The sequence below is a fragment of the Hevea brasiliensis genome, unplaced genomic scaffold (assembly GCF_030052815.1).
Source record: "Hevea brasiliensis isolate MT/VB/25A 57/8 unplaced genomic scaffold, ASM3005281v1 Scaf113, whole genome shotgun sequence".
NCBI lineage: Eukaryota > Viridiplantae > Streptophyta > Magnoliopsida > Malpighiales > Euphorbiaceae > Hevea > Hevea brasiliensis.
Window position 1 is genome coordinate 10,120 of NW_026614601.1, and position 72,089 is coordinate 82,208.

The 72,089-nt window shown below is 30.4% G+C and overlaps 2 protein-coding genes and 1 pseudogene across 4 annotated transcripts in view; all 3 read right to left on the reverse strand.

Moving 5' to 3' along the window:
- Positions 1-363, reverse strand: part of LOC131176446 (BTB/POZ domain and ankyrin repeat-containing protein NPR1-like) — a 3,072-nt gene extending 2,709 nt beyond the window's left edge. The window contains exon 1 of the mRNA XM_058141504.1: positions 1-363. This exon is cut by the window's left edge and continues 1,649 nt beyond it. The gene's annotated coding sequence lies outside the window, so the exon portion shown is untranslated.
- A 28,670-nt stretch (positions 364-29,033) lies between these two features.
- Positions 29,034-41,114, reverse strand: LOC110648945 (probable nucleolar protein 5-1; annotated as a pseudogene).
- A 4,070-nt stretch (positions 41,115-45,184) lies between these two features.
- Positions 45,185-50,265, reverse strand: LOC131176442 (BTB/POZ domain and ankyrin repeat-containing protein NPR1-like). Of its 3 annotated transcripts, none has more exons than XM_058141499.1 (4): positions 49,157-50,258; positions 47,588-48,341; positions 46,575-46,727; positions 45,185-45,540 (listed from the first exon to the last, which is right to left on the reverse strand). In XM_058141499.1, exons 1-4 carry the CDS (start codon positions 49,847-49,849, stop codon positions 45,356-45,358), a joined length of 1,785 nt encoding a protein of 594 aa, XP_057997482.1. In that variant the 5' UTR covers positions 49,850-50,258; the 3' UTR covers positions 45,185-45,355. The 3 variants fall into 3 exon arrangements, with proteins under 3 accessions (XP_057997482.1, XP_057997481.1, XP_057997483.1); XM_058141498.1 differs by having other exon boundaries at positions 46,575-46,760; positions 49,157-50,256; XM_058141500.1 differs by lacking the exon at positions 45,185-45,540 and having other exon boundaries at positions 46,609-46,816; positions 49,157-50,265.
- Between the last annotated feature and the right edge of the window lie 21,824 nt (positions 50,266-72,089).

Sequence of the window (72,089 nt, forward strand, 5' to 3'; positions counted from 1 at the left end):
CTGCAACTCCAAATGGATTGGCCTATTATTGCAGCAAGATATATAGATAAGCAGAATATGGAAAAAGCTTTTCAATGCATTAAGGAAACACTAACTCTAGAGCGAGAAAATAAAGGGTAAAGGCCCAAACGTAAACTGATTTCTAGCATATTGAAACTATAACTTAAAATTTAAGGGACATTATAGAGAAGATGCATGCAGATAAAGGACATCAAAGCTTTTTGCCATAACTTGGAGAAATTCCCAGAGCCACCTATCTCTTGTTCTTGCCGTTTATAAACTTTCTCCCATACTACACTTTTTCTTTCTTTATTTCTTTTTCTACGAGTCTCAAAGGAAAGGAGACACACTATACACTTGCCGAAGGGCAGATGAAAAAGGTTGAATTCCTCTTCGTTCCAAACAGAATTCCCCAAGAGTATTACTAGAAAATTTAAAAAATAAAGGCCATTGATGCTTTGGGACAATTAGACCACCATTCTTTAGAAAACACTGCAAAGAATTTCTTTTTCCTTTGGAAATACCTTTTTAACACCCTATAATAATTAGCCACGTGTTCATCAATTTCCATCCAAATAAATTATAATATTTTATTACAATAAAAAGTACCATGTGCCCAAGTTTTGTCCTGTGATAGGGATGACAACGGCGCTAGTTTTCATGATATGTGATTTAACCGAATTTTAAATAGAATGAGTTTGACAGTATATAATTAGGCTTTGAGACGTTTTGAATTTAAAATTTAATATTTATAATAAATTTAGATTGAATTTAATTTTTTATATTGGGTATATATTAATTAAATTTATTTATATAAATATTTAATTAAATATAAAATATATGTTTGTTATAATAATATTTAAAAAATTTTATATTTTTTATTTTTTTTAAAATAAAATTAAAATATTTTATGAAATTATTAAATTTTTAAAATATAAATTATTAATAAAAATAATTTTTTATATAAATTATTAATTAAAATATAAAAATTAAATTAGTTTAATTATTTTTAGGGTAATAATAATGAAGTTTAAGAATAATTGAAAATAAATTTTAATCGGATTTAGAATGAGTTTAATTTTAAAAATATTAATCGAATTTGAATTGAGTATAGTGATTTTCGCTGATATCTTATACGTTGTCATCCCTATCATAAAATGAGTATTAGTGGCTAGTTTGAGCAAATTTTGATTTTAATTGAAAATATGAATCAAATTTATTGGTTTAGTTTATTTAAAAGTTTAATTTAATGTAAAGTTTTTAAATGTTTAATTTATACAGTTTGTTTTTTTTTAATTAAAATAATAAACTTGATAAAAATTTATATATTTATATTTTTTATTTAAATATTATATATATAAAATAAAAAAAATATTTTTAATAAAAAAATAAATTGAGTTAAAATAAAGTATTTCAATTTTTAGTTTTATTCATTTTAGTTTATAATAAGTTGAATTCTGATTCAATTTCTTAATATAGTTTGATTTATTATTTTTTTTAAGAAAAAGTTTGATTTAATTAAAAAAATTAATTTAATTACTCAGCTTGAAATCAAATCCACAGCTTCCATAATTCTAGACCGGCGTAGCAAACCGTGAGATGGAATAAAGTTCAAATTTCCCCTTATTACTTCTTTAAGAGGTTAAAATAAGTTCATTAGGCCAAACAAATCCCACACTTTCTACTTTGAAGAAATTAAAATAATTTTTTTTTTCATTTTTTATTAATAAAATATTAATTTTTATATTTTTATATATTATAATTAATTAATTATTTTAATCAAAATATAAATTAAAAAAAAATAAAAACATTAAGAACACACTAACTAAAAAAACAATTATTTAACTCTATTTATTTTGTATAAAATATTTTTAGAAAATTATTTTCTATATTTTTTGGCGTTTGGATATTTATAAAAATTAATCAACGAAAAATATTTTCTTATTCAAAAGAAAAATGGCTATTGATAAAAGAAGTCAAATTATTTGATAAATTTATCCAATCCTTTAAAATTTAGTAAAAGTGATTAAAAATTTAAATTTTATAAAAATTATAATCATTTTTCAGATGAATTAGAAGGTCAAGTGATGTAAAAGTGGTTAAAACTTTTACAAAATTTGAATTTTTAGTAATTTTTATTAAATTTTAAAGGATTAGATAAATTTAATAAACACACAAAAATTTGACTTTTTTTTACTAATAGCCTAAAGAAAAATGATTTTTACATCTTAAAACAGTCGGTCATTTTTTAAAATTTGATAAGTTTTTTAAATATATAGATATATATTAGTTCATTGTGGTTAAATAAATATAAAAATTTATAATTTTATTAGAAAAATAATTTTCATTAAAAAATTATATAAAATGACTAGTAAAACAAGAACAAGTATTAATAAAACGCCTGCATATCTGGATTTTATTAATAACCGTATATCATTCCATTAAAGCAAAACAAGTTTGGATTTGAGTTTTGATTTGGGATAATCAACCTCAAAAATACTAGCTCTGCATATATCACCGCAAGCCCATTTAACTAAATCAATTGATGTATCACTTCTAAAATAATTTTGTTCACGAAGCCAATGTAACTGAAAAGCCAATTTGACATAACCAAGAGCGCCACAAGAAACAGAATCTCCTCAGGCTTCCTATTGCGGAAATAACCCGACATTATAGAATTTCAAGAAATAGAGTCTCTGTCAGGAATTTTATCAAACAACTTGTTTGCATCTCCTATTTGACTCACGATATTTCAATCAGTACTGGAGTTGAACCTATTTGAGTCAATGCCCCAGTATTGGATGGGTTTGACAGCACAGAGCTAGACAGGAATCGAACTTCCTTGTTGACCCATTTCTTTGTCTCTCCCAACTCTAAACTATGGCGTCGACGGAGATTTAGTAAATGTTGTAGAGAAGAAGAAGGAGGGGGAAAAAGGCATTCTTGCGTTGATATAGCTGTTGGGTTTTTTATTCATGTTCTTAGTTTATGGATTTGTAATTCATGTTATTAACACCCGCTTGAATTCAAAAGGATAGAATTCATTTGCAAATAAATTTTCATGTAAGTATACTGAAACTTAAATCATATCGTTGCATTGAATTTCATAAAATTTTATTTTTGAATAAATGTAGAACTAAAAATTCATTTACATTTATTTTCTAAATTATCTTGACATGTTAATCTTATAAAATAAATAATAAATTCATAATTATATTTATGTTACTTACCTTAATAATCTTGTATATTTTTTTAACTTGCTGCCTTTATTTGATACTATAAGAATTTTGTTCATACATGTTATTTATAATTTTAGTTGTGGGATAAAGATTTTAAAAATTTGTGTCATATCATCAGTTGCCTACCAGTGTTATATTGTTCTTTCTGACCTCTTTTGAAAAAATGGGTAGTATGGGCAGTCAACAGTGATATGAAGATTGGGGTGAAAATATGGGTCTAAGTATGAGTAGTTTTGTCATAATAATTTTTGTACCAAATTTTGTAGAATTTATTTAGAAATTCACCTACTTTGATGGAATTTGGGATAATTATATTCAATTCTACATAATTCAAATGATAGAATTGATTTTTTTTTTCCAAACACAAACTTTTAGATTTGGAAATGAATTCTATAAAATTTTGTGGAATTCATCATTCTAAATATTATGTAAATTTCTTTTTTCTTTAATTATAATTTAATTAAAATAATAAATAATTTTTAATATTAAAAAATAGAAAAATAATATTTTATTATAATATATAAGGATTTTATTATGATAGAATTAATTTAAACTTACAGAAATAGGGATTAATTTGACCCAAAAATTAGAAAAGAGTTCATTTGAATTTCTCAAAAAAGTTGAGAGGCATATTCGAACTTATTTCCACTATGAGATGGAGGAAATTTAGCTTTGAGTCCATATGCTAGAAAGAGAGAGGGAAAAATGTTTGGCACGAAATTAATAAGAGGTAATTATTACTCTTGTAACTTTTAATCATTCATTAATATTATTTGGATACTTAAAAAAGACTATGTTAAAAATTTTTAACTTCATTAATATTTTTACCTTCTTAAGAATGGGTTAAATGTTAACCTTGGAGGCCTAAATTAATACTCGTTAATGTGTTTAGTAGAAGATTAAAAAATTAAGAATTAAATATTACCCTTATAAGTTTTAATTTTTAAAGAAGATAATTATTAACCTAGTTCCCCAAAGTTAATATTTAACTCCTTAAAAAGATATAGTTATTAATAAGGTTAAAAGTTAACATAGTCTCTTTTAAATATTTAAACAACATTAATGAGATTAAAAGTTATAAGGATAAAAATTACTATTGTTAACCCTATACCAAATGCAAATTTTTTAACTTTCTACCAAACACGTTTCTAGGATAAATTACTGTGTACCTCTTTAAATTTTATTGTATTAATATTTTGGTTTTTTTTATCTCAAAAATTAGATTATTTAGTTTTTGCAATTATTTCAATAAATAATCAAATAAAATATTTTATCAGTCAAAGCTCTTTGTAATAGTTTGATGAGAGAAAAGATATTATAGTTCCTAAATTACCCTCTCCCTCTTTCGATGTTTCTTTCTCTACCTTCTGGTTTCTCTCCTTCTCTCACCTATTTCTATCTCTCCCTCTCTCTCTCTTTCTTTCTCTCTCTCCCTCCACTCCAACCCATTTCTCTCCCTTTCTCTCATTGTTTCTTTGTCTACTTTTTTGTTTCTATACTTCTTGGATGTTATGTCTCTTTCTCCTTGTCTTTCTTTCTATCCCCCATTGGTTTCTCTCCTTCTACCTCCTTATCTCTCCCTGTACCTCTCTCATCCAAATTACACACACACACATATATATATGAAGTGGTATTTCCAAGGAAATGATATGTGACACTTTCTTTAAAAAGTTTGTCACGTGTCACCTTTCATAAAAACTTTCCTTGTTACTAATTATTATTTAATTTTTTTTTGTTTCTCTTTTAATTATCATTATTATTTACCATAATACCTTAACATTTATAATTTAAATTATTATTTTTTTTAAAATTTAATTTTTAAAAAATTAAAACATTTTATAATTAAATGTAATATTTAAAAATTATTTATATTATTTTATAAATACTAATTAACTCTTTTAATTATCATTGTTATTTACAATAGTACTTTAACATTTATGATTTAAATTATTATTTTCTTTAAAATTTAATTTTTAAAAAATTAAGACCTTTTATTAGTAAATTTAATATTAAAAAATTATTTATATTATTTTTTTATAAATTTATTTATGTAAAAATATTATTTACCACATGTTACCCTTAATAATAATAATAATAATAATAAATAATTTAAAAGATAATAATAATAATAATAATAATAATAATAATAATAATAATAATAATAAAAAGGTAATTGATGGCTAATAATTTAAAGAAAATTGACCATTAATTTATGATATTAGAATCAATCATAAATATTCTCTTTTGTACTAATTATTATTTAACTTTTTATTTCTCTTTTAATTATCATTATTATTTACAATACTAACTTAGCATTTATGATTTAAATTATTATTTTTTTTAAAATTTAATTTTTAAAAATTAAGAAATTTTGTAATTAAATATAATATTTAAAAATTATTTATATTATTTTACAAATACTAATTATTATTTAATTTTTTATTTCTCTTTTAATTGTCATTATTATTTATAATACAACTTTAACATTTATGATTTAAATTATTATTTTCTTTAAAATTTAATTTTTAAAAAATTAAGACTTTTTATGATTAAATGTAATATTGAAAAATTATTTATATTATTTTTTTTATAAATTCATTTATGAATGTCATTATTTGCTACATGTTACTCTCTATAATAATAATAATAAAAGGTCATTAATGGCTATTAATTTAAAGAAAATTGATCATTAATTTATGATCTCATAGTCAACTATCATATAATTTAATCAACCTTAAATTATTTCATATTTTTTGTCGCAATGTGTTTTGCAATTACTAGACAATCCATACCGAAGTGAAAAGGTGAGGAGTTGCCACTCTAATTTTGTGGGAAAAATAGAGAAAACCTTTTATTATATTTTCGAAACTTTTGTTTTAAAGAAAATGATCAACTTCTATTCCAGATATTCAAGGTTTGGGATCCTTATACGTGTGGGGAAGGTGTTAGGCACCTCACATTGTCTCCAAAGGGTAGATGGATTTAAGAATGTGCTCAAATAAGTTAATGTCAATGATTTGAAATGGAGATTAATTTACAATATATATTCCTTATTTTGATCGAAAAGGTTGGAACACTTTAATGTCTCACTGTAGACCCTTATTTTGTGATTTATTGTAAATATGTGCATTGAGGCTGTGAGGAACCCGATGATGAAAAAAATTATATGACTGTAAGATGTAATTAGAGGCATGGAACTGAATTATTAATTCTGTGGCATGATCTTGGAAAAAGAATAATAATATATATTTTTGAAAAATTAATTTAATTAAATTTAAATAAATTTTTTTTCGTTTAAATTTAATATGGATAGTTATTAAATGGACCTAATTAAGTTTAATTAGGCCCCATGAGCCTAAGAAAGCCTAGTTAGGAATTTTAAATAGAACTCATTTAATTTATTTTCTGAAAATTAAAATAAGAATATATCATTTTCTCTATCCCTCTCCCATACAAACTCTCTCCCCCCCTTGGCCCCACTCTCTTCCTCACTCCCTATTGGTGCTGCCCATTTTTTTTTCTCTCTTCTTATTGGTTGAAACACCTTACCCATATCGTAGTCTCACCCAAATTCCTCAATCCCAATTGTTTAAGTTATCTAAACCTTATCACCATAGGACTCCAAACCCTATCACACCTCTCTCTCAAAACCCTATAAATACCCATAAGAGACCCATAAGAGAAGGGGGGAGGGGGATTTAGAAAAAATATTCCAGACTATTTAGAGATACCTTAGAGCTATAGAAGATTTAGATATATTCAGAAACTCTTTCAGTTCTTTCTTATTTCTTTTCTTTTCTTCAAGACGATTTTCTTGCAAGATTTCTCAAATGTTGGTTTTTGTTTTTCTTTTTTTCAAGATCTATGCCACGTAATATTTAATTTTATGTTCTTTGTCTTTTAATTCATCTTGCATGTTCATATGAATCATGTAATCATGTTTAATTTAAGGGGATACACAATTGTGCACGTATTTAGTTTTCTATCTCTCATATTTTTATTATTTTTTGTTATTTTCTGAATCTGTAAAAATTTTAGTAAAATTATATTCGAATTTTTCATGAAATTTTATTAATTTTAGGCTCAAGAATAAGTGAAAAAGCTTTTGTATTTTGTAAGTTATGGCTGTTTAAATTTAAGGTTCCTGCAAAATCTGATTTGCAGCATACCCGACTTGTGAAGCCCATATCTCTCTTGTTTCTTAATGTTTTTATGCGAATCAGGTATCTAAAATTAAGTTCAAAGTCTAATGAATCTTTTCCAACTGGTTTTGTATTCATATCTATTGTGGTTGATGAGTTATGAATTTTACAAAAAAGTGGTACGATTTTGTTACTGGAAAAAGTTACAATTTGTGTAGACCATTTGGCAAGGGTTTTGTTTTGGTCTATAAATTTTATGATCTTGTATAATGTTTTGGCTGTTTTATGTAATTTTTTTCATGATTTTTAGGCATGTTTAACTATTTTTCAAAAATCGGATTTCTTACTATCACTAATCACAAAATCAAATTGTATGTTTATGCAAGTTCTTGTGTGTTCTTGGGTTTTAATTGATATGTGATCTATTTTTCTATGTTATTTTAATTCAAGAGGTGTTATGAAGTATTTGGATCATGTTAAAAGACTTAGACCATTAGATAGTTGTAATTGATTAGGAATTTTAATCCCTTTAGAAGGCTAGAGTTAGACTTCAATGTGAATTATTATTTGTATTTTCTTATTTTCTTTATTTTCTTTAGTTTATTTTTTTTTTTTTCTTACAAACAAAATTGGTAGGTTGCTAAGGTAAGTACCAAAGAGGGCATTTGCGTAGAGCTTATATGGAGCTAAACGGGAGTAAGCCAGGGATATCATTGCCATACTAGAAGAGAATGCCCTTTTTTAAGGGTAGCTTGTCCCAATGGCAACTGTAATTATCGATAAGTAAGTAGCCCTAAATTCCTAAAATAATTGTTGGCATGTAAATGTAGTAATAATAGGATTTTTATTTCGTAAATTAAAATTAACTTTGTTTTTAATTTAACTGACTTTTGCATGTAATTAATTTAAATAAATACTTGGTAAATTAAAATTAATCTTGTTTGTAAATTAAACTAACCTTGGCATGTAAAATAAATTTAATTTAATACTTGGTAGTTGTCAAAATAAATTTGCATGTTAGAAATCATTATTAGGTTGTGATTGTTTGGGCCTTATGTGATATTAGAATAAATTATATATGTACATAATTAATTTAGTTTAATTGTCCTTAGGGTAACTTGGTGAAAAATTAATTAATTAGGTTAAATAGAAACTTATAATTGTTTGAAATTGAATTTTTTTGTAAATTAAATTCTCAATAATAAATTAATTTTAGTCATCCGGTAAATATCATTTAAATAATTAGCAACCTCATAGTTAGGAATTACTTATGTGTGAAAATTGTTTATAAATAACAAACCTTTTGTGAATTACTTGCGTGCGTAGGATTAGAATTGCATTTTTAGGATAAAGTTTAATAGAGGAATAATAAATAAGACTTATAAAAACATTAGCAGAGGACTGGTACTCGAATTAATGAGGTTAGACTAGGCGTAAGGGGTGCCTAACACCTTCCCCTTACGTACCCACTATCCCGAACCTAGACATTGGGCTATGGTAATGACGGTTGTGGAAACTCTACAAGAAGTAAGTTGCCATCCATGACCCTCTGAAGAGATACTGAATATGTCCTGGTTATTACCCGAGTGACAACTCCTGTCTATCTATGCCTTCGTGGCATAAATCCTTAGTACCGTGGTAGTATTATGGGAAGACAGTACTTACCAATGGTTTGATTCTATTAGAATTGTATGAAGTGCATGTCTAGGAAATGTTGTCTAAGGAGGTGGTACTTAAGTGAGACCATTGTGACTCCACCATCTTTCCTGGATATTACTTGGTGCATTTTACATAATTCTAGTGGATGATATTTCGCCTCACGCCCACGCTTTACACTCACTTTTAGGGTAAGTCAAATACACAAGTAAGTGAAAATACCCTAAAGTGAATTATTACTCTATATTTTGTTATTTGAAAATTTTTATTTTAAAAGAGGCTTCTAAATTTGACAGATAATAAAATTTATTTGAAAATTAAATTTGGCTTAAAAACAAAATTCTGATTGAAAATTAAATTGTTCTTTGAAAATTAAATTTGTTAGAATAAAATCTTGTTTGGAATGAAATTAACTTGAAAAATTAAATTAAAAAAAATGATTGAAACGGATGATGAATCTTAAAATAGATTTTTATTTTACGAGTTTTTTATTTTTATTTTTATTTTCATATATTTTTTAAAACCACTCTATTGAAAATAGAAGCCAAATGAATTTTAATTTTAATTTTAAAAGGTATCAGTCATTTTATTAAATACTGTTAACCCCATGAGCTCAAAAGAGCATAAATTTTGATGATAATAAAACTCAACTAGAATCAAACTAATATTGTTTTAAGTGTTATGCTTTTCTAAGGATAAAGAAAGAGATTCATGAAATTAATGATGAACTTGTGTTTTAAAGAAAGGATGATATTCTAAGATAACATAAGACGAATCAAAGACAAAGAAGAAAGAAAATGTTACTTTCCAAAGATGCATTGAAGATCAAATTTGAAAGTACATATAGTATATAAGTTAGTTTGAACTTTTAGGATTGCTTGTGAAAAGAATTGAGAAGTAGAAGCCAATGATAATTTTTTTTAACCCCTCAAATTCTTATCCTAAGTTTTCAAAACTTGTTTTGAATTATCAATGGCCTAAAAGTATTTTATTATGATTTCGTGTAAAGTTTTAAATTTTTCAAAGTTATACAGAAAAGCCTTTCTGGTATGCTAACTGGTTTGCTACTGATTCTGGTATGCAAATTGGTTTGCTAACTGACTCAACTCTGCACAACATCGCAGAAAACAACAAAATAACGATTATTTTCTTGAAATTTGAAATTGTAATGTTTAAATGAGTTCTCAAATAGTCAGAAATGATCCAAAGCTATAAATACACCTATCCTTGGCCATTTTGCACTTAATGAAAGTTTTTCTACTGTTCCTAACCTTTTAAGACCATTAAAGCTTTCATTCAAAGTGCTCTAATTATTTTTATTGCTCATTATTGGCATACTTACTCATATCTTCTTTATAGATTCTGTTGTATTGAGTGAGATTGAGTTTTAAATACCTTTTTAGCATTTATAAGAGGTCATTTAAGCACCTATTGAAGCTTGATTGTGAAAAGTGTTTGGGATAACACTTGGTAGAAGTGTGAAGCTACTTGTAAAAGATTTGGTGTGAAGATTTGTAAAGGGCTTTTTGTTTCTTGCCTTTAAAAGAGAAGAATAGTGAAGTGAAGACTCAAAGTGGGATCTTTGAGAGAGTGAATGTAGGCTAGTTAGGCCAAACCACTATAACTATGATGAGCTAATTGGTTCTCTCATTGCACATGAGATGATCTACAAGAAAGATGAAAATGAAGGTGATCAAAAGAAAAAGAAAGGTATAGCCTTCATATTTGAAAAGGTTGATGAGAAAAAGAAAAGTGTTGCTTTCAAAGCTAATTCAAGTGATGACTCAAGTGCTTCAAGTGATGATGATGAAGATATGGCTATGATAGTCAAGAGGTTCAAAAGGGCATTTAGAAAAGGAGAAAACAAATACAAGAAGATCACAAAGAAATATGCTCCAAAAACTTCAAATCACTCAAGTGAAATTGTTTGTTATGAGTGTAACAAATCAGGCCACATCAAGCCAAAGTGCCCTACATTAAAGAAGAAAAACAAGCTTAGAAAGGATAAAAATAAAAAGGTAATGGCAACAACATGGAGTGATAGTGACTCTTCATCAAATGATGACACAAGTGATAAAGATGTTGCAAACACTTGTATGATAGCAATTGAAGAAAAAGGTAAAAGCTCACACATTGAAGATAGTGATAATGAGGTAAATCTTGAACCTTCTAGTGTTGATGAGTTAGAACTTGCATTTGTAAAGACATATGACAAATATAGATCTTTTAAAAAGAAATGCAAAATTTTGAGACATGAAAATTATGCTTTAAGATCAGAAAATATTTCTTTAAGTATGGTTTCAAAGGAAAATGAATTTTACAAATCTCAAATACAGTTGTTTAAAGAAGTTAATGATGAGCTTCAAAGATCAAAAGAAGTTTGTGAACAACTTCTTGAGAAAAACAGAATTCTTGAAGCAAAAGTTGAATCTTTGATAAGAGATTTAACTAAATTTACGAAAGGAAAAGAAACACTTGATATACTTCTTGGGAATCAAAGACTTCCAAATGAAAATTTTGGAATTGGTTATGATGGATTTATGAAATATGGAAAATACAAACATTATTTTGTTAAAGCTTCATCTTCTTCTCAACCAAATATTACATGCTTTTATTGCAATCATAAAGGTCATATGATTAATGCTTGTCCTATTAGGAAAGGAACCTTTACGGCAAAAAAAGTGTGGGTGCCTAAAGGAACCCTATCTAATATTACTAACACACAAGGACCCAAAGTTGCTTGGGTACCTAAAGACAGTTAACTGATTTTAGGTATGCCTAAGGAGTATGTCAAAATGTAACACCGTACATAGATAATGGCTGCTCTAGGCACATGACAGGGAATAAAGGAAAATTCTCCTCTCTTACTTTGAAAGAAGAAAGTTATGTCAAATTTGGTGATAAGAGTAAAGCTAAAATCATTGGCTTGTGGTATCCAAAATGTGAATCATTTGATCTTATTGGTTATAGTGATTCAGATTTTGCTAGTAGTAGATTGGACAGAAAAAGCACTTCCGAAACTTATCAATTTCTAGGCCATGCATTAGTTTCATGGCACAGTAAAAAGCAAACTTCTGTTGCACTATCTACAGCAGAAGCTGAATATATTACAGCTGTAAGTTGTGTTGTACAAATTTTGTAGATGAAACAACAGCTTAAAGATTTTGAAATCAAGTTTGATCACATTCCCATAAGATGTGACAACACTAGTGCTATAAACTTGTTAAAAAAATCCTGTTTAACACTCTAGAAGCAAGCATATTGAAATTAGACATCATTTTATTAGCGACCCTGTTCAAAATGGTGATATTCAAATTGAAGTTGTCCCTTCTGAAAAATAGCTTGCTGATATTTTTACAAAGTCACTTAATGAGAAAACTTTTTGCAAAATAAGAAGAGAACTTGGAATGACTGATGCTCTTGCTTGATATTTGATGCATATTTGTGTTCCTATATGAAAATGAAGTGATATATGTTGATTTGTGGAGCTAATAATGTGTTCTGAAATTTCTGGTGAAATTTGAAAATTTCTAGGTCTGATCTAACGTGAACATTATTCTGCAAAATTTAATCACAGTGGCATACTAACCTGTTTGCTAATTTCCCTGTTTGCTAAGTGCTTTACCACTGCTCTTAATTTTTTGTTGACAAACTGGTAGTCAGGTTTGATGGTACTGAAATTCAGAAATTATTTCTCTTTTCTTGAGCATTTGTTTTGTAGTTTTAATAGTCATATTACTTAAATGCCTCTTTTGTTTAAAACTATGTTTCATTATGTGTTTAGAGGGTAAAATAAACTTTGTATATATTAATGAACATAATTTCTAGCGCGGAACTCAAAAACTTGCAGAACCATCAATCTGTTCTGCTTCTCCACTGATACACAATATCAATCTCTCCGTAAAACTTTTATTTCTATCTTTTCAAGTTTAAATTTCAAATTTTCTTTCTTTTATGATGTATCTCTTCCCGAAACCTGATTAAAAATCAAACCATTTTCTTGTTAACCTGTTTCATTCATAACTCTCTCAACCATCATCTCCCTTCATTTTCTTTAAAACTTCAGAAACCCATTTGCTCTGCAACAAAACCATCAATCCGCCTTCTTCAAAACAGAAAAATCCCTAAATCCTTCTTGCTCATTCCCTGATATCTCTTTTTGCCGAAGGAAATCACTCAAGTTAATTTCTTTTTGTGTTAAGTTTTTTGACGCATTCTCTCTTATTTTCATCGACTTGTGTCTTCTTTATAAGTATCAGGTATTCTATTTTGTGAAATTATTGCAGCATTCATTTTTTTTTTACATGATATATCTTCAATTTTTCTTGAAATTAGTTGATGGGTTTTCTTATATTGAGTATTCTCATAACAACAATATGTGCCATATGTCAAAATTATGGATTTGTTGTTGATTTTCAAAACCCTAATTTCTTATTGTCCATCTCCGAAATTTGAATGTTACATAACAATGCTTCAAAAATTTGTTGTTGTTCTTTTAATGAGTATACGCTGATCGCCACATTGCTTATTTTGTGAACCTAGTAGTATCTTTCCCTACTGCCCAACACTTCCTGATTTGGTCATGGCATGGTCAAAAAGAAAAGGCAAAGAAAAAGTTACCACACCCTCATCATCTTCAGATTCTGCCAATGCCAGTGTTCCTTCATCACCTCCTCCTACACGTAAAGAAGCTCCTCCGGTCATTAGAAAAACAAAAGAAAAGTCTAAGAAGAGGACCAGTGAACCGGTCCAGAGAAAGGTTCTAAAAAGAAAAGACTTCACAAGCTCCAATTGTGCTTATGGAAAGGGCCATTCATGAACCAAGGTATATTCACCTGCCTTCTTTAATAAAGTCTCGCCTTTACTGCCTCTATTTGAATACCAAAAATGGGACAAATTATGCTCTAACACTGAGGGAATATATGTGGATTTAGTTCAAGAATTCTATAGAAATTTGAGAATTGATGATGCTGAAAGTGATGAATCTTTTAAAGTTAAAATGAAAGGAAAAGTTTATGAGGTGACAGTAAAAAGGTTAGCCAGAGCCTTAGGCATCCCAAACAGTGGGAATAGAATCTGTTCTTATAAAAAAGTCTTTTTTGTTGGGGGTTTCAATAAGGGAGATTTTGAAGCAGAAGTGTTTAAAGGGGAAGTGAAAGATAAAACCAACATTACCCATGCTCACCAACACATTAAAATTCTTCACAGCTTCATCATTTATGTACTGAACCCTAGAACTGGTAGTCCAACACTTGGTCTATTCATAATCCGCATATTGTGAATGAAATTGAGTTTAATCTTGACTACTTTATGCTGAAACAAATCATTAAATGGAAATCACCTTATAAACTACCCTATGCCCATCTTCTTAATGGCTTATTTAGAGATTTTGGGATATCCCTGGAAATTGAGAAACTTAAAATAAATATGATCCTAATTACAAGCCTGCAGAAAGATGATGATGGCAGGAACTGAGGTTTGAACAAAGTGTGAGTTCTAAGGGTAGTGCAAGTGATGTTTTTGATGTTGAAGGAATTCTGGAAGAAGTGAATAATTTAAGGCAGTTTATTGAGATTGAATTTGGAGAAATACAGAAATTTAGATCTTTTCAAGATGTTCTAATGAATGCACTTGATTCTAAGATTAACGGAACTTTGATGATGATGTATAAAATTGTGGATCAACTAATAAAAATAAAAGTCCATTTGGGTCTTTCAAGTACTGAAACTGGAGAAACTAGTAAGGTCATTCACATCGACTGCTCCACAAATAGAAAAAGAAGAAGAAGAAGAAGAAGAAGAAGAAGAAGAAGAGGAAGAAGAGAAGGAAATAGAAGAGGAAGAAGAGGAAACTGAAAGACAGGAAGAAGAATCAAATGATAAAGACTCTAGCATTGATAGTGATGGAAAAGGAGGTAGCAAAGAAGGAAATGGAGATGGTATGAGTGGATTTTCTTCTGAGAAGGAACTACAGACTCTTGCTCCTGCTGCACCTACTAAAGGAAAAGTAAATCAGCTAAAAAGGAACAAAGAAGTAAGCAAAAAAAGAAACTGGCAAACCATCTGGCAAAAAGGCTAAAACTGGCAAAAAGCTTACTGCAGAATCTAGTACTGCTGCTGCATCTGAGTTGGCTCCTGGCCCTATTATACCTTTAACACTTGGAACTGCAATGGTTGCTGAAATTTTACAAATCCTAATTGATAAACCTATCAAGCCAAAAAGGGTGAAGATGGCTGCTCTGAGACAAATTAGAAGAAGCTTTAGGCTGAAGGGATAGATCACCATACTGGATGATTACTGATTTTATTTTGTCTGATAGTCTATTTCTTATTTTGCTACTCTCTTTGCTATTTTTAGCTTTCTGAACATTAATTAGTTTACTATGTTATCTACTATGTTTTAGTTCACTGCACTTAAATAGATTTTTTGTCTATACATATGTGCATATTTTCTCCCATGTTCTTTTGATAATGACAAAAAGGGGAAGAAGTAAATGATTGACATTGTTGATATAGCTTGTGACTGATATGTTGTTTGTGAAAATATCTTGTTAGTATTCTAGTCATACTTGCCTAAAACTCCTTGTGACTAAAAATGTTTATGAATATTTCATTGGAATTATTAAGGGGGAGTTATTTGCTAATATGTGTCGATATAGGTATATACATAGGGGGAGTTATTCACACATATACATTCATACATATACATTCATACACATACTCACACTTTTCAATTCTTACATGGTGATTCAATTGAGTTTTGTCATCATCAAAAAGGGGGAGATTGTTAACCCCATGAGCTCAAAGGAGCATAAATTTTGATGATAACAAAACTCAACTAGAATTAAACTAACCTTGTTTTAAGTGTTCTGCTTTTCTAAGGATAAAGAAAGAGATTCATGGAATTGATGATGAACTTGTGTTTTAAAGAAATGATGACATTCTAAGATAACACAAGATGAATTAAAAACAAAGAAGAAAGAAAAGGTTACCTTTCAAGGCTGCATTGAAGATTAAATTTGAAGGTACATATAGTATAGAAGTTAGTTTGAACTTTTAGGATTGCTTGTGAAAAGAATTAGGAGTAGAAGCTAATGATACTTATTTTTAACCCCTCAAATTCTTATCCTAAGTTTTCAAAACTTGTTTTAAATTATCAATGGCCTAAAAGTATTTTATTATGATTTGGTGTAAAGTTTTAAAATTTTCGAAGTTATGCTGAAAAGCCTTTCTGGTATGCTAACTGGTTTGCTACTGATTCTGGTATGCTAACTAGTTTGCTAAGTGACTCAACTCTGCACAACATCACAGAAAACGATATAATAATGGCTATTTCTTGAAATTTTAAATTGTAACGTTCAAATGAGTTCTCAAACAGTCAGAAATGATGCAAAGCTATAAATACACCTATCCCTGGCCATTTTGTACTTAATGAAAGTTTCTCTACTGTTCCTAACCTTTTAAGATCATTAAAGCTTTCATTCAAAGTGCTCTAATTGTTTTTATTGCTCATTACTGACATACCTATTCATCTCTTCTTTATAGATTCTATTGTATCGAGTGAGATTGAGTTTTAAACACCTTCTTAGCATTTATGAGAGGTCATTCAAGCACCTATTGAAGCTTGATTGCGAAAAGTGTTTGGGATAACACTTGATAGAAGTGTGAAGCTACTTGTAAAAGCTTTGGTATAAAGATTTATAAAGAGCTTTTTGTCTCTTGCCTTTAAAAGAGAACAATAGTGAAGTGAAGACTCAAAGTGGGATCTTTAAAAGAGTAAATATAAGCTAATTAGGCCGAACCACTATAAAAATTCAATGTTCAATTCTCTTAACCCTTACACTTTAAATTTCTGCACTTTTATTTTCTGGTGGAATCATTTTTTGCTGAGTTGATAATTGATATAGTACACTGTTAACTCTGCCACAAACTGAGATAATTTGTTTACTATTGAATCTGCTAGAATTTGATGTAATTTGTTTACTGCTATATCTGCTGTCAACTGATATATTCTGTTTACTGCTCTATTTGCTGTGCTGTGATTTTATTCATATTACTAAAATTTTTATTGAGTGCTAATATATTCTGTCAGATCAGTATACTGAATGTTTTTAAGCCAACTTTGTATCAACTAATTATTTGAGCAGTATCACACACACATTTCATAGTAGAAAATTAAGTTGAACTGAGCTACAATTTTTCAAAGGTTTTGAGCAAGAACCGAAAAATTATTTTAGTCCAATTCACCCCCCTCTTAGACATATTTTGAGACATTAAATATAATCTTACTAAAAGGAATCAAGCATATATTTGATGCAAATGATATCCATTTAACATTTTATTAATTTTCTCCCTTTCCGTGATTAAAACTTTAATACCGAGAAAGGTATTATTCAGTTCCTAGAGATTTCAATAGATCGTGAAAACTTTCAACTCTCCTTTGTTGATCCCATCATTGGTGTCTGAATGATCGAGGGTGTTATGTGTGTGGTGTGCCTAATTATATACGAATGCAACTTATGAGTTGAACACGATATTACTTATAAGTTGACCGAGAGATTTAGTGAGATGCCCCAAAAGTCGGATTTTCCAAAATTCATAACTTTCGATCATTAATTAATTCCTATACAAGAATAATATTCTATTTGAATTTATTATTATCTTTAGAATAGTTTAAGAGAAATTAATCTAATTATTTTATTTTATGGGGTATAAGACGAAATTATAATTACGCCCAACAAACAATTAATTGTTATTTCTTTAGGTCCAAGAAGCAATTATCATCGAACCTATGATCTTTATTTTATCTTATTTTATGGGATTTAAGATGAAATTATCATTAAACCTCCAATTATTTTAGTTTTATTTTATTCATAGAGCTTGAGATGAAATTATCATTAAACTCTAAAATCTTGATTATTATATGACTTATAAGATTTAAGATAAAATTATCATTAAACCCTGAAAGATTTTATATACTTTATTTCAAGTTTGTAGGATTTAAGATGAAATTATCATTAAATACTAATAATACTCTAAATTTTAAATCCTAAGGTCTAAAATGCAATTATCATTAGACTCGAAATAATTAATTTCAAATTTTGTAATTAAAAAGGTCTAAGATGAGATTATTATTAGACCTCTAATTATTTTAATTTTATATTTTAGTGCATTTTATGGGGTTTAAGGTTATACTTATATTTAGGTGATAAAACTATCAACTAACCCAACAAATTTTAATTAACAATTGATTTTTTTTAAATATGTTTAAGGTGAAATTACCATCAAATACTAATTAGGGTCCATGATGAAATTATCAATAAACCCAAAGGTTTAATTAATTTATTTCCATTGGACTTTAATAGGGCTTAAGAAGAAATTTCCATTAAAACCCAAAATTTAGATTAATTATTTTATTTTAATAGGTTTAAGGTAATATTACCATTAAACCTAAAGAATTAATTATAAAATTTTATTTTAAATAGGATTTAAAGTGAAATTACGATTAACCCCAAAGCTTTAATTTAGATTTTTATTTTTAGAATTTATGATAAAATTATCAATAAGCCTAACAAATTAATATGATTTTGTGAGGTCTCAGATACGATTATCATTAGACCGAAGATCTTGTTCCTTTAATCCAATTCGCTCATTTCACTACAAGAAATTAAAAAAATAGCTATAAAAATTACCGACCAAATATACTGAAATTTCGTAGATAATCAATGATTACCAACGAATTACCTACGAAATTTTTTCGTCCACAAATACTAGCATAGGTAATTTTTACCGACGAAAAAAATGTTGTCGCTAAATTTACCGATGAATTATTTTGTAGGTAAATTTAAATTTTTTTGTAGATAATTTCGTAGGAGATTTTGCTCTTATAAATTACCGATTATTTACCGATAAAATTTTTCATTGGTAATTACTGACGAAAACAAATTTTTGTAGCTAATTTTTATTTAATATTTTTAAATTTAGTAATTATTTTTTAATTTAATTTAATTTTTAATTTTTTTAATTTAAATTAACTTTTTAATTTAATTTAATTTAAAATGAAATTTTAATTTTAATTTAATTTAAAATTTTCAAATTAATTTTTTAATTTTTTTTAATTTTTAATTTTTTTAATTTTTAAATTAATTATTAATTTTTAATTTTTTAATTTTTAAATTAAATATTAAATATTAATTATTTTAATTTATAATTTTTTAATATTTAATTGACTTAAAAAAAATTACTAGTGGAGCCCAACGTAGGCCCCATATATGTGACTATGCCACAATTACTCTATGTTAGAGAGTAATTCTCTTTTTATAGACAAACTCACTACCCTCAAATCTATTATCAAACGATGTGGGAATTTCACATTTTATGTGATTTATCGACGAATTACCTACTAAATATATTTCGTAGGTATTTTTTTTAAATTTTATTTTCAATTTCCTCTTAATATTACCTACGAAAATCATTTCGTTGGTAATTACCGACAAAAACAATTCGTAGCTAAAATTTTTTAAGTTTTTAAAGAATTTTTTTCCTATTTTCTTCTTAATATTACCTACGAAAGGTATTTCGTTGGTAATTATCGACGAAATACTTTTCGTAGGTAAAATTTTTTTAATTTTTTAGAATTTTTTTCTCTATTTTCTCCTAAATATTACCTATGAAAAGCTTTTCATTGGTAATTATCGATTAAAATTTTTTCGTAGGTAAAATTTTTTTAGTTTTTTAGAATTTTTTCCCTATTTTCTCCTTAATATTACCTACGAAAAGTATTTCGTTGGTAATTACCGACGAAATACTTTTTGTAGGTAAAATTTTTTTAGTTTTTTAGAATTTTTTTTCTTTATTTTCTTCTAAATATTACCTACGAAAAGCTTTTCGTTGGTAATTACCGACTAAAATTTTTTTGTAGGTAAAATTTTTTTAGTTTTTTAAATTTTTTTTCCCTATTTTCTCCTTAATATTACCTACGAAAAGCTTTTCGTTGGTAATTACCGACGAAAAATTTTTCGTAGGTATTTTTTTTAGTTTTTAAGAAATTTTCTTCTCTATTTTGTCTTAATATTACCTACGAAAAACTTTTCGTTGGTAATTACAGATGACAAATTTTTCGTAGGTATTTTTTAAAAAAAGTTTATTTTCTATTTTCTCCTTAATATTACCTACGAATAGCGTTTCGTTGGTAATTACCGACAAAAAAAATTTATAGCTAAAATTTTTTCAAGCTTTTTAGATTTTTTTCTTCTCTATTTTCTCCTTAATATTACCTACGAAAACATTTCGTTAGGTAATTTAAAAAATTCGTAGATAAAATTTTTTTTCTTTTTAGAAATTTTCTTCTCTATTTTTTTATTATTATTACCTACGAAAAATTTTTTTTTAGTAATTACCGAAAAATTTTTCAGAGGTATTTTTTTTAAAATTTTATTTTCTATTTTTTTCTTACTATTACCTACGAAAAGCGTTTTGTTGGTAATTACCGACGAAACATTTGGTCGTTATTTTTATTATTTGGTCGCTAATTTTGCCGCTAATTTTACCTACGAAATTACATCGTCGGTAAAGTTTTAGTAGGTAATTAGTAGGTAAAATTAGTTTAAATTTTATTTCTTTGTCGAAAGCGTCAGAATTCATCGGTAAATTACCCACGCAAATTGTAGTCGGTAATTTTCGTAGTTATTTTTAATATTTCTTGTAGTGTTTCCAATTTATTTTTTGTTTTTAGGATTTATGATCAAATTATCAATAAATCCCAACTAACCTTTTAATTAATATTTTTAATTACAAGGTCTAAGATGCAATTATCAATAGATCTAGAATAATTAATCTCAAATTCATGACAAACAGGACCTAAGATAAAATTATCATTAGATTTCCGATATTTAAATTTTACTTTAATTTAATTTGTTTATTTACTTTGTTTTTCAAGATTTATGATGAAAATATTAGTAAATTCAAAAATTTAATTAATTTTAATTTTGTTTATTTAATATTTATTTTCAGTATTTACAATGGAACTGTCACTATTTTTTAAAAAAATTATCTATCCAAATCACAACCCGATGTAAAAACCCATTCTTTAAAAAAAAATGTCTGACTACTCCCTACTAACATAATACCACTTGAAGGCCTTATATTTGGACTCAACAAAAAAAAAAAATAAAATAAAATAATAAAATAAATAAAATAAAATAAATGAATAAAAATTAATCAATGAGATCTAAAATGAATTAACAAGTTTTCTACAGTCTGTAAATTACAAATAATCCGAATACCTACATCTCATTTCAACATGATAGATAATCTTTAAACCCATATAAAACTGAACAATCAATTCATATATCAATAGATCATCTAGCAGAGTAAGTTTTCAATTTACCCTGCATTATAATTGATTACCAACAAATAACAATCAAGGTTTCCTTTTCTCAATTACTATCAAAGCAAAAAGAAATCAACTCAACAACTCAAAACAACCTGAATTTTAAAGCTACAAATTTCAAACATCATCTTATCAAAGCAATAAATTTATTTATTTTAACAAAACCTATTAAGATTGAATGAAAATTAATCTAACAGAGTTGTTTAGGATCAAGAAAGAGACCTTAATCCTTGGAGCAAAATTAAGAATTAGACAGAAGACAGCTGATGTGAGAATCAAATCTTGGAGGATACAACGTTTTTCCCTTTGAGATGAAAGAAGATGAGTTTCCTTCTAGGAAAGCTAATGACATTGCTCTCCATATTCCTCAGGAGAGGATTCGTTCTCCCCTTTTAAAGAAAGGCTTCTGTCTTTTCAAGATAATCAGAGGGAGAGGAAAGGTTCCTCTTTTCACGTGAAACTAGGTTGTTTTCAAGAGAGTAATCAAAGTGAAAAGGAAGAGTTTTCTTGTACAGGTAGATAAAAAGCTTAGACAATTTAGTCAAAGGAAGAGAAAATGTTCCTCTTTTCACGTGAAACTGAGTTATTTTTAAGAGAGCAATCAAAGGAAAAAGGAAGAGTTTCCTTGTACAAATAGATAAAAAGGCTTAGGAAATTTAATAAAATTAATTCCTCATTAATTGATTTTATTTTCTTTTATTTCTTCAAAAAAAATATATATCTAAAATTTAATGGCAAAAAATTAAAACCAAATAGAATATTTCTTTTTCCTAAAATAAATAAATAAAATTTAGAATAAATTGAAAATGTAAAATTAGTTTCAAGATCGAAATTAAAATCAAAATTGAATCCAAACAAACCTTTTAATTTGCACTTTTAATTAAATAATAAAAATAAAATTACTATTTGAGAACCAAAACCAGAAAAAAAAGAAAATAAAATAAAAAAGGAAAGATAGAAATAAAAAATGTCAATTAAAATTGAAACCGAAAATTTAAAATAAATTGATTGTTTTTTCTTTTTCTTCCTTACTTTTCTATTTTATTTTATTTTTATTTTTTTTAAATTATTTCTGGTCCGAACAAAATGTTATTTCTCCATCTTTAATAAATATTTTTATTATATTGTTATATTTTCTATTATTTTTATTATAAAATCTTTATTAAAAAATTTGAGTGAAAAAAATTATAGTTTACATAAAAAATTATAAAAATAAAATATAGAGATTTAACATATTTATAATTAATATGTATTATTTTTTATTTAATAATTTAATATTCTTTTTATTTTACTTTTCTAATATTAATTAATACCTATTATTTTTATTATCATTATGGCCAACTTATGATGATTTAATTGAAATAATCAAGTAAATAGGAAATATTTTACTATTATAAAAATTGTTTTTGAATTTTTTTATTGTTTTTCAATTAAATAATATTTAATTATTTAAATAGTTTTCATTTGTTAGTCCATATATAGTATGTTATATGAGATATTTAATATATATATAAAGCACTTTTTTTTTATCAAGCATTTTCATTTTACCTAAATATTCTTAAATTTTTTTCTATTTTCACTATTATTTTAATATTTCTTTTAAAATTTATTAGTTTTTTCTTATTTAATTTTTTTGAACTTTTGAATCTTTTATTTTATTTTAATTATATATCGAAAGCAATAATAACTAATATTTTGATTATTTATATTTTATTATTATTAATTTTCAATAAAATTATTTTTAAATTTTAATTATATATATATATATATATATATTATGCATAAATTATCTTCAACTATATTTTTATATAGAAGCAGAATTTAAAAGATAAATTGTAAATATAATTGCATCAACAATTTATATACAAATAAAGATGATTAAAAATAATTAAAGTTATAATATTAAAATTATAGAATTTGTTTTTTGAAAAATAACATATATTTTTAATATTTATTAAATTAATAGAAAATGATGATATTTTAAAATTTTAATTTTTATAAAATATATTTAGTTTATAATATAAATTTATATAAAGTGATAACTATTTTTGTCAAAAAATTATTTTATAAAAAATATATCAGATTCATAAAAAAGAATTTATGCTTATTTTAAAAAAAATAATATGATAGAACGTTATTTTTAATTAATAATAATGTTATATATTTTTATTATTATTAAAATTAAATTATTCAATTCATTATTAATAATTTAATTTTTTTGTTATATTAATAACCAAAAATATTATATTTATATATTTTTTAAATAATATTATTTTCTCATTAATTTAATGTATTTAATAAAAATTATATATTGATTACATAAACTATGAGATAAAATATAAAAATTTTATAAAATTTAAATTATTATTTGAATAAAATTTTTTTATTACATTTTAAACGAAATAATCATGGAAATTATTATTATTATTATATGTATAAAAAGAATTAAATAAATATTTTAATTAATTATATCATAAATTAATAAAAAATTATTATTATAACAAGTAAAAATTATTAAAATTAAATTAAATAAAAAATAAAATTTAAATTTAATTTAATAGTAATAATTTATCTTATATAAAATATAATTAAAAATTAAATTAAAAAATAAAAATTATACATTACCTATGCATAGCATAAATATTATGCTAGTCAAGAAATAAAAATAATATTTAGATGCACATTTGTCCAACTCATTCAAATCAGCATTATTAATCACACAAATCAAGGGATACAAATTTTAGTGCAAAATAATTACAAGCAGTTACGTAGGCTAATTTTAGCACGAAATAAATTCTTCAGTGAAATTTCAAAGGGAATGTAGCCAAAACTAGACAATTTAGTTCAACTCGATCTTTCATCTAATGAATTCAATGGATTGATCTCCAATGATACCATGTCTCTACCTAATACCTAAAATCTCTCTTTTAATCATTTATCTAGTAGAATTCCAAAATCTCTAGAAAATTTATCCATCACTGTGAAATTCTTCATGCCCCAGAAAGGAATTTAACCTAAAATGACATTTTATAAGCCTGACAATGGAAAATTCGAAAGCTATAGAACTTGCCATTTTGAAAAATTAAGAGTGGATTACTTGTTCGTGCCAATGACAAACTCAAGGATGAGTCCGACTGTAGAACGTGTTGACAAAAAAATAATAAGGAATATTGACACAATAAAAATGATTTATTCTTATGTTTGTAGTTGTCAGAGCTAGACTAAATTTTGATCAAATTTAAGACCCGGAAAAATATGTGCCACTTATTTAACCGATTAATTATTAAAAATTTAATTAAATATTATACATGTTTAATATAAATAAATAATTTTAATTTTTTAAAACAAAAATTTCTACATTCATTAAATTATATTTACATATATCTTAATTACTTCTTAAAAATTTCCATAAATAACAATAGATACAGTATACCTATCACTAATGAGAACCTAAGTTCAAGTTCATATATATATATATATATATATATATATATATATATATATATATATATATATATATATTTCTTGAAGATGACATGGCAGTTTTTTGGCAGTTCTTTTTTTTTTTTACAGGGCCAACCTGTCAAATTATGCAAGTCAACAAAATTTGACCGGATCAAATAGTTTTTATATCAATTCTTTATTTAGTTCAATATTTAGTTATCGATTCACTAAATCAACCAAACGAATTAATATGAATTTAATGACACTGCTTATTTCATGGAAAGAAAGCTCCATAAAATATTATTTTAAAAAAAAATTCTATTAATGGGAGAAAGATACTTTCTTAATAACGAGAGAGTAGGATTTTAATATTGAGAAGAAAATCTCATGTTCTTTTTTAATAAATATCATAGAAAATAAGAAAAGAAAATAATTTTGAGGTAATCATCGGTGAAAAAGACCAATGGCTGCCCAAAAAAAAAAAAGAGATCCAAAAGAGGAATAAGAGAGAAAAAAAATGATGAAGAAAGATGGAAAGGGAGGAGTTTACAGAGAGAAGGCAAAGCCTACATTTTTAAGTTAAAAAAAAGTAATTATTAAATGTGATTATTTAATTTATGAGTGTTTTCATAAAAATTATTAAATTTTAATATTTTTTTATAAAATTTATCAGACTTCAATTTGATTTTATAAAAATCACCGTGATCGAATATTAAAAGTTTTCAGGTTAACCTAGTGACTCGTCGACTATTTTATAAATAAAATTACTTAATTATGGCTACTGGTGGATAAGAAATGGAGAAAGGAGAGGGTTAAAGGGGAGGGTTTAACAGTAATGAGGTAGTTAGATGCGTTTTATGTATTATATTTTCTTTTTCTTTTAAAAAAATCTGACAAAATAAAATAATTTTATTTATAAAATAATTAACAAGTCAGTAGGTTAATTTGAAATTTTTAACTTTCGATTGCAATAATTTTTATGAAAAAAATAAATTTAATAATTTGTATAAAAAGTATTAAAATTTTATAATTTTTATGAAAATATTAAAAAAATTGAGGGATCATTAGTTATTTACCTTTAAAAAAAATGACATCACATAAAAGGTACATGTTTTGTATTACAATAGAATATTATAATTTTTTAATTCATATTTTTATATTGTAATCATATAATATGCATTACATATTTATTAAATATAATATATTTATATTATTTTGTATTATTTGTTAAAATTTTAAATTTTCAAATAATTAAGGCTCCACTTTGTTTTACGAAAATTTTTTTTTTAAAAAATATTTTCTATATTTTTTAGTATTTAGGATATTCAAAAAAATTAATCAACAAAAAATCTTTTCCTGATCAAAGAAAAAATTAAATCATTTTTAAGAAAAATAACATCTATTTTTCAAATGAAGAAGTTATTTTTCATATTTTAAATTTTGATATTTTTAATAAAATATAAAAACACTTATAAATATATAAAATAAATATGTATCATTAATTTAACATTATATTCAAATAATAAAAATATTTTTATAGAAAATAATTTTTTATGAAATATATTTTTCATAAGGAGGTTAATTTCCGTTCAGTAAAATAAACGGAATCTAAAATTTTCTTAAATCATATTTTACTTTTCCTAAGCCTTTTAAGTAATTTTCTTTGCATAAAATTATAATTTTTTCTATTGGAAATCGACGTTAGGAAAGGAATAGTATTCTCAACAGTGCGTCTCATATTTCCCTCTATGTCGCTCTTTGTTATTTGTACTGGACTTTACTTTTCATTCCTAACTTGTTTGGAATGGGGCAAGTAGACTTAGGAGGTATTTTGTTTATTTGTTGGAGGCAAGTAAGTGAATTAAAATATTTTTTATAAATTTAAAAAAATAAATTTAATGATTGTGAATAATTAATATAATATCCATCAGTAACCGTTTGTATTTTATCTAATAACTGATTTGATTTTTTTTATTTAAATTATATTTTTATTTTTTTATTTAACTCGAAAATTAATATTATTAATACTTTTATTTTTTATATTATTAATTTTAACATTTTAACTAGCACATTATAATTTTGTTAAAATATTTTTTATTAATAACATAAAATATAAAATATTTATTTATTATAAAAAATACATTTTTTTACATCTAAAAATTTAAAATTAATTATAAGTTTTTTCTTTATTAATAATAATAATTATTTTATTATTTTATAACTATATTTTTAAAGTTATAATAATATAATAAATAATATAATATATTAAATTAATAATTATATATTTAATTTAATAATAAAATAATATAATACTATATAATAAATTTATAATTTTATATTTATTTCAATAATAAAATAAATTATATAATATATATACTTATTAGTCATTTTACATATCAACAGTAACAATTTTACTAAATACTTAATATAAATCAGCTGTCATAAATTAATAGTGACAATTATCAGTTCGGCTCTATTCAACAGTTAATTCAAATATTTCCTTAGTAGCATGTATTACTTCTCAGTATTAAACGAAGTTGATCGGTTTGATTTCCAAGTGGGTAAGGATGAATTCATGTGCACGTTCCAACTGTATTGCCTCGAAACTTCAATTTTTTGCTTTCAAAGATGAACTGCAGAAATTTTCCGGAGGTTTCTTTTGCACCTTTTAATCGACCAAGAAATTGAAACACGCCCTAGTTTTTTATTAGATTGTGTCATCCTTTGATATCATTTTAATAACAAATTCGACCTTCAAAGGAAAAGCAAAAACAGCGCACTTTAATTTTCATATCTTTCAACTAAATCTCGTATTCACAAGTACAGAAATAATGAGCAACAGTCGCAAATTCAGTTGTGTACAACCCCACCTTACTGTGAAATCATTATCTGGTGGATTTTTCATAGGAAAAATACCAAGGCCTATGTAAAGCAGTATCTAGGTAAAACCAACATACATGAGATCGCAATTCAAGTTCTTGTTAGTACCAAAAAGGGCAGGAAGTTGCTTGCTTGAGTTTCCAAGACCACCAAATCAACAAACAGCAAGAAAAGAAAAGCAATATATATATATATTTCAATCTAACAAAAAAACATTAGCACCAAAACAAAAGTAAGAAAATAACAAAATTTAAGGAAAAGACCAAGAATGTGAAATGATCCCGAAAGAACCCACACAGAAGAACACCAGAAAACCTCACATGATGGAACAAGATCTGTCAAAAGCTTAACCCAGGAGTAAAATTAAAAGAACAAGGTATCACCGAAAGCACAAAAAAGGATGGCAGGGAGGGAGCCTTTTGAAAAGTGGCCCAAAATCCATCTTTTAATTATATATGAACAAGTAAAGCTTCTTGCAGGCTTGCAACTTTTTGGTAAGTTCTGAAATTATTTTTGGCTTAAAGTTGTATTTAAGTTGGAACATGTATGATCAGAATCTTGATTATTTTGCTTAAAAAAAAATCTTAATTATAATTGCCAGCTAAAATAATCAAATAAATAATTAAGTACAACTAAAATAATATATCAAAAACAGTAATAAAATACAAAACAAAACAATCAGATATGATGGGAATTGTTTAAACCAGGTCCAAACCAGTATAATTTTAGAGTTCATTTAATTGCATTTAATACAAAAGTGGATTTGTGTTTATATTTCAACTTGACTCCTCAAATCTCTCTGAGCCATATTTTTTTTTCTTAGACATTTTTTTCTTCTGTAAATTTCTACCAAATTAAAATTTAAGTCGGCAACTTAGCTAAAATTGACACCAATTGAATCTCCATCCAGTGCTGAAATTGATGGAAGCTTCCAAGGTTGTTGGAAATCTAAGTTCCACCTCAAGTTGTAGAGCAAACAAGAATAAATGAATAAAATATAAGTAGTTGAATTACAAGAATAAATTAATAAAATGCTTAACCTCATGAACTCTAACTAAATTGAGATTGATTTAATTGTATTGATGAGTTGCTCATAGTATTCAACTGTTTGAATCTAAAACTGAAAATATGGTTTTGCGGTAAACTTTGATGATTTAGTGGGTGTTATGGCCAATTGATGCCCAACTAATTAAATTCATCAATAATCCAACCATTTCGTTTCGTTAGGTGAAAGAAAGTGGAACCTGAGAAACTTTGATCGTAAAAGATTTAATGATGGATCTTCCTCTGCTACAAAGTACTAACAACTATAAATTGCCAAGATAAAAAACAAGTAAGAAAGCATACCAATTAGTAAATAAAGAAAAAATATACATATATTGCATGGAGATTTACTGAATTGCTGCCTAAATTATCCAAAATTGTTGGGTAGTACCTTGTTAATTTTCTCAATCCTCACTTTTCTTCTTTTTCTTCTTCTCCTTCTTGCTTGGCATCTCGGTTTCCTCCTCGTCTTGTTCAGCATGTTTCCGCTTCTTTTTCTTCTTCTCTCCTGCAACATTCTTGATGTCATTTTGTACATCGCCATTCTCAGCTCTCTCTTTGCTGTTCTTTTTTTCCTTCTTTAAAGTTTCCTCTTCTTCTAGTTGAGCAGTGCTGTCATTTCCATTAGTTATTAAAGCCGTCTCCTCACTAGTTTTCTTCTTCTTCTTTACTTTCTTCTTTTCACCGGCAACTGGGGCCTCCTCAGCAGGTTCCTCGGCTTGATCAGTCCTCAGTCTTCTTGGGACCATTTCTTCCTCAGTCCCAGCAATGGAGATCAGTGTTTGCCCAAGAACAGAATCGGCAGAAGAATTGCATGTCTAGGCAAATGCAAAATAGTTAATAACCAGCCAAAACCAAGGAGTAATAACTGGAAATTATTTGTGAATGTAACACAGAACTTTGCGGCAGTTAAAAGTGCCCCAGCCCCCTTCTTACGATTCTTGTCATAAGCTTCTATCTTAGGTTTGCCCTTTGCAGACCCAGCAGAAAGACCCAATTCTCTCCCTGCAAGACTCCTTAACCGTGCTTCAAGCTACAAAAATATCATGTATGATAATAACTTTTAATAGAGACACGAAAGGATTGTTCGAGAGAGAAAACTTGGACAACTTTATGCCAAGTACCTTCACCCTGTTCTCCAATCCCATAGAGTTATCTTGGCCATCTTCAAGAGCATCATATCGAATTGTCAATGCAGCTTTAGCAGCAAGTGATCCAGAAATTTTTCCCTTCAACTTTGAGGATGCCTGACCAACTAAGGATGCATGGAAGAGAAGCCCATATTTTGGAGTTGCATGCTTTGTTTTCAGAGCTCTGAAGAGAGCTTTTTCTGCACCAAGAATCTGAACTGTGCTCCCAGGCTGCTTGGCAAGATTTAACAAGCTACCACTATGGGCAATGGGGCGAGCTCCAACCAGCTCTCCAACAAGAGCAGTTAAATTTGGTGCAATGGTGTTCATTCTGCTTTTCAAATAATCATAAAGTTGAGCTCTGTACTCAGAAGAGACAGAACTTGGTCACATAGATCTCTTATGTTCATCAACATTACGAACTTCAGTTCCCATGGATATCATAGCTGCCTCCTTCAGTTCCGTCTCAATCTCCTGGAAGTATCTGCAATATCAGGGAGATAAAAGGGCAGAAAATTATAAGCGAAACAGCTAAAAACCTTTATCATATTATCTCTTTTCTCACTGAAAATTAATAACATTGAACTCCCGTTCTAACAAGCATTTCCATGGTGAGAAGGAACTATTCATTCCGACAACTGTTAGCAGATTAAAGATGAGTAAGGCAATCCTGGATGTCTATTTAGGCCACAGTGACTATTCAGTTGGTGCCACTAGTCAACATTGCCCAAAAAGTATCAAGAAACAGACATTTGTACAAATAGGCAGAAGACAGAACCTATCCCCTTAAGCTTTGAACCTTAAGCTTGGAAAAACTAAGTGTAGGAAGTATCAAACAAATACCCTCATTAAATCAGAACTCTACCTCAGAGAAGTCAAGCTTTATGGCATTATCGCGACTACCCATCAGTTTCACCGCTTTGGAATAAAGGATGTTATCTTGTATGATCTTTAGCAAGCTCTGGAAAATGCCAACCATACTATTCTCGGACCCTCATTGCATATGTATTGAGCTCTTTATCAGGGGTCATCAAGCAAACCAATCGCCTGAATTATCATTGTGTCAACCTACCACACAGCAATAAACATTATGATATAAGAACATGGCAACCCTGCACTTATTTGGGATTTCAAAGCTTTCTAAATTGTCAATTTAAATTGAAATTCCCTTTGCAATATATCCATTCCCAGTCATATATAGATTTTGATAAATAAGAGAGAGAGAGAGAGAGAGAGAGAGAGAGAGAAAGGAAGGGAAAATGGCAATGGGCTTTGTGATTTTAATAGTCTAAGAAGGAGATATGTTGATGGTTTTAAGCCTTGGTTATGGAGATGTTGAGTTTCTTTGAGAGAAAATGGGAAGAGGAAGAAGATTATGCTGGGAAAGTAAAAATGGGTGGCGAGAGAAGATAAAAGAGTTTTATTAAATGAATGATTAATAATGGCATCGGAAGAGTAATAATTAAAGTTGATTTGAACAATGATTAGAGTTTAATGGGAATTGTGAGACTTTCTTTGACATAGAATTTAATTTAAATTTTAAATTCTCAATATGAGAGCAAGTGACTTGTTATAATTGAAATACAATATAGCAAGGGAGCAGGAGAGTTCAATACTATGGAAACATTGATATTAGAATGGTTTAACAGCGAATTAAAAGTTGGGCAATTGTTTGTATAAAAAATAATTATTTATTAATTATAATTTGGTAGTTGATAATTAATAGAAGTTGTAAGGAGTTACCTATTGTGAGAAGTTATAGAAATTATCTGTCATAAGGAAGTTAAAAATAATTGTTAGTAGTGGATTACAACTGCTAGACGTGCAGGACGTGAGAGTACTAGTTCGAGGTGCTTCTAGGTTTAGCTAGGTGCGGCTATTAAGTACTCACTATAGTGCCTTGGGAGAGAACAAACTAATCAATCAATCAATTAATTACAATAGACTCTAGTAATATATTTATTTTTATTTTATTTATTACTTTTTTTAGAGCCTTGCGTTTAATTTTCTTCAGCTTTATACTCAATTTTTAAGCAATTAATACAAATTTATTTTCGGTTACTATTCAATCTGTTATGAGATTTTGATAAGTTGCATTTAAGTATATTAAGATTCCCACTAGGAATGAGCAATTTTGGTTTAAAAAGAAAAATCGAACTGAATTGAGTCAATTCGATTCAATCAGTTTAATTTTAAAATTTAATCGATTCAGTTCAGTTTTATATTATAAAAATTTCAGTTCTTTTGATTCGATTCAATTTTGAAGAGAAAAAAATCAGTTAAACCAAACTGAATCGAATAGTAATTTTATATATTTAAATCAAACCAAATTGAATCAAATCGATTTTTGAATTAATTTATTTTTATGGATAATTTATGAATTATATTTAATTATATACATAAATTATTTAATTTCATTGATTATGGTTATTAGGTTCAAACCAAAGTCAAAATTAAATCAAATAACTTGAAAATCAAGTCTAAATTAAAAAATCAATCAAAAATCAAAACCGATCGGTTTGAACCGAACTGAAATAGAGCGGTTCGATTCGATTTGATTTTTTATCCATTTCAATTCGATTCGATTTCTAAAATATTTAATTTGATTTTGGTAATTTAATTCGGTTTGGTTCAGTTCAGTTCAGTTCGATTTGAACCGAATGCTCACCCCTAATTTCCACAATTGTTTGATTATAAGTCAGAAAGCACATAATTGATACATTCAATATCTGACATGCCTACATTTTCCTAAATTGTTACCCAATCAAGTTGTTTGTATAGCAAACAACAATTTTAGAAAAAAAATTTCATACTAATTAACTAATAAATCTTAAAATATTATGAAAATTTGTTTCTTTTTAAGAATATATATATATATATATATAATTAAAACACCTTTAAATTAATGAAGGCTATAAAATACATGCATTTATATACTTTCAATCTTAGATTGAGACTACAAATATATACAAATGTAACATTCAAGATTCTAATAATATATATGATCTATGAATTTGTCCTTAATTCTTTATTTATTACATTTATTATATACAACAAAAACGAACATAAATTGAAATAGAATAAACTATTTAGGACATATAAAAATAAAAAAGATCATTCCTTTGCACCAAATAGGTAAATTATCAAACAAATTTCTCTATGTAGATAATTAAATAGAGCACTGATTATGTTTAAATGTGATTATGGGAATAAATATTAAATAGAGACTTTTTTTTATAAGAGAATAGAGACTTATATTCAATAAGAATAAAGCATCAACTGCAGCATTTTCTAACCCTTTCTTATATTTGATCTCATGGTCGAATTGCATGTGCTTAGCCATCCAAGCTTGCTTGGTAGGGGTGGTCAACTTTTGCTCCAACAAATAACGCAAGCTATGCTAATCAGTAAGCATAATAAAGTTTGTAAATATCAAGCCACTTTTTGACAGTAAAAAGTATTGCAAAAAACTCCCCTTCATAAGTGAACAGTAGCTGGCGTTTGGAAGACAGAGCACAGCTAATGAAGGCAATACAGTTTCGGAAGCATTAGTTTCGATTGTAGAATCGTTGGTGAAATTGGGGAGCGCAGTTATTGGGGCATTAACTAACGTATGCTTCAATGTCTCAAATGCAGATTGGGCTTCCTTATTCCATGCATACCCATCTTTTTTTGGAAGTTCAGTTAGAGGCCGTGTAATAGTTCCATAATTTCTAAAAAACGTCTATAATACTTACTAAGGCCCAAAAAGTTTCTGAGTTGCTTACAAATTTTTTTTTTTTTTTTGTTGAGCCCACTTTTCCACTGCTGCAATTTTACTTGAGTTCACGTAACCCAAATACTCCACTCCACTGCTGCCAAAAACACACTTGCTTTTTTTGGCGAGTAGTTGGTGCTCTTGCATGGTTTGCAAAAGAATCTAAAAATATTCAATACGCTGCTTCTTTGTGGCATTATAAATCAAAATATCATCGAAAAACACAAGTATAAACTTCCTTAAAAATTCCTTAAATATTGAATTCATCAAGTTTAGAAATGTTGCAAACTCATTGGTTAAGCCGAAAGGCATTACTAAGAATTTATAATGACCCTCATGAGTTTTAAAGGTTATGTTATAAATATCATCCTCATCCATTTGCACTTGCCAATACCTCGGCAATAATCCATTTTAGAAAATATAAAAGCATTCCTTAATTCATCTAGTATTTCCTCAATAACAAGAATAAGGTACTTATCTTTCACAGTTGCATGGTTAAGTTATGGTTAAGTTCTCTATAATCCACACAAAGACTCCATGCTTTGTCTTTTTTCTTCACAAGAACAATAGGATTGACATAAATATTGGTACTATTGCAAATAACACTTGCTTCGAAAATTTTTATAGTACTACTTACTCAAAGTTGAGTCAAATAGTCAGCACTCTGTTGAAAAATCTAACGTGGGAGTCAAAGTGTCAGCGCTTGGTCAAAAAGTCAAAACAAAGAGGAGGACATCGTCAGGAGCCAGACTGATCATCACGTACCTCGTATTAATTGCATTAAACAAGCAAGGTCTAGGCAACTTAGACCGAGCAAAAGAAGGTTCGAGTATCATAGACCTAGTAGGTCTAGTTAGGCTGAACAAAGACAAATAATGATGAAAAAGCAAGTCCAAATGCTCGCCCGATAGGCTGAGCATCAAACATACCGAGTATTAGTAATACCAGTCAACTGTAAAGCCAAATTGTTGATCCCATGAGCTCAAAGGAGTATAGATTTTGATGATAACAAAACTCAACTAAAATCAAACTAACCTTGTTTTTAAGTGTTGTGCTTCTCTAAGGATAAAGAAAAATATTCATGAAGTTGATGATAAACTTGTGTTTTAAAGAAATGATTGTTAGTAGTATGCCCTAGAGCATATCATTTAGTATGTATCTAGTACATATTTTATTAATAAAAGACAATTTCACTTTTCCGTTTATATAATATATTTATGTGTAATAGAAAAGGTCCATTGATATTTTGTTAGAAATTCTATTCTTAAGTTATTAAGAATATGAATGACAGTATTTCTAGTACAAAGTATCATAAATTGGTTCACAATCGAGGATACTTCACAAAGGACATGACTTATCCAGAAATATTATAATCATATTTGTTCCCAAGGTATTTATGTTAGATAAAAATAAGATGGAGTGGTGAGTCTCATGCCACATAACAAACATGATAGGCACTTATACATGATAAGTAGGCCGAACCAGTGACGCATATGACAAGCACATGGAGTTTACTCTTGTCAATGCATTGTCATATATCATATCAGTGCATATAATCATTAGACCTGAGATGACACAGTTATCTTGTATATAGGTGGTTTGAGTTTGCTACTGCTTTCATACTTGTACTGTGTATGGGTATATGGCCATGTGTTGGCTCCTACTAGTTATATATGGAGATAGGTGTTGATCAAGATGGAATCTGTTACCCTAAGTAAATAGGGATAAAATCCTATGTTTATTTAATTATTCTTAATGTTTCAAGTTCCTAGCCAAGACAAACAGATTTAGTCAGAAAAGAGTTTCGGACAAGAAAATCTAATTAATCAAGGACTGGAATTAAAAGAGAATATAATGTTCATAGCAAATGGGGTTTGACATTAACCATGACTCCAGCTCGAATTGAGATTTTATAACAGAGAGATTCTAGTGCATGGTAACATATGATTAAAGATTCATTTAAGATATTCTTTGTTACTGATTGGGTGGCCATGGCACGCTGTGCTAGGTGTCAACCATGGTCTATGAGATGCCTAAGTTGATTTAGAGAAATCATTTATGGTAAGAAAGAGTTCTGATGATATTAAGAGTTAATATCTTATCTCATTGCCAATTAGTGATGAGCCTAGTGAGTCACACACATATGCAAGTTAATCACCAAGTAAAATATGATTTAATTGATTAGTTAAAGAGTTTAATTGATTAATTAAATAAGTTTGGTTTGCAATAAGATTGCAAAGTCTCTAGCATAGCTTGAAACCAAATCTAAGTTATTGGATGTATAGTATAAGTTAAATTTATATTTAAAGTGTTTAAATATGAATTTAATTATGAGAAATTAATTAATGGAGATTAATTAATTAATTTATATTTGATATAAATTGATTAGAAGAGGAGAAATAATGATTTTGGGTTGAGAACTCAAAATTAAAACATAATTTTATTTGGTCATTTCACATGGCGACATATGGCACCACGAGATGGTGACACATGGCATTATATAAGTTTGCCATTTATCTTCTTATCATGCAAGGTGATCAAAGTCAAGATTAAGTCTAGTTTTGACACTTGGCTTAATGAGATTAAGTCAATTAAAAATAAGATGCAATGTGGTGATGACATGTGACAAAGAGTTTAAGTGATTACTTGACCTAATTATAAAAGGGAAAAGAAAAGAAGAAACAAATAATTCTTTCTACCCTCTCAAGTGTGGCAGCACATTGTTCTCTTCCTATCCTCACAATTTCTCAACAATTCAAAGAGAAATCCTCCATTCCCTTTGAATTAAAATTGCTAGAAATTGTTTCTAATGTCTTATACACCCATACAACCTCTCTAGAAGCAAAACTCTAAATTATAATTGGTTAGCAAGGCTTGAAAAACAAAGTTGGGGCCTGCCCATGGGTGATCTTGGTGTGGACAAGCTAGAGGGACAATACTTGGGATCCTAGGTTCTTCCTAAAGGTTCCAATTGCATCCATAGTGCATCAAAGAGGATAGTGTTTAAACTCCCCTTTTAAACTAGGGTTTAAATGAATTAATTTATTAATTCACAATCTTGAATGGCAAACATAGATCCTAATACATATTAAAAGTGTTTTAATATGCAATTGAGCATTGAAATTAATTAGGCACATAAGAGATATGGCATGATGCATAAAAGCCTAGAAGAAATTTTTGAAATTCAATGCTCCAATACACCAATTATCATGCTTCCACTCCTTTAAGGATGACACTCTAAGATAACACAAGACGAATTAAAAGAGATAAAAGAAGAAAATGTTACCTTCTAAAGTTACATTGAAGATCAAACTTAAAGGTACATGTAATATAGAAGTTAGTTTGAACTTTTAAGATTACTTGTGAAAAGATTTGAGGAGTAGAAGCCAATGATACTTACTCAATGATACTTATGTTTAATCCTTCAAAATTCTTATCCTAAGTTTTCAAAACTTATTTTTGAATCATCAATGGCCTAAAAGCATTTGATTATGATTTGGTGTAAAGTTTTAAAGTTTTCAAAGATATGCAAAAAAGCTTTCCTAGTATGTTAACTGGTTTGCTATTGGTTCTAGTATGCGAACTGGTTTGCTAACTGACTCAAGTCTGTACAACATCACAGAAAACGATAAAATAATGGCTATTTTCTTGAAATTTGATATCGTAACATTCAAATGAGTTTTCAAATGGTCAGAAACGATCTAAAACTATAAATACACCTACCCTTGACCATTTTGCACTTAATGAAAGTTTCTCTACTGTTCCTAATCTTTTAAGATCATTAAAGCTTTCATTCAAAGTGCTCAATTTGTTTTTATTGCTCATCATTGGCATACCTACTAATCTCTTCTTTATAGATTCTATTGTATTAAGTGAGATTGAGTTTTAAACACCTTCTTAGCATTCATGAGAGGTCATTCAAGCACTTGTTGAAGCTTGAGTGTGGAAAGTGTTTGGGATAACACTTGGTAGAAGTGTGAAGCTACTGGCTTGTAAAAGCTTTGGTATGAAGATTTGTACAAGGGCTTTTGTCTCTTGCCTTTAAAAGAGAAAAATAGTGAAGTGAAGACTCAAAGTGAGATCTTTGAGAGAGTGGATGTGGGCTTGTTAGGCCGACCCATTATAAAAATTCAGTTTTCAATTCCCTCAACCCTTACTTTTTAAATTTATGTATTTTTATTTCTGGTTGAATTATTTTTGCTAAGTTGAGAATTGATACTGTTTACTGTCAACACTGTTGCAAACTAAAAAATTATGTTTCCTGTTGAATCTGCTGATATCTAATATAATTTGCCTAATGCTTTATCTGTTGTCAATTAATATATTCTATTTACTGCTCTGTTTATTGTGCTGTGATTTTATTTAGATTACTAAAATTTTTACTGAGTACTAATATATCCTGTTAGATCAGTATACTGAATGCTTATGAGCCAACTATGTATTAACTAACTATTTGGGTAGTATTACACACATTTCACAGTAAAAAAATTAGGTTAAACTAAGCTGTAATTTTTCAAAAGTTTTGAACAAAAATCGAAAAATTGTTTTAAGTCAAATTCACCCATCGCTTAGACATATTTTGGGACATCACGAATCTTTAGGAGAAAATCTCAAGATATTTGCCTAACTACCCGAGATTCTTGTAGATAACTATAACAGCTATTTGGCCTATACTCTATAAATATTAGAAACAGATATTAATCGGATACGCTTATTCCGCCAAATTGTCTACAAAATTCTTTACTATTCACTTTTATTTTTCTCAATCAATATTTCTAATTTGAGTATTAGAGTAGTTGGCTAATAAGCCACTGATCTCATCACTTTCTTTGTTTTCAAGTTGATTTGTATATATTTATATAAAAAAAAATACATTAATTTCTTAAATTACCATATAATCGATAATTATGCAATATTTATTTGAATATTTAAATTTTTATTGGTTTAATTTTTTTAAAAGTTTTCAATTTGTATATATTTATTAAAAAATAAATATGAATATTTTAATTTTAAATTAATGTGTAATTGATAATTTTGTAATATTTATTTAAACATTGAATTTTGATCTAGTCTTTCTAAAGCTCCTTTGTTTGATATTTATTAATATCAAAAAATAATTATATATAAAATAATAAGTGAACAATGTATATTTGATAAGAGTGTATTGTTAACAATTTTTTTTTAGTATAATTATTTTACATTTCAATAGGTTATTTTAATGGTAAGGTATAGTGCTGCTACTATTATTATTACTATTATTATTATTATTATTATTATTATTATTGATGAAGATGCTATGCACATCTTACCTCCATGTTGAATTAATTTCAAATGTAGTAATACTCTCCCCAAAATATAAGCTATTAATATGGAGAGCTATTTTAAATTGAATTTAATTTTTTTTATTCATAAAAAATTTATTTGTGAATAGTTTTAATAAATTGATTGTGAACCTAATAAATTAAGGTGTGGAAATAAGTACTCTCCATAATAATAATAATAATTGTTGTCCCAAAATAATCCAAGAGGAGGGTAAATTGGACTTAAACAATTTTTCGGCCCTTGCTTTTAGCTTAATGAAAAATTATGGCTTTATTTAACTAGGTGCTCCTTTATATATAATGAAAGTGATATGTGTTTCAATAATGTGTCCCTAAGTTGCAATTCAAGTTTCAATCAATATTTATAGCAATTTTTTAAAAAATATGTATTGCAAAATATTCTACTAATTTCTCAACCTACTCAATATATCCTCAAGCATGTCAACTCAATCTATTCAATCAGTACTCAATATCATGCATGGAAATTAAATTACACACAAAAGTAAAGAGATTAAGGTTAGAGAGATCAAACACAATGATTTTTATAGTGGTTCAGCTTAACTAGCCTACATCCACTCTCTCAAAGAATCCTCTTTGAGTCTTCTCTCCACTATTTGCTCTTTTAAAGGCAAGAGACCAAAAGCCCTTTACAACTTTTTCAACACCAAGCTTTTACCAAGGTAGCTTGAACCCTTGACAAGTGCTATCTCAAGCACTCACACTCTCAAGCTTCAATAGGTGCTTGTACAACCTCTCTTAAATGTAATTTAATATTTTAACACTCACTCTCACTCAATATAAATTGAACTATAAAGAAGAGATGAGTTGATTTGCCAATGGTAGCTCAAAGACTTTAAAGCTCTTGAATGAAAGTAATAAATAAAAAATCAAACTTGGAGTTCAAATGTAAGCTTTAATCAAGTGTAAAATGAAGTAAAGAATGTGTATTTATAGTCCCAAATTATTTTAGATCGTTTGAAACCTTTTTGGAACGTTATACATTCTGCTCTAGGCAAAATATTTTGTCTTTTTGTGCGAAGTTGAATAATTCTGATCTTTTAGCAAACTAATGAAATTTTGACAACAGTAGTAAACTAGTTAGTAAACTAATGTTTTAGCAAACTAATATTTTAGCAAACAGGTTAGCAAACTAATTTACCAGATGCCTGTTTCAAAAAATAATTTAGATCTTAAGAAAAATATATATTCCAATAGTAATATTCAAGGTCATGATGAGAGGAAATTTTTAAAAGAATAATTTAATTTTGAGCTCCATTTGACTAAACTTTCATCTATTCTTTTTACACAAGTCCTAAGACTCAATTTCTAACTCTATGACTTTCATACCTTTACTTTGAGTCTTGGCTTTTATAATCTTATTCTTTCTCATCTTGGATTTATCTTGAGATGTCTTTGAGTATTCTTCCTCCTTAGATGCAATTTCAAAGATTCTTTATGAATAAGAAGAAAGAATCTATACATCACTTTAAAGTTGGGTTAGATAGATTTTTTTTGAGTTTTGTTATCATCAAAATCAATGCTCATTTTGAGCTACACGGGGTCAACAATAATAATAATAATAAAAAGATGATAATTATATATGCTAGTCGCCAACGACATTCAATTTTAGTTGAAATTTTAAGTAAATTAGCTCTCAAATGTTTAGAGAGATGATGAAACAGCTGACCCAGTCTTCATAAGCAGCAGTCCCCTTTTGGCTTTAACAAGCCCTCGGTGCCATTGGATCGCCCTCCCTTCTAGATGTAAGGCGGCCATCTTAACCCTATCTGTGTTGGCCACATTAGTCACGCCAAAGAAATACTCGGTATGCAACAACCAACTCTCTAGACCTTCTCCACTAAATTTTGGAAATTCCAGTTTAGCAATAGGGCCCCAAGGTGGCTTTCACCCAAACCCTCATTGACATTCTTGTTCACCTCCTCAGTTCCCTTCCCAGCCAACTCTATATTCTGTAGGCTAAGTCCCGCAATCAGGTTCTTAATTTCATTCAAGACCTTTGATTTCGCAACTCCTTCTTGCCTCGATTCAAGTTCTTGCATTATAACAGCAACCCTCTTTTCCCAATCATGAGAATGAGTATTTTTTGCCATTTTCCGAGAATCAGCCGCTCTGATACCAAATAATATGTGATTTAATTCTTAACAGCAATTAAGAAGTGAAAGAACAGGACAGAAGAGAGACTTCAGAGAGAAGAAAAAAGATCACAAAGGAAGAATTCATATTCAATGATCGAATCAAAGTTCTGTTACAATTCACCAATAGCTGATATCTCAACAATTCTGTTACAGTACAACAATTCTATTACAGTACACGTATTAATAATCACCAACACAACTTTAACAGCTCAACAAATTCCCAACAGATTCTCAACAGTTCTCCTGCCCATTCCAATTCTCACTTGCCATCAAAACGCACCGCATCTTATCCCATCACATGATCAAAACCATAAAGCTTGTATGAGAAGTCACAAAAACTAAAACATTGTAACTTCCGGATAACAATATGATTCATTTCACAATGCCTTATGTTGTGCAATAGTAGCCTGCTTATTAAAATCTCAGCATTTGATGGTCTAATGATTTACTCTAAGATGTCTACTCGTGTTTCTAATCATCTTCAAGTTGCTAAAAAATAACTTATTGGGAAAAATAATTTTAGATAAAGGAAAATACTCCCTCCAAAATTAGGAAAATTACAGCACTCATGGAAGTAATTTGGCTTTATTGCAATAAATAAATTAATAAATAAATCTAGGCAAAGAATTCGATATCCTGTCCAAACAAAAGCAAGAAAGGAAATAGCAGATTGTAATGTGCAACAGATTTAAAGCCTAGATGTACTTGTTCTTTGGGCTGATCAACGATTTGATGCATGAGAAGATGAAATGGAAATGGACCTCGTCCTGGACATGATTTTGCCTTTCAAATGATTTGATGCATGAGAAGATGAATTGGACATTTTTTTAGTAAACCTCGCCCTGGAGCCTGAGGGGATGGATATGATTTTGCCGATCAAATGATTTGATGCATGAGAAGATGAAGTGGATATGTTTTGAGTCGGCCTCGCCCCGGATCCTGAGGAGATGGATATGCTTTTGCCGGTCAAATGATTTGATGCATGAGAAGATGAAATGGACATGTTTTGAGTCGGCCATGACCCGTATTCTGAGGGGATGGATATGTTTTTGCCGATCCAATGATTTGATGCTTGAGAAGATGAAATGGACATGTTTTGAGTAGGCCATGACCCGGATTCTGAGGAGATGGACATGCTTTGACTCAATGAGTAATTAAATTCGTAAGAAGATGAAGTAAAACCAGAAGATGATGATGGAGTAAAGTTCACAGGTTGTGATGGCACATAAGGAAAATAAAAAACATTTTCCATTGATGTAGAAAACCCGGAAAGATAAAACACCAGAAACCCTTTAAATGATGAAACCAGATCTCTCCAAGATATATATACTCATAGCAGTAGTAAAACTGAAACAAGAAGCAACACCAAAAGTAGAATGTCACGTAATCCACAAGAACAGAAGAATACAGACAGAGAGAGAGAGAAGATGAATTCAAAGAAGAAGACAATAGAAGAGAAGAATGCTCAGCGGAGAAGGAATTTAAAATTAAAAGTTATCCTTCTTATATATTAATTTCATTTCTAACATGATATTAATATTAAAATATTACAAATTTCAATGCCAAAAATCCTTAACTAAATTATAATTTTTAATAAAAGAATAAGCTGAAATTCTAAATAAAAAAATGATATTATAAAATAATAATTTAAATAATGTTAATACTAATGATTTAAATATAAAAATATCATTTTAATATTAAAATATTTTTAATAGAAATTATTAATTTCTTTGTCATATTCTATGTCTACAATTTTAAAATCTAAATATCTAATCATATGGAAAACTTTAATATAAGATGGATAAGACGCTTATCATTATGCTAACGCAATATTAAATATAGCTTTTTTCCTTTAATTTTTTAATAACATTTCTTATTTTTTTTTATGAATGCCTTCAGAAAAAGATTTGGATAGATAAATTCATTTTTTATTTTTAAATATTTCAAGATTTCCATATTACTTTTTATATTTTGTACTCACGAAATATTTAATTAAAACACATTAAAATTTATTTAATAATAAAATTACAAAATAAAGAGAGATTTATTATCAACAATTTAAAAGACATTAACAAATTGCACTGCTGCAATATGCAGAAATACAAAAAGAAAATATTTAATTAAATAAATCATATGCTATTTTATTAGGGTGTTTTTAATTTATTTTATATTTTCAATTAAATTAAACTTTAATAAATTATTTAATATAGTTATTCTCAAAATAAGATATCTTGAAAAAAAATTAAAAATATAATATAAGTATTATTAAATTTATTTGATATTATGATGATAAAGGATTAAATTTAATTGATTTTTAAAAATTAATATATTAAGATAATATTATATTATTTAAAAAATTAATAAAAATTATATATAAAAAAATTTAATCACAAGTACGTGTGATGATTACAAATAAAATAACGTGTAATGCATGTTAAGGAAAACTAAAGATAGATATAAAAATTTATCACTAATAATATATATTAGTGACAAAAATTTATCGTTAATTGATTGATATTGCAAAATCACTAATAATTTTTAGCGATAACATATTCGCAATACTTTTTGAAGTGAGAGGCTATTTTTACTATTTTGTCACTAATATTTTCAGTGACTGTAAATTCATCATTAAATCCATAAAAATAATTTCAATACCAAATATTGCTATATTTAATATAAATCGAAATTTTAATATTATTTTAATAATAATTTTACTTATATAAAAAATCCTATTATAATATGTAATATAATAATTCTCTATTTAATTTATTAAAATAAAATTAATAAAAATTTTCAATATCAAATCTCACTTCCATTAATTTATTTTTTTAATTATTCTAAATATTTACAAATTTATAATATAAAATAAATAACACTTATTTTAATTGTTTAAAAGTGGGAAGAGGAGGAAACATTGAGATTACTAAAAATACCCATAATGATTTAATATTACAACAATAAAGGATAAATTTTAATTAATTATTAAAAATAATTAATCAATTTCTTATTAAAAATATTAATTTGCTTGAAAAATGAAATGTAAATAAATTAGGATCAAACTCTTAAAAGCACGATAAAAGTCGACCTTTTAGATATTATATAAGAGTATTCATATTTATTAATTCATAATTTTATTATAATTTTTTTAAAAAATTTCATAACTTAATCTCCTACTATTATTGTTAAAAAAAAAAAAAATTAAAAGCAAAGTCCTACTATTATTGAATCTTAATGTTTACAGCATATTTTTCATTCTTTTCATAATATTATTTTTTAATTTTTTTAATTATAACTCTATTAATTATAAGAGTTTTAATTTGATAAATAAATTAATATATTTAAACGAATAAGATTAATCAAAATAGAAAATATATAATAAAAATATACTAATAAATTCTAATCTAAATACAATTAAGCTAACAATTACAATTAAAAAAAAAAAGGTCATGTGTGGAAACAAGAGAAAAAAAAAAGTGCTTTCTTTAATAATTGAGAATTCTATTAAATGTAAAATTATTATATATTAAATTAAGAATCTATTTATATTTGTAATCTATAATGTATAAAAATGGGAAGAGGGAATAGTAAAGGGACAAAAATAATCACAGTAATTTAATATAATGATAATTAATGACTAAAGTTAATTGGTTATTAAAAATAAATACACTTTAAACAAAATAAAAAATTTCAAAACTAAGAAAACAAAGAAATTCTAAATTAATTAACCTTAATTTGTATTTTTATGTTAATATTAACATAAAAACTTCAAAACTTAACGACATTAATGATCTAATAATAAATTATATTAGTTTTTTTTTTTAAAAAAAAAAAAGAAAACGTTTAAAGATAACATAGTTTAAATTTTATTATAATTTATGTGTGTATGTATATATTAGAATTAAAAAAAAAAGAATAAATCTATATTTGGTAATTTGATAGGGAGGCATTGAAGATGGTAAAGGGAAGATAGAGATTGCCCTAAATATGTCAATTTGATTTCCATCTAGATTTATTTAGAAACTAAGGACAATAAATTTAATCTGCAACTGGCTTCATAGTATTTGGAGTTTAGCTCATAGAGCTCATTTGCTCTCGCTGAAATAATACAATCAGAAATCTAAATTACAGCCCCAACATTTTATATTCAGTCATCATGCTTTTATTATACATTTTCTCCCAAAAGCTGTGCTCATGAACTAAGCCTCATCCTTACTAAAGGCCGTCCGAGTTTCCTCTTTGAGCTCCATGAAGCGCACCCTTTTGATTCTCTGCTCTTCTGGGATGTCTTTTTCAAGATAAAACAAATCAAGCAACGAGTCGTCTTCCATGAATTGATCAAGCACTTGAGAGCAATTAGGGAAAAACCGTCGACCAATTTCCACTGCCATGATCAAAATCACAAAGCTTGTAAGAGAAGAGTCACAAAAACTAAAACTTTGCAGCTTCAAGACCATACGTGACAATATGATTCATTGGAAGATGCCTTTGGCACTGCAATAGTCGTCTGCTTATTAAATTTTCAGCTTTTGATGGCCTAATGATTTACTCTAAGATGCCTACTTGTGTTGCTTTTCCTGAAATCCTTAATTCATTAGAGAAATATATGCTACTTTACGCATACTATTTTCTATTGTTCTTTGTCCTGCATTGTATGAAAAGCATGCTTCTTCTATTACAATAAGCTAACAAAAATGCAGAATATAGATTCCTCTTCTACATGGCTCCGACTAGGACTTGAACTTCAGACTTCACAGTCCTTAAAACAACTCTCGTATTACTAAACTAAAGTTGAATAGTAGAGAAGTGTTTGAAACTCTTACGTCCAATGTTACAAGATAGGGGATTTGACCATTGATTTGCTAGCCCAATGGCAAGAATGTTTACCCTTTTTGGTTGTTCATATCCCTTCCAAAATTAAATAATAAAAGCACTATTTCCCTGTAATTTGATCCATTCAACTTTTCCCTAAAGAGTCTGTAATCATCTAAGTTAGATCAATGCAAATGTCAATTAAATATATCAATTGAACCGAAAGACTAGGACAAAAAGGCAACTCCATGCTTCACTTATTAGGGTTCAGCTCACCTATAGTCATTGAACTTATATCTAAATACCATTAAATTCTAATCTCTCTCAAAAACCATAAATTTTCACTTTTGTAACATTACAATTACTAAACCAAATTAAAATCCAATGAAATTCAATCTGAAATTTTGACAGAAACCACATTGAACCTTTAACAAAGTGGAAAATTATTTTGCATGCTTAAATAAAGTCAAAAATAGAAAGAGACGTTTGATTTTATTGGTTTTGCCTAATATAAAAAAATATATACCAGGCAAAGACCATATCCTATCAAAACAAAAGCAAGAAGAGCAGACTGTAACATGCAACAGATTTAAAGCCAGTATGTACCTGCTTTATTTAGGGCTTCCAACCTAGAAAGAAGTCTTTTGTTCCGAGTTATCAGTGTCTCATTTAAGTCAAGCTCCCTAAAATTCCGATTAAATCTTTTTGATGCAAACTCAGATGTTTTCTCAGCATAAGCAATTTCCATGGCTACCTTGGCTTCAGTAGGGAACAATAATTGTGTCAACGCCACTGTGACACAAAACACAGCACATAGAATTCATATGTTGAAGCATAAGCCATCACATCTGGATTAAACAAACTAAAAATGCTATATCTTCAGTTTTTCCTTACAAGTATCAAATATTATTAATGAAACCAAATCTCAACAAAGCATAATGGGTAAATCATTAAACTGAAAAAATGGAAAGGATAAAGCATCTCATATTTGGAGAACGGTAGGCAGAATCATTGGCAGGATCTTGTGGGTACAATTGCCAAATCTAGCAACGAAAACCTCATGTAGAGAAAAAAGATGTGCCAAGTTGGGAAAAACATTATGCCACAAATTCATTTTATGTTGCTCCTATTACTTCGAACTCTTATGATACTCATTATCTGTCTTTAAACTTTCCAGCAGAGGAGTAAAAAAGAAAAGAAGAAATCGGTATCCAGAAAGTCAAAATACAATATATGCAATAATGATATAGACAAACAAACAAGTCATCAACAAATTAACAAGGTTGCTTATGTTTAATATCTAGGTTTATCGACAACGCATGAGAAACACTATTACTGTCATGGATGAAAAGGAGACTAATTAAGTTTTTGCAAATAATAGTTGGCCTTCATGGAACACAAACCAAGGGGATTAGCGGGAACAAGATCATCAAATTAATGAACAAAAACATATAAAACACTCTCAAAATAAAATAATAAAATTTTAAACCAACGGAATCCAAAACGAAAATCCATTCCCATCTGAGGAAAAGCAAAACTGAAGGGACAAGACAAATTGTATGTCATAGTTAGCAACCATGCAAGTAATTCAAATCAAAATAACATCAGCAGCATAGCACCTCTGTTTTCCAGGTACGCAATCTTCAAGTCCAGATCATCAATAATTGTTAGGGACGTGAAAGAAGCATCTCCAGCCCTGGGGTTCCTCCACATTTCTCTCTCTAAAAGATCTATGCATAGCCTGTCTTTATTTGCTTCCTGCCCCGTCTCTGTTTTAGCATGATAATCTTTTGGCCTAGTTAACCTTCGGCAGATGCTAACAGCACTTCTCCCATCCAATGTTAGGTCTAAAACACAAGCACCTTTTGCCAGTAGAGACACTATCACTGATGGTTCTCTTCGCAATGCCGCAATGTGGAGACCTGTGTAACCTTGTGAATTTCTCAGGTTGACATCAGCAAGACCAAGGCCAAGCACTTCATACACAATCTTGGGGCTACAGTGCGCAGCAGCATAATGGAGAGCATTTGCATCATCCAGTGTTACATCAGAATCTGTCAGGACAAGTTTTACCTGTTCAATATCATCCAAATCTAATGTCTCATGTATTCTCTTAATTATCATTTCATGTAGCGGGTCGACAGCCTTAATTTTCTGTTCATCATCAGACATAAGCTCCTTGCGAAGAAATTTTATGTCTTTTGAAACTTGATATGGAAGATCCTTCTCTAGTGAGATGCTATCAAGATCCGACCTCGCTATTCTATCCATACATTTTGCAACAAGTTGACTTGATTGACAATGAAATGCAACCAAACATATCGGGATTACATCCTCCACATAAGCCTTGTTAACAAAGTTAGCAAGGCGTCTCTGCAAACGTATAGAGTGTGATATTTAAAAATTCTCTTGAATATAGTCAAAAGTTCAAAATGGAAGTTTGACAAATGAATATAAGGTCTATTGACCGGGTTTCAGTATGAACATATTCATGCTAAGTTTTTCTTGAATTTTAATGGCAGAATACATAAGTTCACGCCTAAAATTTACCAAAAAAATCGCGTGGCATTCTGAACTTTTCAAATGTCCTGTGATACACCTCAACTCTTGTAAGGTAGAATTAACATTTCCTTCGATCTATTGATATGGTGGTCTGCTAACTAGAATCCAAAGGGTATCTTAATTTCACTTAGTTGATGAGGTGTGTCATGGGACATTTTAAAAATTCAGAGTTCCATGAGATTTTTTGATAAAATTCAGATATGAAATGATGTATTAAGCCAATTTTAATTATTAATAAAAATTCTGCTTATCTAAAAAAAATACCTCTTTTTCTTGTCATTTTACCTCATAACAAAGTGACCCTTATTCATCTACTTAAGCCTCTATGAGGATAGAGCACATAATAATGAATTAACAATACAAACATAAACTATTTCCAAATTATTTATCAGGCTTCAGCATTAATGCCCAGAGAGTCCAGCATATTGGTTGTAGAATTGTTTTATTAGATTGTCATTCTAATAAAAATTTTGACCTTGGAAGGAAAAGCAAAAACAGCACACTTTAATTTTCATATCTTTCAACTAAATTATGAGCAACAGTCGCCAATTCAGTTGCCAGAAGCAAATAAATTAATCATGTGCTGAATATACCCACCAATTAAACTTCATACAAAATTTACTGACCTGGAAAAGATTAACCAGCTCTGGTACTTGAAATATGGATGAAGCATACAGCAATTCCACCGTAAAATTAATTGCAGGTCTACAAGCATCATGTGCACATACACCAGCAACACAAGTTGATACATCCAGCGGAGATGGCTTGAGTTTTCCAGTATACAAATAGCTTAAGAAAACCAGGAAGGCTTCATATCCAACTTTTCCATGGGGTAACAGATCACTCATGAAATACCTAGGCTTCCCTCCCTCCTCCAAAGACCCCTTTTCTTGCGTAAATAACTCATCGAAGAACCTGCTCCTTACAGCTAGGATATAGCGATGAATTGGAATAGGGCGCCCCTCAACAACAATTTCAGCATCACCATAATAACAACTACGCCTACAATCTATCAAGAGCTGCTCCAAATTCGAGCTAAGTTTGTTTAAACTAATCACCTCAAGACTAGGAATTGCCCCAAAGCCTGTGGGAATGTCCTCAAGACTAGGAATTGCCACAGTGCCTAAGGGAATAGATGGGTTTTGATTAATCAAGCCATTTGATGCATGGGAAGATGCAGTAGATATGTTTTGACCAGAGCTTGCCTCAGAGCCCGAGGAGGTGGAAATATTTTGATTACTCGAGTCATCTGATTCATGAGAAGATGAAGGAAAGAGCAAAGGTGATGATGGCAAATAAGGAAAATAAAAATCACCCATTAATCTACTTTAAGAACTTTGATGAAGGACCGCTGAGATTAAATCTATGATTCATAACACACAGCTACCCAACTATGAAATCATTATCTATGAGATTTTTCATGGAAAAAACACCTAGGCCTGTGCACAGAAGTATCTGAGTAAAACCAGTGTAAGAAAAGGGCTGGAAGTTGCTTGCTTGAGTTTCCAAGACCACCAAATCAACAAGCTATAAGAAAAGCCAAGCAAAAAAACTAATAGCAAAAAAAATTATATTTGAATCTAACAAAAGAACATTAGCACCAAAACAAAAGTAAGAAAATAGCAAAATTTAAGGAAAAGAAGAAGAATGTGAAATGATCCCAAAAGAACCCACACAGAAGAACACCAGCAAACCTTACATGACGAACAAGACCTATCAAAAGTTTAACCCAGAAGAAAACTAGAAGAACAAGGTGTCACCGAAAGCAGAAGAAAGGATGGCAAGGGTGGAGCCTCTTGAAAAGTGGCCCAAAATCCCTTTTTTAATTATATATGAACAAGTAGGGCTTCTTGCAGGCCTGTAACTTCTTGGTAAGTTCTGAGGATTTTTTTTGGCTTAAAGTCGTATCCGAGTTGGAACATGTATGATCTTGAGCTAAAATAATCAAATAAATAATTAAATACAACTAAAATAATATATCCAAAACAGTAATAAAATACAAAACAAAACAATCAGATATGATTGGAATAAACAATCAGATATGATGGGAATAAAAGTGGATTGCGTTTATATTTCAACATAACTCCTCAAATCAATCTAAGGCCATTTTTTCCTTTTATTTTTTTCTTCAGTGAATTTCTAAGAAATGAAAGTTGAAGTCGGCAACTTAGCGAAATTGAATCTCCATGCAGTGCTGAAATTGATGGAAGCTTCGTAGGTTGGTGAGAATCCACTGATATCTCTCTTCTGATTCCTTCTCCCCCTCCACCTCCCCCGCCCCCCTCTCTGAAATGAACAAGTTACTGGATTACTTTTTTATTTTCCTTTATTTCTCTTTATTTAGTTATTGAAAATCAAAATATTTTAAAATAAACTATTTTAAAAAATTTTGAGCTTATCATTAATATTTTTTTTTATTAGAAGCTTAGTCAAATTTAAATATATTTTTCTATTGATTATAATCATTTTTAAAATTATGAATTCTCGAATTTAAATTTTAATTAATATTAAATATAAAAAAAAATCAAACATTTGATGATTGTATTCAACACGGTATCGAAAATAGAATTTGGCGGTAAACTTTGATGATTTGGTTAGTCGTATGGCAAATTGATACTCAAACCAACTATTTCATTTGGTTAGGTTTTCATTCGGCTAGGTGAAAGAAAGAGGAAGCTGAGAAACTTTGATTGTCAAAGATTAATGATGGATCTTCCTCTGTTGCAAAGTACAAAAAAGTGCCAAGATAAATAAAGAATGCCTACCAATGAGTAAATAAAGAAAAACATAAATATTAGATGGAGATTTACTAAACTGCTGCCTAAATTATCTAAAATTGATGGGTAAACCCTAGTGAATTTTCTTAATCCTCACATTTCTTCTTTTTCTTCTTCTCCTTCTTACTTGGCATCTCAGTTTCCTCGTCATATTGCTCAGTGTGCTTTCTCTTCTTTTTATTCTCCTCTCCCACATCAACATTCTCGATGTCATTTTGTACATCACCATTCTCAGCCCTCTCTTTTCTTTTCTTCTTTTCCTTCTTTACAGATTCCTCTGCTTCTGGTTCAGCAGTGCTGCTAGTTTTATTAGTCATCAAAGCCTTGTCCTCACTAGTTTTCTTCTTCTTCTTCTTCTTCTTCTTCTTCTTCTTCTTTTCACCTGTAACTGGAGCCTCCTTAGCACGTTCTTCAGCTTGATTAGTCTTCTGTCTTCTTGGGACCATTTCTTCCTCAGTCCCAGCAATGGAGCTCAATGCTTGCCCAAGAACAGAATCGGTAGAAGGATTGTATGTCTAGACAAATACGAAGTAGTTAATAACTAGCCAAAACCAAGAAGTAATTATTGAGAATTTAAGTCAAATCTGGAATAAACAAAAAATTAAAGGCTGAATATAGGTGATTGAGTTGCAACATTGACTTGGCTAGTCATTTTGATGTGTAAAACTATTAAATCACTTATATAAGCTCGAATTAAAATGAATTAATTATAATTTGACTAACACTCTCTTGATATGGTATTAGAGCCTGTCTTGAACTATGAGTTTCAGTCGCTCATAAGGCTCTATAATTAGGCCCGTTTTGGGTTAATACTAATTAATCATCAAGTGACAACCGTATAATTACACTTGAGGAGGGAGTGATGAGAATTTAAGTCACATCGGGAATAAACAAAAAGTTAAAGGGTGAATATAAGTTGTTAGATTGCAACATTGACTTGGCTAATTATTTTGATGTGTAAAGCAATCGAATTACTTATATAAGCTCGAATTAAAATGAATTAATTATAATTTGACTAACAACACTCTCTTTGAATTTAACAGCAATAACTGGAAATTATTTGCCAATGTAACAAAGACATTTGCGGCAGATAAAAGTGCCCCAGCCCCTTTCTTACGATCCTTGTCATAAGCTTCTATCTTAGGTTTGCCCTTAGCAGACCTAGTAGAACGTCCCAATTCTCTCCCTTCAGGATTCCTTAACCGTGCTTCAAGTTACAAAATTATCATGTAAGATAATACCTTTTAATAGAGAGATGAAAGGATTGTTTAACAGAGAAACTCAGAGAACATTGTGACAAGTACCTTCACCCTATTCTCCAATCCTATATAGTTATCTTGGCCATCTCCAAGAGCATCATATCGAATTGCCAATGCAACTTTTACAGCAAGTGATCGAGAAATTTTTCCCTTCATCTTTAAGGATGCCTGACCAACTAAGGATGCATGGAAGAGAAGCCCATACTTTGGAGTTGCATGCTTTATTTTCAGAGCTCTAAAGAGAGCTTTTTCTGCACTAGGAATCTGAACTGTGCTCCCAGGCTGCTTGGCAAGATTTAACAAGCTACCACCGTGGGCGATGAGGCGAGCTCCAACCAGCTCTCCAACAAGAGCAGTTTAATTTGGTGTAATGGTGTTCATTCTGCTTGTAACACCCTAAATTTTTAAATACTTATTTTGTGTAGTCACTTGAGTATTGTCTGGTTTGACGGGCCCAGGAGGGGCCATGTGTTGTTGATGAGATGTAAAGATGGGATGTGTGATTTTAGAAGTGTGATTTAAACCCTTTTGCAGGTTGGGTAGGTCCTAGGTAGAGGGTAGACTGTGCCAGATTTTCGACACAACTTAGGGTATATTTGATTCTTTTTAGCTTGTATTGAGTCAATTACATTAAATAATTATACTGAAATTGTCAAGTGAGCTGGGACAGCCTTCCTCCTCTGCCCAACCGCCACAGTGACCTCGTTTCACGTATGTGAGTAGATATTTATTTTATTTATAATTTCAATATGATTATATTCTTGGCATGCTCATGCATCACTTATATTTATATTTATGTAGTTAAACATTAGGCATGCCTTAATTTGCATTTATACTTGTTGGTGCTTGTTAGTTACTGTGATTGATAGTCTGGAGCTGTGTGCATGAGTGCGTGTGTGCGTGGTATATGTGGATATGGGTAGGACGGGCATATCGGCTTGAGCTAGTTTTGCTTGGGGCCTGGTCCTTTTTTTTTTAGGAAGTCGAGGTGAGTACGACTTTGAGTTGATCTCGCTGACCCCCGCATATGGATTATTAAGCAAAAGTTCAGCTCAAGTTGATCTCACTGGCAGGCCTTGGATTAAGAGAGCTGGGTAGGGGGATCAACTCCCCATATATGTATGGATATGACACGGATGCATGAGTGCTTCAGATTATCTTTGATGTGAATTGATGTGACTTGTTTGATTTGTTGAAAAGTTGCATTCCATTCATACGGATGTATTAGAATTAGATAGTTATAAAAATTATAAGTAAAATAAATATTTACTCTCTGAGTCGAACGCTCACTCCTGTTCATCTTATTTTTCCAGGATACAGGAGATTTCTGTTGAGTTCTAACCTGCCTCTCTCCCTCGCAGGTCATCTATTTATGTTTGTGACATTTTGTATAATTTTGTTAACTTCTAGAATTCTGCATGTGTTAGAAGTACTCATTTAATTTGGGTCTATATTAAAATTGTCATGTTGGATCTGTAAAATTATTATATGCATGTTTGATGGGATTATGTGGAAGGTGAGTTGAGCTCCCCAAATTATTATATATTGTGTTTACAGGTGGGGCAAGTCAAAAACTCCCCGTTATTTGGCCCATGTTATGGCCAGACTCTGTCCGATTGAATTCTTGAATTGGGCCTAAAATGGGCCTTAGGAATGGGTCAGGGAATAGTCAGGCTTACTACGGGCCTCGGGGGCTTTAGGCCGGCCCAGGTCCTAATGCCGGTCTAGCCCATAGGTTGGGCCATAATAAAGTTGGTATCAGAGCTTAGGCTTTAGATTCATAGGAAAGTGTGCACCTAGAGTCGTCACATGCGGAGTATAGGATTCAGTTTTGTCTTCTTCTATAATTCCTTGCTTCTAGATTTTGCATTATTCCTTGAGTAGTATAAGAGTGCCTCAGTTTAGCACCTTATTTTTGTGAAGTGCATGGTGATGTGGAATAGATTTAGGAGACGTTTTGAGGTTTACCATGGAAATACGTACTCTAATAAATACTATGTTTCTGTCAGTATGGGTCCAAGTGGTGTGCCTATCTAATGCAAGGCACGAGGACCTAAAGGTGATTTTTGGCAGTATAACTGCCTTAAATGGGAGTGAGGATATTATTGCTGGCAGTCATCAATGAAGTACATGGTGATGTGGAATAGATTTAGCAAACATGTTGAGGTCTGCCATGGAAATACTTACTCTAAGAAATACTATATTTCTGTCAGTATCAGTCTAAGTGGTGTGCCTATCTAATGCAAGGCACGAGGACCTAAAGGTGATTTTTGGCAGTATAGCTGTCTTAAATGGGCGTGAGGATATTGTTGCTGGCAGTCATCAGTGAATAGCCAGTCAAAGTAAGTTCATGGTATCAGTGGAGTCAGGATAGATAAAAGAGTAGGACATCTAGTCTGTTGGGATGTACCATAATAACTATGCAAAGTTCTCGATGTTGTGCTATAAGCTGCAGATTACAGTACCGACATGGGATTATTGTGTAGAGCTGCGTGCTTCCCCATGGTGCTGATGATGAGGATGTTTGCAGACAGTCTCTGCTTTGGTACAGTTATGCCAAAACAGAGTTCTATTACTACAAAAGTGTTTGGAAATCCTAGGTAAAGATTTAAAACCCCAGAGCTAGTATATCGAAGGGTTACAGTTGTAAGGTAGCTAGAGTCAGTGACTCAGTTACCCTAGCATGAGCTACAGTTACATCAGGAATTGCTGAAAGACTAGAGGTTTCAGTATAGTCATAAATTAAAGGTAACACCTATAGGGTGAGGCCATTTGGTCTTGATATGGGGTCTTAGATAGTTTTGGCATTACAATGGGCCTTTTGCCTAAAGTTTAGTGAAAAACAGTATCTTCTTTATGCAGCAACGGGGTGCACGGTATGATTTTTCTCCCCTGAAGGAGACAGGATGCTATGGATGATGTTCATAGCCTGATATGGTTGTGGCAAGGTGGTAGATGTAGTACCTTCTTCACAATCAGTTGTGATGTAAAGCGGTCTTATTCTTTCAAGAGAGATAGGGGTTTATTACTAATGATAGTGACCTACAGAATAGTGTCCCAAATGGGACTGTAAAGTATGGTAAAGAATTATTGGTTCGGGTATCCTGGAGAGGGTACAAGTTTCACTGTAAGAACTATAAGTGATCAGATCATGGTAGATAAAAGTTTTGTGAATAGAATGACAGGTGATGGTACCTAGTATCTTAAGTTTTGGCTAATTGAGTGGATATTGGGAAGTAGCATCCTCACAAATCTCCTCCTTGAGGTAGTGGGGGATAACATGTGGACTAAAAGACAAAAATGGAGATCACATAGTGAATGCATGGTTACTACTCCCTAAGTTTGTCCTTAGCTTCCTATTGCACATGATAAAAGTATGCTTTGAGTAAAGGGAAGGATAAGAACAAAGGTTATAATAGATAAATCATGAAATATGTAAATATATATAGAGGAAGTGCATAAGGGAAGGATAAAATAATTGGTTTAGATGTAATAGAGAAGTAAACTAATGCCAGTGAAAGTGCTAATCAGAGTAGTCGAAAGACCAATTCTAAGTAGTACAAAGGTGAAGATGACCCAGCAGAAACTCTGAAAGGTATAGTTATCTAGTGTAGCTGTCAGGTCAAAAAGAAAAATGGAACCAGGGATAGAATAGTCAAGTTCTATCTTGGGTAAGATGAAAGAAATAAATGAAAGTACAACCTGAAGGGCGCAGAATAAAAGGAACAAAGTTAAGATATAGGGTAGGCTAAGTGTTATTCTTGACAAGGTGAATGACAAGGATGGAGAACCCAAAATGGGACCACATTAGTGAGAATAGTGATGGAGGTATGGAATCTAGTAATGTGATACTCATAGCATGATGTAATTGAGGTAGTGCCAGGGGCTAGAATATAGAGCTTGGAGTTGCATGATTGGATCATAATCTATCTATTCCCTATTCCTGAAGTAAAGTGGATAACAATAGGGAAAGATTCCTTTAACTTGTTAACAGTATCAAGAAGATTAGGCGAGGAATACGATAATAATAAGCAAAAGCTAGAAGGTGTGCAATGGTATTATGAACTATCTAAAAGAAGTTAGTAAGTAGTAAGTTGAATAAAAGTCAATCTAATGGCAGGTATGATGAGAGGAAAGAATGATAGATAATGACATATAGGCTTTAGGTTAGACTTTTGAGATAGTGAGAAGGTAGTTAGAGGTTCGTTATGAATGTCAGGCAAATGTCTTTAGTGTGATCAACAGAATCACTTTGCAGTGAAGCAATAATGACAGAACAATAGTAGGGGTAAAATGAAAAGCGACAAGTGTAGGTGGTTATAAATCACTAGAAAGTTCAAGGATCAAATTAATGACTATAGGTAAGGGTGGAATTAGTGCTGGAAGAATCTATTAGTGAGAGAAATCTTTCAGGATTCAACAAAAGTTAAGGGCACAATATAAATGATGATAGGTATGAATCATAGATCGAGTATAAATAAAGTTAATAAATTATAAAATATTATGTCAGGAAGGATAATAGTACAGTAAAGGGTTCATGCAGATGATACCTTATAGGTAGATTACAATTGTGCTAGGAGATGATGAAAATCTAAAGAGAAAGACCAAGAAACATAGGCTAAACGTTATTATATGGACAATCGAGCGTAGTTGACTGTAGAAGGATATTTTTCTTTCTCTTCAAGTTTAGCTCGTGCTTTTGGTTCTAGAGGGCTGTATGAGGAACAGAGACTGAGTTAACGAGACCTAGTTATTTGAGAGTTTGGTAGGCACCAATTCATACATGATCTCCTGATATGAGGATGACGATAAGTGCATACCTAATGTTAAGTATGAAAGGACGATCAGAGTAGTGACAGGAGTTAAATCGAGTTAGATACTAGGGCTTGTAATCCTTCTGAACTATAAGCTGGAGGAATTACTATTTGTGAATGAGTTTCAGTGGATGAAATTACTGTTGATGGGTAAATTGAGGCTGAAGTTTGGAAAGTTGTAAGCATAGATGTGGCTATATCAAGGAGAATGAACTAAGTATCTAGTTGGGAATTGTGGCAGAACACGCATTCACCACTACCCCGTCAGTTCAAGTGGAACTTATAGGCTCAAGGATTGTAGGGAATAATAATATTTTGATAGTCATGTTAGGAAGGAAGTACAAAGAGAATCATCTATGGTGAATATCCTGGCAAAAACTAATTGCAGAGTTAAAATTCTGGAAGTAACATAGTTAGAAATCAAGTTAAGATTAAAAAGTAAAAAGGGTACTGTTAATGCTAATGGGATGAATATAGTCAAAGGAAAAGGCATAAGGTGAGGAAAGATAAAAGGAATGGTATGAGAGGAACACTAAGGGATGTTTAGAATGAGTTATGGTAAATTGGTAGGTTGACGAAGTGGTGAAGCCTTGATTCAAGTGCCAGTGTGTCAAGAAGTAAGTCAGATAGTAAGAAGTTTCAAGCAGAAGTCAAGAAACTCCTTTTTCAGGAAGGGAGTAGGATATTATAAGTGGTGTTGATTGGGTGGCTTGAGAATACTTAAACTTTTGTCAAGTCAAGAGATAGACCCAGTTCACTTTCTGATGTCGATAGATGATGAAAAGAATGTTTGATAATTGGATGGTATTTAGTGTGCCACAGCAAGGGCAGATACAAGTAAAGTGTTATCAATCATCTATTCAGACTTTGAGGGAGCATCAACTGTATGCTAAGTTTTTAAAGTGTGAGTTCTGGCCAGAGAGTATCTCATTCTTGGGACATGTGGCCTCTAGTGAAGTTATTTAGGTGGATCCCAAGAAAATTAAAGCAGTAACTGATTGGCTTAGGTCTATCATAGTCACTGAGGTACGGAGTTTTCTAAGCATAGTAGGCTACTACAAACGTTTGTGCAGATTTTTTTTCCAGAATAGTAGCTCCTCTAACTCGGTTGACTCGAAAGAATGTCCCGTTTATCTGGTCAGACGAGTGTGAGGAGAACTTTTAAAAGCTTAAGGAATGTTTAACTACAGCTCCAATGTTGACCTTGCCGGTGAGTGAAAAAGGATATGCAGTGTATTGTGATACTTCCAGAGTTGGGTTGGGGTGTGTTTTAATGTAGCACGGTAAAGTAGTGGTTGCTTCAAGGCAATTAAAGAGGCACGACCAAAACTACCCTACTCATGATCTAGAGATAGCAGCTGTAGTTTTTGCATTAAAGATCTATAGACACCATCTGTATGGTGAGGTGTGCAAGATATACACCAATCATAAAAATTTAAAGCACAATTTCCAACAGAGCGACTTAAATTTAAGGTAGAGGAGATGGATGGAGCTTCTGAAAGATTATGACTGTACCATCTAGTACCACCCCAATAAGGCGAATATAGTGGCAGATGCCTTGAGCATGAAATCTTCTGGCAACTTAACACATATATTAGCGGAAAGGAGATCGTTGATTTGGGAGTTACATGAGTTGATGGATCAGGGTTTGATCTTAGCCATAACAGATTCGGGTGCACTTTTGGCACATTTTAGAGTAAGGCCAGGTCTACAGGACAAGATTAGGGTTTCTCAGCATAGAGACCCATAATTGATGCAGATAATAGAAAGAGTACAATAGGGGAAAAATTTGTGAATTTAGATTTGATATGGATGAAGCCCTTATACAAGGCTCCAAGATATGGACAAGCTCAGGAATGAGATCATACAAGAGGCACACTACATACCCTACAGTGTTCACTCGGGATCCACCAAGATGTATCATGATGTGAAAGAAAGGTACTGGTGGAATGACATGAAGAGAGACATAGTAGATTTTGTGTCCAAGTGCTTGACTTGTCAGAAGGTAAAGTTTGAATATCAAAGACCGTCAGAAAAGCTGCAGAAGATTCTCATTCCAGAGTGAAAGTGAGAAATGATTACTATGGACTTCGTGATTGGGTTGCCTTATACAACATGAGGACATGATTCTATATGGGTAATTGTGGATAGTCTAACTAAGTCAGCTCACTTCTTACCTGTGAGGACCACCTATTCTATTGCCTAATATACCAGGCTATATATTCATAAAATAATCAAATTACATGGAGTTCCTGCATCCATAATATCTACCAGGGGGTCCTAGTTCACTTTCAGTTCTGGAGAAACGTACAGGAGGAACTTGGCACACTATTAAATTTTAGTATAACCTTCCACCCTCAAATAGACAAGCAGTCTAAAAGAACTATTTAGATATTGGAAGACATACTTTGAATGTGTGTCTTAGATTTTAGAGATTAGTGGGATGATCAACTGCCATTAATAGAGTTTGCGTACAATAACAGTTATCATCTCAGTATTTGAATGGCACCTTATGAGGTACTGTATGGTAGGAAGTGTAGGTCCCCTCTGTGTTGGACAGAAGTTAGAGGGTCAACAGTACATGACTTAAATACGGTGTAGTACACTTTAGAGATAGTTCTCTTGATCAAGGAACGTTTAAAGATAGCTTTTAGTGGACAGAAGAGTTATGCAGATCTAAGAAGGAAAGATGTAGAATTTTTAGTGGGTGATTATATGTTCTTAAAGGTTTCTCCAATAAAGGGGTTATGAGATTTGAAAAGAAAGACAAGTTGGCACCCCGTTACATAAGATCTTTTGAGATCATAGACAGAGTAGGAGCAGTTGCTTATCGGTTAGAGTTTCTATCAAGCATTTCTCATGTCCACCCTGTATTGCACATTTCCATGCTTAGGAAGTACGTTCCTGACTCTTTTCATATGCTGCAACTAGATATAGTGGAGTTAGATGAGAATTTGACTTTTAAGGAGTAGCTAGTAGCTATAGTGGACTATCATTTGAGGCAGTTTCGGTTAAAGCAGATCCCCATAGTTAAAGTTTTGTGGAAGAGTCAATCTATAGAGAAATGCACCTGCGAGTCAGAGCGGGGTATGCACAGCAAATACTCGTATTTGTTTAATATGTAATTCTTTATTATTATTCTGCCTTGTGCAAAATTTGAGGATGAATTTTATGTAAGGGGGGAAGCCTTTCTCCTCTGCCCAGCCACCATAGTGACCTCGTTTCACGTCTGTGAGTAGATATTTATTTTATTTATAATTTCAATATTATGATATTCTTGGCATGCTCATGCATCACTTATATTTATATTTATGTAGTTAAACATTAGGCATGCCTTAATTTGCATTTATACTTGTTGGTGCTTGTTAGTTACTATGATTGATAGTCTGGAGCTGTGTGCGTGAGTGCGTGTGTCTGTGGTATATGTGGATATGGGTAGGACGGGCATATCGGCTTGAGCTAGTCTCGGTTGGGGCTCGATTCTTTTTTTCTAAGGAAGTTGGGGTGAGTATGGCTTTGAGTTGATCTCGCTAACCCTCGCATATGGATTCTTAAGTGAAAGTCGGGCTCGAGTTGATCTCGCTAGCAGGCCTTGGATTAAGAGAGCTAGGTAGGGGGATCAGCTCTCCATATATGTATGGATATGACACGGGTGCGTGAGTGCTGCAGATTATCTTTGATGTGAATTGATGTGACTTGTTTGATTTGTTGAAAAGTTGCATTCCATTCATACGGATGCATTAAAATTATATAGTTATAGAAATTATAAGTAAAATAAATATTTACTCTCTGAGTCGAACGCTCACTCCTGTTCACCTTATTTTTCCAAGATACAGGAGCTTTCTGTTGACTTTTAACCTGCCTCTCTCCCTCATAAGTTGTCTATTTATGTTTGTGACATTTTATATAATTTTGTTAACTTCAAGAATTCCACATGTGTTAGAAGTACTCATTTAATTTGGGTCTGTATTAAAATTATCATGTTGGATCTATAAAATTATTATATGCATGTTTGATGGGATTATATGGAGGGTGAGCTGAGCTCCCCAAATTATTATATATTGTATTTACAAATCGGGCGAGTCAAAAACTCCTCGTTATTTGGCCCATGTCATGGCCAGACGTTATCCAATTGAATTCTTGAATTGGGCCTAAAATGGGCCTTAGGAATGGGTCAGGGAATAATCAGGCTTACTACGGGCCTCGGGGGCTTTAGGCTGGCCCAGGTCCTAGTACCGGTCCGGCCCATAGGTTGGGTCGTGACACTGCTTTTCAAATAATCATAAAGTTGAGCTCTGTACTTGGAAAGAGACAGAACTTGGTCACATAGATCTCTTATGTTCATCAAATCAACATCACTAACTTCAGTTCCCATGGATATCATAGTTGCCTCTTTTAGTTCCATTTCAATCTCTTTTAAAAGGATCTGCAACATTAGGGAGATAAAAGGGTAGAAAATTATAACCCAAACAGTAAAAATACCTTTATCATATTATCTCTTTTCTTACTGAAAATTAATAACATTGAACTCACGTTCTAACAAGTGTTTTCCATGGTGAGAAAAAACTACTCATTCTGACAACTATTAGAAGATTAAATATGATTAAGGCAATCCTTGATGTCTATTTAGGCCCAGTCAACACTAGCCAAAAAGCATCAAGAAATAAGCAACTGTACAAATGGGTAGAAGACAGAACCTAACCCTTTAAGCTTGGAAAAACTCAAGTATAAAAAGTATCAAACAAATACCCTGATTAAAATCAAACTCTACCTTAGAGAAGTCAAGCTTTATAGCATTATCACTACTACCCATCAGTTTCACTGCTTTGGCATAAAGGATGTTATCTTGTATGATCTTTGCAAGCTTTGGAAAATGCCAACCATACCATTCTAGGACCCTCATTGCATATGTGTTGAGCTCTTTATCAAGGTCATCAAGCAAACCAATTGCCTGAATTATCACTATATCAACCTACACAGCAATTAACATTATGATATAAGAACATGGCAACCCTGCACTTATTTGGGATATCAAAGCTTTCTAAATTGTCAAATTAAATTGAAAATTCTCTTTGCCATATATCCATTGCCACTTACAAATTTTGATAAATAAGTTTAACGCTTTTGGAAAACATATGCTACAACAACATGATTACAACCAATAAACTTATTTATACTGACCCAAGAAGCCTGAAGCAATAACAAATGCCAATAGCAGCATATTTTACCAACAAGAAGAGCTTAAACTTACAAGGGACAATGATGCGAATCTCAAGAACAATGCCTTGAAACTCACGAACAGGTTTGGTTTATATTCCCAAGAAAGCCAAAATCAAGTTCAAACACCAAGGAATACCTTGACCTATCAATTATAGAGAATTGAAAACTAAGATAATTCAAAGGTAGAAATTAAGAATTCTTGACCCAAAGTTTATAATTAAACAAAAACAAAGAATATCAATATTGTTAAACCTTACAAGATTAATCACTCTTGAAGAATTTAGTTTAGTTTAAGAAAGAACTTAGAAAAAATTCCTCTCTTGTATTAATTTAATCAAAAGTAACATTCCCCTGAAAAAGGATTAAGTTAGCCTTATACATGCAGCTGAAACCCTAATTCCCTAAGCTAAAAAAAAAAAAAAGATAAAACTCTAAAAACTAATAAAAAAGTTGAAGTTGGCTGCAGTCCTACCTAAGGCCAAAAAATATATTAATAAGGCCCAAAATACATATCTGACGAAGAATAATTAAATAAAATCATTCAGACTTGTCTTAGATTAAAAAAAAAACACTAAATTTGCATAAAAATTCATCAATTCTGTCCAAATATTTCTTGATCATCTCCAATGCAAACTTGGATCAAATTAAGTCACTTCTTATCTTCTTGGAACCCGAATTTATTGATTGTATCTCCATAATTAACTTCTTGTGCAACTGCTTCCTCAATCAATTCTTACATCTTCTTAACTCTAGTTCTTGTGATTGGAGCTTCTTGTGCAATTGCATTTTGAATCCTCTCATGAACATTTCTAGGATCTTGTTGTTCTTATTGATTTCCATCATCCCCTCCCTCTTCAAAAGGATTCATCCGCGAATCTTTACCTGTAGCAAAAGGGAAAAGATCAGCAACATTAAAAGTAGCACTCACATTGTACTCACTGGGGAGATCCAACTTCTAAGTATTGTCATTAATCTTGGCCACCACTTGAAATGGACCATCTCCTCTAGGATGAAGCTTATACTTCCTTTGAATTGGAAATCTTTCCTTCCTTATATGCACCTGAACCCAATCTCCTGGTTAGAAAGTAACTCGCTTTCTTTCTTTATTAGCTTGGACAACATATCTTTTATTCTTCTTCTCAATGTGTTGTTTAGCTTGTTCATGGATCCTTTTAACCAATTCAGCCTTCTTCTTTCCATCTAAACTTGAAATCTCATGCACAGGCAAAGGAATCAAATCTAATGGAGTTAAAGTGTAACACCCCTATGTTCGGTAGTGCGTTCTATTATTCCGGTAACTAGTATCGGTCCGGACAGCTAGGATGCCTAAAACTACATTTAAATGTTAGTGAGGAGACATAAAATAATGAAATACAAGAAAAGAAAATACAAGAAAAATAAAGAAAAAATAATAGCAATAAAATGAAAATAAGTTAAACGAGCCAGCACTGCAGCGATGGGTGACCGCACGGGGAAGTTACGGCGTAGACAATAGCCAACCCCAGGACTACAGGGAACTCTTGGAATTTAATTTCGAGACATAATTAAAGACTTATTGAAGTATAAATATCATTAGAAATGTCAAAGAAAAATTAATTAATTAGTACAAAGAAAAAAGAGAAATCGAGAAAACGACAAAACTCGGTGTTATCGAAAAATCGGGAATGCAAACCGAATAGGGGCATTGTGGTCATTTGACACCCGGAGATGCCTTTTGACCTAAATGTTCATTAAAAATAAATGATATTAAACCTTGAAAATATCATGAAAATTAAAATGGTAGTACATAATCTAAATAGTAAAAGAAATGAGGAAAATGTGGGAATTTAGAAACTTTGGAATAAATAACCAATATACTACATTAGTGCTCCACTAAAATCATATTTGGGACGCCTAAAGATTGAAGTGGGACAGGTGTAGGATCATTTTCCTTCTTCTTCCTCACAAATTCACTTTGGCCGAATTCCTTCTCCCATGAAATCCTCCATTGCCGTCCACCATCAACCTTAAGTCCACCATGATTTAGCAATAAAAAACCTTAAGTTCCTTCATTAATCTTTACCTACACACCTTGGGCAGTAGTAAGGGAGCAAGAAGAATAAGTTTTTGTGGAGTTTTAAAGAAGTCTAAAAAAGGTAAGGGATTATTTTCAATTCTTGTTTCATTAAAAGTGTAACTAAGGTTGTGGTTTTTTGATTTATGGAAGAATTTTTTAGGTTTGATGAATTGTTGGTGATGGAGCATTTCGGCAGCCATGGAACTTCACCATGTACAACTTATCTTTGCAGGTAAATGGTTGTTTGAGATGTTAAATTAAGTGTTTAAATGTATTAGAGTTGGTTTTCATGTATAAAGTTTGATTTGTAAGCTTAAAAAGTGAAAATGGAAGTTGATGTGTATGTGTAATTTTTGGGCAGCCTTAACATAGAAATTGGTAATGTTCAAATTCATGAAATTTTATTGAAGTATTGTACAAAAAAATAGCAGCCTATGTGTGTGGAATAGTAGTGATAGTATGTAATTTGATGATGGAAGAATGTGTGACAATTAGAAGTATTTGTGTGTATATATTGTTGGGATTGAACTTTATGAATTGTGACTGCATTTGGTGTATTTTGAAGTGGTTATATTTTGTCCAAGTTGACCTATAATGTAGAGAATTGAATGGTTTTGGTTAGTGCCAAATGCAGAATGGTATGGAGAAGTGAAGATGTAATTGGTAAACATGTGTTTGGTTTGGTGTTTGAAAAGCTTGTAGAGGGCAGTGTGCAAATGGACCTATAACCCTAAGTGTGTGCCTCCAATTGGTATGAGGCCAATTGGAGGTAAAACTAGGCACAAAAGTGCCAACTTTCATGAAGAAAGCCTACCTAAATTCTATCCATAAAGTAACTTGAAAAATGACCAAATCCGGATTAGTGACTTGAAAACCTGAAAATTGACCATTTGGGCAACAGTTAGTATTTTGGCCATAACTCACTCAAAACAGGTCCAAAGGACCTGAAATTTTTATTATGAATAGATTAGACATAGAGCTACAACTCTTATGAAGATACTAAAACCCAGAAATGACCATAAGCAAGTCAAATAGCTTGCACAAGTTCGGGTATAAAAACTGCCAGAACCAGAAATGACCTAAAAATGACCTAAAGTTGCCATTTTAGTGCAATCTGTCCAGCTTTGGTAAATTGACAATATCTTGGTCTATACAACTCAGAATAACCTGAAATTTTGCCCCGAGTGCAATAAGACATAGAGCTACAATTTTTCTTCTTTAACTAGAAGCTAAAAACCAAGAGAAATAGGACATTAAGCTTGACTAATCTAACACACAAAAATTGAGAACTTGACATTTACATATAATGATGCTTGAAATAATTTGGCAATGAATGCCAACTTGTAAGAAATGGTAAGTTGCACTATATTGGTAGCATATTGAAATGCAAAATGTGACATATTGGTAACATTAAACCTAAGTCACCTAAAGTGCATCAAAGGTCAACATTATAGGTTGACTAAGGAAGTAATAGAATCAAATAAATTAATTATTGAACTTTATTGTTAGAGACAGTTTAAATAAGTACTGAAACACTTTAAATTGTGTGTTTCAGTTAGCAAAGACTCAGGGAAGGGGAAGGAAACACTGAGTCAGGGCCAAGAGGTTACACTTCAGAGGTTTGTGCACAACAGTTATTTCTTTTGAATTTTTTAATTGAAATAAATTATGACTATTTACCTGTTATTGTTTAAATTGTGAAAATTTGTTTGAATGATATTTGATGGATACTTATTGCTTAAAAAACATTGCAAATGATTTGAAACTACAGATATCATGTATATTGATTGAATTCCTCGCTAGCTTATATAGTGGAACGAATTGACTTTGAATTTCCTCTCTAGCTGAAATGTTGAGGTGTGTGCCTGTTGAGGACGAATAGGATGAGTACTCATATTATTGCTAGCTAGCTATGTTATTCCTCATTAGCCATCGGCTTTTGGGATGAATTGGACTATAGAATCATGATTAAGCTGTGTGTGTGATTTATTGATATTTATTGTGATATTGTGAAATGGAGTTTAATTCTTTATGACATTCACTATCTTTTGAATTTAACTATGATTTTAAGTATCCACAGTTCATATGATTTATGGTTTATGGTTTTAAATTGTATTTTCTTAATGTTGTGCACCACTGAGACATTGGCTCAGCGATAGCTTTTTCATTGCTGTTGCAAGTAGACTGACGGACAAAGCAGTAGAGTAGGCTGCTTGTGCCACATTTTGAGATTTCGACGGGTATATTGAGTATACCATATTGTGTAGTTTTTGTTGTAATGTATGTGCACTGTATGTATATATATTGTACTTGGTCTTGAGTAATTGTAAACTAAAATTGTAAACTATTTTGGTCTGTAAAAGTATTGTGATATATTTATCTTATCTCAGCTTTTGAAAACATTGGAAAATTGATTCTTGAACTGAGTTAATAAATGTTGAGAAATTTATTGTGTTGAACTGTTATTGGAGTTTGTGATTGAACAAATTATTAGAAGTGCTTTTTACAGGTTTTTGAAGAACTGTTTTATTCAAAATACAGACGGCACTCAGCCAAAATTTTTACAGAAATTATTAATACTTCAAATGTGTTATTTGGTTTCACTTCAGTTAAAAAAATTTTTAATACCTGGCAATACTGCTCACCACTGTAAAAAGAAGTAAGAAAAGTTTTAAAATCCCTTGTAGTATATTTAATGGGTTATCAGTAGACAAAGTTGATAATTCATTAGGTATACTACGGGATCATGTTATGCCTTATGGAGAGGTAGGGTGTGACATAAAGGATTAAACCCATAAAAAATCTCAAAAGGTGAAAAACCAGTAGAAGAATGCACACTACGGTTATATACAAATTCAACAAATGGTATACATCCCTCCCATGATTTCAAATTCATTTTAATAACAGCACGCAAAAGAGTTATTAAAGTTCTATTAACTATTTCAGTTTGTCCATCAATCTGTAACACCCTCCCTGTAGTAACTCCGTACATTCTACTGTTCTGGTGACCAGTGTCGGTCCGGACAGCTAGAACGTCCGGAAAAATATTTAAACTAAAGTGAGAAACCATAATTAACTCAAATATTAATAAGAAAAATTTTAGAAAAATTTTAGAAATAAAATACAACCAAGTTAAATGAGCCGGTGCCCTAACGATGGGTAACCTAGTGAGAAGTTGCGGTTCTCGCAACTAGGAGCCCTAGACCCAGGGGAAAAATTATAAAATAATTTTTGGGACTCTAGAGAAGGGTCATTGAGGTTCTTATGGCATTAGAATGCCAAGGAAATGCTTAGAAAAATTTTTCAATCAGTACAGACAATTTTGGCCCATTAAGCCAAACAGAGGGCATTTTGGTAATTTCGTCTTCAGAGATGATTTTTGGCCGACTTGTCCAGTTAAGCAAATAATTATTATGATCTAAAATATGAATAAATATTGCTAAAAATTAAATTGGAAATGAGTAGAGAAGAGAATAAAAGAAAATGAAAAAAAATGCTAATTATAACATCATATGATGTCATTTAAATTTCCTCCACCAATCACAATTTGTTAAACTCATTAAAAGAGATAAAAGAGACCAAAAATTGAAAAACCAATATGCGCCTTCAACCTTTGGGCAGCCAAAAACGTTGAGAGAAGAGGTTCCACCATTTTCAAGCTTAAAAGCTTGAATTTCCTCTCTATTTGTTCACCAAAATTGCCAAGTCCCTTTACAAAAATTTGATCTTTCACTTAGAAAAACCTATTGGCAGCCAAAGAAGAAGAGATTAGGAAGGTTTAATCAAGGTTAAGTGAAGCTCAAAAAGGTTAGTGCACTAAACAATTTCTTTTCTTTCTTTAATCTTGTAAACATGCTAAATCAAGTAGAAATTGTGTGAAATTAAAAAAAAAAAACTTGAGTAAATGAGAGAAAGTTTAAGGATTGTTGGTTTTTGATGAAATTAAGTGGCTGAATTATGTTATTGATGAGTATAGATGATGGATAAAGGGATTTGGTATGAGTTTGGTGTGTGTATGCCATGAATTGGAAATTGGAGTTAGGGTTTGAGCATGAAATGGAGACTTTGATCATGTAATGATGAAAGTGAGTTTTAATGGTCAATTAGTGACCATTTGGTTATGTGTAAACAAGAAATGAGGTGGTTTGATTAGTGGGAATTGCAGTTGGTGTGGCTGCCCATGGTGACCTACAGAATTGGACATGAGTCCAGCAGGTTTGGGCACCCATAACTTGAATTTTACAGGTTTAATTGGTGCAAGGCCAATTGGACATGAAACTAGACACATAATGTCACAACTTTGGTGAAGAAACCATGCCCATAAAACCAAACATAGTGGACCAAAAGCTTGCCCTAATCCAGGTGACCTGCAGTCTATTTCTGCAGAATGACCAAATGAACAGTGTTTGGTCATTTAGCCATAACTCAGTGTAGAATGGTCCAATTGACTTGAAATTTTACCAGAAACAAGATGAGATATAGAAAAACAACTTTCATGAAGAAACTTAACCCAAATTATGAGCAGAACCTATCCAAAAAGTGAGTTGCATTCACTGTTCACTGCACTGTAGATATAGTCAGTCCAGAAAAATTTTAATCCGGCCAGTTGTGGTTTTTGGATCATAACTTGAGCTAAAAAACTTCAAATGGAGTGATTCAAAAAAAGAAATGCAACTAGACAAAATAAGGAACAACTTTTATGTTGATCAATTTGCCAAATTTCCACTACAAAATTGACCAATGGAACAGTAAAAACAAGGCATAAAAAGTGAAAATTCTGCCCAACTAGCATTAAGCTTAGAAAATGGTATTGGCAACCAATACCAACAAATTTTGAATGCAAAATGTGGTATGTTGATGATATTAAAACCAATGTACCTATTGCCTATGCAAAAGTCAACATTTTTATTGACCAATGAATGGAATAGTAACACTAAAACTTAAATTCCAAAAATTGTGAAACTTAAAAGTGTGAAATGCCCTAGTATACCTAACAAGATTGGTTTTGATAGCTTGGCATGCCAATAGGGTTTAGTTAGCAGTACTGCACATGGCATTATGCCATTCTTTGATTTCATGGCTTTTAGCCATTCTGACATTGTGTTGAGACTTGGCCTTGTGCCTAATGTTATTACAGCTTATTAGCAGTTCTGTTGCACACCGGGAGATACATATGTGACCGATGGTGTGACTGCCCGAGGTACTTGATACCCAGTGCCAGTTTACCTGTTTATCTAGTCCAGTCGTCCAGTATATGTTACTTGGGCAACCAAAAATGAAAGTGGATAAATTTAATGAAATAATGAATATAACAAGTACAAAATAAGTAAGACTACAAATACTCATAAAAAATTTATTTGCAATGAGACATCAATACATTCACTGCATATTTATTTTTTGTTATTTCTTTTTATTTTATTATTGGCACCACTAAGTATTATTGCTTAGCGCGTTGCTTTTGCCACGCGTAGGTTCTGGCGAGACTGATCGAGAGCCCAGTAGACCACAGACTGGGTGAGACCATCTGCAGCTCTGCATAGTGTCCGTGTCACCTCACCGTCATCAGTGCATTGATAGGACACTAGGTTTTATTTTGATATTTTATAATTAACTTTTATTTTCTCATATGTAATTGAAACTTATGTAATGTATTTTGGTATTAATGTAAATAGTGGAAATTGTGTTTATGAATGAAAAAGTGAATATTTATTTATGACTTTTATATTATTATCATATGAGATGAATGATTGAGAAATGGAAATGTTGTTGAAAAACATATTGAGATTTTGTTGATGAAATGGAGTTTGGGATTAATTGAAAATATTGGAAGTGTTTTTCACAGGTTCCGAAGAACTGTTTTCTCCATTTTTAGCCCGTACTCTGCCGGATTTTTTATAAAATTTGCGGAACCTCAAATAAATTTATGACTTCAATAAATGACTGAAATGAATTATATTTTACAAATTGTACTCCATAACTATGAAAAAAAAATTAGGAAGAATAAAAATAATTCAATTAAAATAGGGTGTTCCGGTACACTGTGTGGCATATCTTGCTCGGTTACACTGTAGACGGGTAAGGGGTGTCACACAATCTGTGAGTGACATCCAGTAGAAAATAGTAGTTTAGTACCCAACTTACCCCACAATACTTTTCAAAAGTAACTTAGGAACTTAACATCTCTATCACTAACAATGCTCCTAGGGATGCCATGCAACCTCATAACTTCTCTAAAGAATAAATCAACAATATTTGTGGTGTCATCAGTTTTATGGCAAGGAATAAAATGTGTCATCTTGGAAAATCTATCCACTACCACAAATATAGAATCTTTACCTTCCCTAGACCTAGGCAACCACAAAATAAAGTCCATAGACAAATCAACCCATGGTTCACTAGGTACAGGCAAAGGTGTATATAAGCCTTGATGTAAGACCTTGGACTTCACTTTCTTACATGTGATACACTTAGAACAAACTCTCTCCACATCTCTCCATATATGAGGCCAAAAGAAGTGTTCCCTCAATGTATCCAAAGTCTTACTAACCCTAAAATGTACCATGAGACCACCACCATGTGACTCACACACAAGCAACTCCCTTATAGAGCTATTAGGCATACATAATTTATTCTCATGAAATAAAAATCCATCATGCCTATAAAACTTTTGAAAAGCAGTTTTCTCGTATGCATCATAAACAATAGCAAAATTAGAATCCTTAGCGTACAACTCCTTCACACACTCAAAACCTAACAATTTAGAATTAAAAGTAGAGATAAGAGCATACCTCCGTGACGATACATCAGCAACTATATTTTTCTTACCTTGCTTATACTGAATATCATAAGGAAAAGTCTCGATAAATTCCACCCAATTGGCATGTCTACGGTTGAGCTTATTTTGCCCCTTCAAGTGTGTCAATGACTCATGTTCAGAACGAATCATGAACTCCTTTGGCCACAAGTAGTGTTGCCATGTCTCCAATGCCCACACCAAGGCATAAAGCTCTTTGTCATAGGTTGAGTAGTTCGATGCCGCACCATTCAGCTTTTCACTGAAATATGCAATGGGACATCTATCCTGCATCAAAACAGCACTGATACCAATCCCAGAAGCATCACATTCTATTTCAAATGTTTTAGTGAAATCGGGAAGACTCAATAATGGAGCAGAACATAACTTATCTTTGATTAAGTTAAAAGCACAATTTTGTTCCTCACCCCATGTAAGGCCAATCTTCTTCTTAACAACCTCAGTTAAGGGTGCAGCTAAAGTACTGAAATCCTTAACAAACCTTTTGTAAAAATTAGCTAAACCATGAAAACTATGTACCTCAATAACAGATGTAGGAATCGGCCAGTCACGGATAGCTTTCACCTTTTTTTCATCCATCTCAATACCTTTTGCACTAATCACATAACCCAAAAACACA

Coding starts and splice junctions, on each gene's coding strand:
- LOC131176442 (XM_058141498.1), bottom strand. CDS start 49,849: ATGGGTGATTTTTATTTTCCTTATTTGCCATCATCACCTTTGCTCTTT. Junction 48,342..49,156: donor AGCTGGTTAATCTTTTCCAG/GTCAGTAAATTT, acceptor ATACGTTTGCAG/AGACGCCTTGCTAACTTTGT. Junction 45,541..46,574: donor GGAAGCCCTAAATAAAGCAG/GTACATACTGGC, acceptor TGATCATGGCAG/TGGAAATTGGTCGACGGTTT.